This window comes from Aythya ferina, assembly GCF_964211825.1.
Source record: "Aythya ferina genome assembly, chromosome: 3".
NCBI lineage: Eukaryota > Metazoa > Chordata > Aves > Anseriformes > Anatidae > Aythya > Aythya ferina.
Window position 1 is genome coordinate 10668639 of NC_140298.1, and position 72089 is coordinate 10740727.

Here is a 72089-nt window from a genome sequence, read left to right on the forward strand (position 1 = left end):
GTCTAACACCTCCATTGTATGAAGAGCCAGCTGCAGACTCCCTCTAGAAAGCATGTTGGCACTAGAGAATATTTATAAGGTTTCAAGATAAAAACTAGACAAGTACCTGGGAAGGACATCTGTTGGGGGCTAATAAATAGAAATACCACACCAGGTACAGAAAATCCTTTGGTTTGAAGGCACTAGAGGGCTGGGAGAGATTTGGAAAGGAAGCATCATTGGAAATAGGATGCTGGATTTGCAGCAGACCCTTGGTCTGAAGCAGTCCAGCTGCTTTTATTCTGTTGGCATTTCTGTCGAGATTCTGTCTGTCACTTGGCTTATCTTTAAACATGAAAATAGAATCAAAAAGCTGAAAACAGAAGAAAGATAATAGATGGTAAACAGCATCCAATAAAAAGGAACAGAGGACATTAACTTTTAATATGCAGCCATTACAGGTAAGTAATTTAATTGAAAAGATGGTGAGGGCCCAGAAGTAATTTTAATGTGTGCTGTGCACCACTGAGGTTAACAAGAATTGCAAATATCCACATAGGACTTTTGGCCCCTTGCCTGTTTTCATCACAGGGTTAGTACTAAGTCCACTGCCATCAGAATTTAGGTTTTTTGGTCATCAGGGCTGCTGCTGCGAAGTTCGGGAGCTACTGAACCTACAAATTTTGGAAAGATACCAACATAAAAAGGTTCATGCACTCCAGATCAGCCACTCGCCTTTAAAAGAACCACTCCACAAAAAGCAGCACGCGCTTTTGTGCTAAGCAGGCTATGGGAAAAGAGATGCAATGGGATTATTCTGAGAAAGGTGCTCTGGGATAAACATCTCTATGCCAAACAGGTCATTTATAAAGCCCACACAGCTTCAGGATCAAAATGTAGATGTTTCATTTCCATAATCTTCAGATTATGTGCATGAAAACATGCTATAATATCTAGTTGACCAGTAAATTCAGCCCTGCCATAAATCTTTGGATCAAGTATTACATTCCACCCTGCTACAGACAACTTTATGGCCAGAAACAAATATGTCAGCGGTTTACCAACTGATCTGAAAAAGTTCCTTTTCTTTGATTAAACATCTACTTCAGCACAGTTCAGTAAACACATGAATGGGACATGTGATGAGCTGTTGACAGGGTATTTATTTCTAAAACACTCCGTAAATCTTCTCATCCACACTGCCTCTACCCTTTCACTTTCCTGTCTCTATTACTGTTCTCCACAGCCAGCCTGCCCTTCTCTTGCACTCAAACATCTGGTAGCCTCTCAGTGCTTTGGCTGATGCCCTCCATGGCTATGTGGAATGTGCAATGATTGCAAAGGAATGCACTGCCTGTTGTGTCATATTGCTTACATGTTTTCAAGAGCTCAGCTAGGAAGTTGCAAGGTGTATCTCTGACATCTAGATACCTCACGAAGCATTGCCATTGCGAGAGAGGAGGACAGGAAGGGAGGGGAGGTGAAGTCAATCTCTTCTCTGAGCTAAAAAACGTCTGGGGAAGTCAGGCATGGGTGCAGATGAAGTTTTCTAGGGAGCCGCTTTCCACTGTCCACCTGAATTTCCTGAAAGAAGACAAGGCTTAATGAAAAATGCCACGCTGTCACCACCATCTGACTTAGAAAGAAACAAAACAGTGAATTAAGCAAAACAGATTAAGTGTGACAAATTACCCCCTGGCCCTGAAATTCCAGGTTTATTTCCAAGGGGCAGAAGTAAAGCCATCACCAAAGAAGGAAACATTTACATTTAAGATGACATGGACAATAGGATCCGTGGGGCAACGTACATCAGCTGCTCATGGTGTAAGAGGAGGAATTACAGTTTGACAGCCCGATTTAAAACCAAGGAAGAGCAAAAACATAACATTGGTTTGCACAAAGTTTAGCAGTCGTCACAGTAGCAGAGACCCGAAGGAAGACGGTTCAAATGATCTTGACAAATCGGAGAAACAGACCTGAAAAGAATGGGGGAAAATTAAACAGAGACAAGTGAGAAAAGCATAGAGTAAATACTCCAACTGGAGAGTTGGAGCACTGAGCTGCTCAGCCACAGGAAGCATACGGCTAAACAGCAGTTCCCCAGAAACAGGTTTAGGGGCTACTGGATCAGAGTCAACATGGCTCTGCTGTTGAGACAAAAAGAAAACATAATACTGGGATATATAAACAGGGCACACAGCCTGCAAATCACACAGAGGAACTACCCCGCTCTCCTCAGTGCCCAGCAGGCTTCAAACAAGCCCTGTACCCACTGCAAGGAAGAGGTGGGGCTAGAGAGAACCTCAGAGGGTCCCTCCCGTGGAGGGACGTGCCACAGGAATCACCTGTCCTACCTGCATTGCCACAACACAGCTTCCAGCCCAGCTTTTCGTGGATTCTGTATTCAATGACAGAATCAAGTGAACTAAAGGAGACTCCCTTGGGTCATCTTCCCCTTCACATTCAGTGAACCTTTTGGGTTGGAAAGGTTTGCCAACAGCCACTGAACGTTGTTTCTGTAAGTACAGAGGCTGGTCTGCGTAAAGAAAAAGCGCACAAGCTTCCTACACCTTCACACACCCTGCAGCTGCATCACATTTGCTATTATCTATATCATCAATGTCATTCTGAGGCCCTTCCTTAACCATCTGAGAAGTGGCAGAGTAATGAAGGGGAGGCCTGGCTTCATGCTGACACGGCTTTACAGACACACACAAGCACCTCTGCTCTGTGCTGCACCAATCCTTGTACCTCCTCTCCTGGCGTTAGCATGGGGAGCTCCACGCTGTGCTGCTTGGGGCTGCTCACTGGTTAGGAGCTTTCCTCTTTGTAGCTGAGGCAGATGCACTAATAAAAAGGATCTCTGCTGCCCTCTTTCACCAATTAGTCCACTGAATGCGACAGAGCAGAGGGAGAGAGAAGCTGGCACTTAGGGGATGGAAGAGAGGCAGAAATAACATCGGAGAGACATCAGGCACTCCAGTGGGGATGGCTGGAGGGGGCTGATCAGAGACCGAGGGCTTATGTGGCTCATCTCTGACAAGGAACCAAACCTGAACTGAAACCAAGCTCTCCTGCTGGTCTGAATCACTGCAAAAGTCCTACTGAATTCAGGTGGGTGCAGAGCACAAAACGAAACAACAACAAAAGGAATAAGAGCAGTGACTGTTTCAGTTCCCCATTCCCCAAGTGTTCGACCAGTGACATGCAAGGTGAACTCCAGAGCAGATCCTAGAAGTAGGATCTCTGCTGGAAAAATGAGAAGTCAGGAAAACCAGCTGGTGGCAAACACCACCCAAGTTAAAGGGAAAGAAAAAAAAAAGTAGCTGCCATCACAGCCTAGTATGCAACTGTTGTGAGTAAATAATTCAACTGACAGGACTCTGCCTGGGGCAGAAGTTAAGACCCTCACTGCAGCAACCCCTGTGACCCTCAGCACCAGCTAATGGGAGTAACCAACGTGTAAGAAGGAACTTCAGCCTATTACCATCGCTGACAATTTAGCAGGAGTGACAGAAGAACCGTTGTCTGCAGGGGAGGCCAAATATTGGGGTCCTCCTACCCATCAACAATGACAAGGACTTGTTCAACACTGGGTGACTGGGCACTAAATTGGCAATAAATGCAAGATCAAGTGATTTATGACTTAAAACCCACAATACATCCATGTCTGGAGAGCTGTGCGTGGTTCTGGCTGTCCGACAACAGAAATGAGAAGGGACAAAGAAGGAAGATCAGCTTCTGATCACACAGACACACAGCAAAAAGGATGCCATGCAGACAACAGAGTAGGATGAGAGATAAAAAGATGAGATTCTTCAAGAATAATCTGTTAGTGGTTATTCAATATGACAGTCAGAGTATAAACTATAAGCTCAAATTCTCCATTGCAGCGAGCTTCTGAGCGCTGCAGAGAATGCATAGGTGGTAAAGGAAGAAAAAAAAATCACAAATTTTGAGTTTGTTTTTTTTTTTTTTGCCCTTCTACATGACTACTCTAACTTCGCCTCGACTTTCCCAGCTACAACATCTAGCATTTGGGGACAATCAAAGTCCTGACTGCTCCATACACGTCATCTTCTGTTGGTTGGGCTATGGTCTAAGACAATAGGCAACGCTGTGGCTCTACAGGGAATTGTTTGATGGGAATCTCCAGCAGCTTCAGTAAGCAGCACGAAGTGGACTGTGCAAAGAATTCAGATCAGCTAATTTAACTAACCCACCTTTGTTCTTTCCGTCACTAGCTGTAAGCACAAAACACCAGTCGGACTCAGTCCCTGGTTTTAATTTAAAGCATATACAAATTTTGCTGAATGTTATCAAGCAGGGCTTTGAAAGAGACAAAAAAAAAAAAAAAAAAAACTTTCTATTAGTCACACTTTAGAAGTTACTTTTTTTTTTCTTGGAATAGGGCTGGAACGCTGTCAGCTCCATCGCCTGAACGTCTGTGGGCTAGGGCAGGTTACTTGCCAACCCTCAAAGTGCAGGAACTCCTGGAGTCACCAAGTCCTTCTCATTTCGTGTTGCTAAATACGCTCTGCCACTACAGACAGTGCACCACAATGCACGAGGAAGCTCAGCAGATGCAGTCCGCCAGTTCTTCAGCCATCAGTTAAAGAACATCTGGAAAAATACCAAAGGGTATTTCTATAAAAATACCAAAGATGGGTATTTATAAAAATTCCCACGACAGCCTCAAACAACCCTCAGGTCTAGCTGAACCACAGCCGTTGCGGTGTCTGAAAGTAAGGCAAAGTCTGATGAAAAACTGATTTTATGTTCCTTTTGGTGTGGAACAGACAAAGATGCTCTGATGCAATACCTTGAGTGAATCCAGGGTAGCCCTGCATCTGCTGGTCAGTGATGGAAGGTCGATACCTCCCTCCCCTTTCTCTCCTGCACAGCTGAAGGCAAGCACAGTTTTCATGGAGCCAGCTCTGTGCTGCCCGAGGACTGCCCTGAGAAGGAGGTACACTCGAAGTCGTGTCGGCAGCTGTCTTTATCCCTGACCCTCCGCAGCCTGAAGTTTGAGCAAGAGCTTGTTTGGCTTGTGGCTGGAAAGCAGAAGGACATGATTGTCACAAGTAGGAAAAGATCACAAACCCAGCAAGAAAGAATAACACTGCAGTCCAGCCTTCAAAACAGATTTTTCAAGGGAGGGGAAGCGAAACAGCCATGAATCAGTAGGAGAAATATGACTTTAAAACCCTAACAAAGGGCAACAGATGGGAGCAGAGCAAAGTGCTCGCAAATTTCAACTGGAATAACTGTCTCTTCATAAAACCTCTCCAAATATGAAAGATCTTCAGACATCTGCAATTAAATCCCCTATTAATCCCACCTATATTTTCAAGGCAGTTGAGCCAGGCTACTAATCGTGCTATTGACAGACCGAAAACTCAACGGGGAGGACAGAGATGGTGAAACAGAAACGAGAAGAGCCAAAACGCCAACTTAAAACCCAACGCGATGCGGCTGCTCCTCCACCTCCGCCTACCCATAATTAAGATCCTCCGGTAGTTTTATCTCTAAGTGCTGGAGGGGGTTAGGACTTGTGTGTTTCTGACTCACCCAGCTTTCCTACGTGCTCACAGGAATGAAGATAGGGAAAATATCACCACTTCTGTATTATGGAAACCTCGCAATTAATAATTGAGAATCTTTTTATCTCTCTCTCCCTTTTTCTTTCAGAACTAGAGTGCTCTCTTCAGCTTGTTAAGCTTAGTTCACTCCCACTGATAATTCACTAGAGATCATAATTTATGGACAATTGAAGCTGCAGAAACATCTCTTAGAAGGAATAGAGCAGATCCATAGCAACAATTCTTCAGGGGAATATTAATCCCCAGCTTTATGTAGTGCTAAGTGTACAATAGTAATCAGAACTTGAGTAGAAGCTGCTAATCATTGAGGGAAAAGGCTGTATAAAGAATTCATAATGGAATTAGCCTGCGGCAAACAAAGAAAGACAAAATTAAATCAGCCATCAAATTGCACCAAGGAATTTTAATTTACAGGTTAATGTAGGATTATGTAACTAATCACAGCTAACATTTTCAATGAACAACCAATAAAATTCTGCTCTTTTTTCATTCCTGCTAATGGTATTCCAATAACACACTTTTATCACCGTATAATGTGTTAAGAATGATTTTCAAAAATTCTAAAAATCTTCCAAAAAGCATTATGACTGAACAATCAATGCAAAATGCTGGCTTTAAGTTAATTAGCATAAATATACATCTAGATGATCTACTGTTCGGTTCAAGCCAATACAATAAAGTTCCTTTGAGTCTGCATAGGACAGATTTACATAACCAAATGTGCATAACCATAGCTTTAAAATATATGCATGACTTCCAAAGAGGGAGATGCAGCAATACGAGAAGCCTCCAAATTAAATAAGTCAAACAACTTCTGAGTACTAAAGTGCATCAGCTAATTCTAAATAAAACCCTTATTATAGATTTTTGTATCAATACAGCATATATATCCGATGACATACGCACAAAGGATTGCTCTAACGGAGTTTGTGCTGTTTATAATATGAACATCATAAAAAAGAATATGGTTTCTGGGATAAAAAAGTTGATTTGCCTCCCCTCGAGACAAAAGAGAGACCCTGTATTTGACCCAGTTATATTTTGATATTGGCCAATACGTGGAGATTAAAAAAAAAAAAAAGAAAGGCTGAAAGAAAGGAAAGCCTCTACGTTCTAAAATGTATTTAAAGACCAATAGCTAATATATGCAAATACATAGAAAAGACTCACATAACTCTTTGCACATTTTTAAAGGGAAACTCCAAAATTATACTGTGTGCCTCAAAACACATCAGCTTAATCAAAAAGATCTTTTTTGCAACATATGGCAGCAGGAAAATTTTTATAAATGGAGTAAAAAGCATTTTCATAAGCTTTACTTCACTTAAGAGGAATGCTGGGAAGAAAGGCAACAGCATTCTTCCTGCATATGTTTTTCTTGTTCTGAACAATGTGGGAAAACCTCATTTTACTTTAATCTAACAGTTCATTTTATGGAAGCAGCAACATTCTGCCCATTTATTAGCATAGAAGGTTTTTTGGGGTTGTGGGTTGCTTTTTTTTTTTTCCTTCCCTTCCCTTTATAAAGTCTAATTTTAAGATGCACACTTCCAAAAAACATTATGGTGTCAATTGCACTACCCTTCAGCAATCCTGTAATAACTTTATTCAACCATTTCTAATTATAATTATATTTTCAATTCCTTTTAGCTATAGAAACTCTTTATCAATCAGAGCACAAGACAGAAAATTACTTTATTACAGCTACAGCTCGTTAGTCTGAGTGCTCTTAATGAAGCAGCCTCATAATCAGATGAAAATCATGCTGAAGAAAACTTGCATCATTAGTCTGGGCCTTAATTACCAAGAAATATAGTCACTAACAATGATACTCCATTTCATGATACGGTGCATGCACCTTCTACAGTACTTGCAATTAATAATTCCGCAGACTGCTACAGAATCTTTCTATTTATTCATAACAATGGAGGGGAAAAAATTCTAAATTTAATTGAGCGGCTCCGAATGCACTCTCTCGCTCTCTCCTGCTCAGATTAAAATGTCAAAAGGCTAATATTCTATCTTACAATAATTCATCATTTTAATTACATATTTTATGTATGTGAAATGTCCTTTTTTTTTCCTCCCTCGATCATTTAGGGCGACATTTTGGGGAGACGTGCGTAGGGGAAAAAATCTGTCCATATATGTAGGTGGCCCATGCCACACAGAGCAGCAGTGAACAGAAGAAGAAAGCATTTATTTTCATTGTCAGTGAACGAGGTCCGTGTTGGATAAGCTTCAGACATAAGCGTGAGACATTCATTTAAATTAATGATGGCCTTCATCCAATACACTTACTGGTAAGGATGGAAAGGTTCTCGTGTGAGGAATATGTTGATTCCTGAAATCCTTTATGAATATGATCCATCACAGGGTAACTTCTATACACAAGGCTCTTCTAATCCACTGCATTTTCTGTATGCTTTTACATGGAGTATGCTCCTCTTAACTCTCCAGTAAGCTTTCTGCACGCGAAAGCATCAGGAAACGCAGTTAGTGAGAGCCCCCTTCGGCCAGCTAACGAACCCACTAAAAGATCAGATCGCAATCCTCAACACCAAACATCTGGAGTGTTTTTCACTCCAATTTGCTGCACAGAAAACAATTCCACAGACATCAGCGGGAACGTTCACAACTCACAGTGGTGCCCCCGAGATCTATACCTGCTCCAGCTTTCTCCCTGTCGTACCTCGTTGTCGCTGAACCAAGACAGGCTCCCGAGGGCGATAACGAACACAGCTTTCCAGCCTATTAGCCAATGCAGCGAGGGGGTACTGCTGCTTCCTCGGCTGCAAAGCTGCACGTTGCAAACTGTGGATTCCACTCGACATCGAAATGGTTCGACACCGAAATATTTGACATCGTGATTTTTGCAAACCGCCTAGTCCTTGGCTGCTCAGCTGCTATCTGAGCAAGTCACATTACAGCAGAAAGATACTGCTCTGGAGGTAAGTTACTGAGCCTGTGATTAATCTCAAGGGCATAAGCTAAATAACTCCCTTGTACCGTTGAATTTTCTAGCGCTCACACACCGTGCTGTGCTTTCATGCAAGCATTTCAAACAATAACTAGCCATTAGACAGGCTAGATGAACTCGCCGTGAGGATATTCCGCATATACTGCTTCCCAACACGGCACTCCACGAGGCATCCTCACGGCTGCCTCTGTTAAATGCTCTGCTGCATCTTCCTATGATCTTGGGCAAATTGTTGTCACCTTTTAAAGCCCTTCACTTCCTCGCCTGAAACAGAAAGCAAGAAGCTCCCTCCTCCGTTTTCACTGCTGCTGCCTGTGTGTGGCACAGTTGAGGGCTACTCAGCAAGGGAAGGAAAAAAAGAAAATCAGCTTTGAGTACTATGAAATAAATCTGTAAATAGCTGGAAAAAATAATAGTAATGTTTAAAAGGAGAGGGGAAAAAAAAAAAAAAAAAAAAAAAAGCCTTTCTGCCAGTCTCTCCTTTCCAGGCACTCTTATTTTCCTTCCCTCCTGCCACGCCTCAGTATTTCTTTTAGGAGAACTTCTTTTACGTAGTTACTTCAAGAATTTGCATCTGGCACCAGCAGCCGACAGAGACAGGAGACTGACAAGATGGACTGTTGTGGCAATTCCTATGTTCCTACTACATTCCTAAGCTGTGCTTTTTGGCACTGGATATGGCGAAAAGAGAGCGTATTTAGAAACGTGACAACTGGAAAAAAAATATCCTTAAACCTTACAGTGCCTTCTAAAGTTGCAGAATAAAATGAATTTATAGTATGACTGTCGCTGGCCAGGAACCATGGGCTTGCAGTAAACCAAATGGGGTAAAAACCTGGCTTCGAACGGGATTCTGAGGTTTTGGCTCCATCCAGCTAGTGCGCTTATAAACTTATTGTATAACTTACTGGCAAGAGAGCAGCGTCGGACTGACCTCCACTTGCATCACAGAAATTACACACTCATTGTCTTCGAGGGGAAAATGTTCTTATGGTACCGTATGAATATCCTTTGTGGGTTGGGTCATGAATCAGCATTGGCAGCCGCCTTGAAGCCGTCTGCCTGCCAGCCTTCCCAGCTGGAGAGCTGGTAGGGCAGGAGGGCTGTATACACAGGGGAAGCGATGGCTTCCCAGTTCCGAACGGATTTGTACACGAACCCGCTCGGCTTTAAACCACCTCAGCATGCCAAGAAGGGGCTCTGAGGAATATACACAGCCTGCGGGCTATCGCCCCGGGGGCTGACAGGGCTGGCTGCGGGCTCCCCTTGCCCAAGCCCCCCCCGGCCGCCTCAGGCCGCCTCAGGCCCGTTGGCGCCATCGCGGCCGTGCCTGGGGGCCCGGCGCCCTCTGGTGGCCGCCCTGCAGCGGGAGCCGCGGGTTCGAGCCCCGGCCCCGGCGGGTGGCATGGAGCCCGCCGAGCCCCTGAGGGACCGCGGGGTTACACATGTTAAACACGCTGGTTACACGCCTAACCCTCACACAAAAAGGGCAGAGGGATGGGGCAAGCAATCCTTCATGGTTCCTGAGAAATGAGCAGGCAGCAAGACAGCCACTGATGGGTGCTGGATGTTGTTGCTGCCCTGCCTCACGGGCATCCAGCCCTGGCAAGAAGCAGTCCCGGTGGTCACAGCCACCAGGGATTAGGTTCACGGCACCCCTGGGCACCAGCCCTTGCCCACCAGACCTTTAGGCCTTCACCCTGGTGGGCAAGCTTTTGCTGGCATGGTGAAAAAGCGTGTAAGGTTTTACCTGTAAAGGTGTTTCCGCAGACCAGTCCTAGCTTCCAGCTCCACGATCCATGTCCCTGAGCTACGGTTTAGTGGTTAGGTGGGTCTAGATCAGCAGGTCTTGGCATTTCATCTTCTTCTCTCTCACTCCGGGTGACTTGTGTTTGCTTACGCCTCCTCTTCTTCCCCCCAGCAGGATTTGGCCCAGCCTTACAGACTAAGCCTTCAAGCAGCTAAATGGGATTAGCCTGGCAAAGCCCTGGCTTTGGTGGAAGTGGAATAGCTGTGGTTTCCCAAACGCGTATAAATCCAAGCCGTAGGTATGAGCCGCTCTCCCGAGCTGCCACCCGCCTGTTACAAACGAGCTGCCCGCAGCCCTTGGCTCTCCCCATGCTCCGGCAGCAAGGAAGGAAGCTCCAGCCATGGAGCCAGCAGGCTGCTGCCGCAGCACAAAAGACAGTTTTTCCCTCAAGTAAAGACACGCCAAGTCTCCTGGTTCCCTCTGCCTCCCGCTGAAATTGCCTGCTATAAAATCCAGGTGGAATGTAAAACGCAGTAGGAAGGGAAAAAAAAAAAAAAAAAAAAAAAAGACAAAACCAAGACAAACGGGCTTTGCTGACTTCTTGAGTAACCAGGTCTGTGTTGGGCTAGGCTGTTCAGGGGGTCCTTGTAAAGCAGAGATCACAGCTGAGGGACACAGCCCAGCCAGAGATAGAGGAAGGGACAGCTGAGCTAGAAGCCCACACGGCAGTGCCATTATGCTAGGCAGAGCAGCCAGACACGAGATAAGACACATGAGCACGGCTAGCAGGCTGTGACACTTTGCAATAGAGCTTGGCCACTATAGAGCTGTCCTTCTGCCGTGATCCATCGCATCCATCACACAAGTGTAAGAACTGCATTGATAGGAGGTTACCACGCTCCTTGCCTGAAGCAGGTTCCCATCCCCATGCTGGTTTGTCACCTTAGCCCCAAGGCATCCACAGGAACTCCTACAAGACCAGGGCAGGGGGAGAACAGGTAGGTTTTCAGAGCCTGGAGGGATCACCTCATGGCAGAGATGACTTACCAACAAAGGGCACGGCTGGAAAACAGCTCTCTCACAGCTGCTGCTGTGGTCACTCTAGGCACTAACATCAGCAATAACAGGGTCACCTCAACTGCTCTTAACATGGCTGTCACAAGACACTCGAGTTCTCCTGCTCTGCAGCCTACAAGAGGCATTGCAGCAAGGTATTCCCACCATCAGTCACCTGCACGAGATCCATGGTTTTTTTTCCTCCTATACCACCATTCCCCCATCTCCTGTCCTCCCACACCCAGGCAAGACAAAATATTTCCTCCATGCCATGGTAGAAGGGAAGCATGGGGGTGATTTTATTTTTATTTTTTCAAACTGCCACTGGGCGCAGGATGAGGCAAGTCCATGCAAGCATGCAGCAATACTGCTCCGAGCTCCATCAGCCACAGTGGCTCAGTGCCTGGGGACTGCTGAAATACTTGGGCTTCCGCTTGACTACTTAAAATGCCCTTGAAATTACTGAGTCAGGAGCAAAGGTGGAGGGCAGGAGGTGGCAAAACAGACAAACAACAAGCCCTAAAAAATAAATAATAAGAAGAAAGACAGAAAATTCACAGCCCCTTCTTTTCCCACTCCAGTGTTCCTGATCAGTGAGATCTGGGATGAAGTTAGCAGATATTGCAAGTTTATCAGCTCTTTCTCACGAGCATCTGCTGAACCACCCCTCAACCCATATCTTCAAAAAGACTTTCTATAGAAAGCTCTTGCCATATAAAAACGGTTGGGAGCAGGGTTTTTTGTTGTTGCTGCTGAGTGTTTCCCCCACCACCACCTTTTTGTACAATGACGTGGTTTATATTATTTGCTCAATGGGATCGCTGCCTTTCCACTGAAGAGTCTATTTTAAATATCAACAGAGGTTGGCATTTTAAGAGTTATTTAAAATGTCACCAGTCACAGAATGTTTAATTATTGCAAACATCTTTCAAAAAATTCCACCGTGGGTTTCCTTCGCCAAGTGATTTATTTCGGATATAATTTCTGTTTAATTAATAGGGGATTTAGCTCTGACCTGGAGGGTGTGAGAACCAGCAGAGGAGCTGTAGTTGAGTTAGGTTAACATTAAACCTGCCCGTGCCTGTTGGAGGCTGAGAAAAAAAGAACTGGGCTGGCACTTCGTCAGCTGCTGCTACCCAGCATATTCTCATGTTGATTGCAATGGAAAATTTGTAAAGGCAAACACAACTAAGGGAAAAAAATTAATCACGGGAACACGAACACTGTGCTTTGTTATTTATTTTAACTATGTATATAATGTGCTATAGAGTATAATTATGCCTAATTTCAGCCGAGATAAGATCTGGGCCACGCTTTGTTAGTTGTATATTCTCAGAGAGCAGTTTCTCAATCATCTGGCCTAAATTTCCTTACACCTTGAGAACAATTGGAATCGAAGTCTAAAAGGTTATTTAGAAAAAAAAATAAACAAGCCTACTTTTAACAAAAAAAAATTACAAATGTGGAAAATGCCTAATCTATGCTTTTTCAACACCAGGTTACATCAGAACCAAGTTTTAATATCCTGTAAAAATCTCCTAGTATGACGCACATACAGCTGTCTAATATTGCTGCTTAAAATGCCTCCGCATTAAATAAGATTCTATGCTGTAAAATTTTGCAAGGTGATAAAACAAAAAAAGATATAATAAATACAAACCATCTGCATTTTTTTTTTTAACAAGCCATTTGGAAACTGATTTCATTTATATTTAGAATTGTTTTGAAGTGTATGCTTTTTTTTGAAAATGTCCCAGTTACAGTATATTAGGTTTTCAGTAGAAAGATTAAAAGAGCTGACGCACAAATAAACACGCGTGCACACCCAGAGCAATTTCCAGAACTATGAGAGCATTTGATTCTTCAAGGATACTACAGCTGGCTTTTAGTTACATAAAAAGGGTTAGTGTGTGCAATCGGCAGCTCTGGAAAATGGATTCACGCACACAAAAATGCATTAAAACAACATTAAGATTTTGGCAACAACCAACACAAGCCAGGAAACTGAGCTTTAGGCTGAACTCGCATCCTTAACTCCTTCCACGGTGCTTGCTGAAAGCATCGGTCGCACTCTGCAGGAGCACAAAGCCCACCCTGTTGCTTCCAAGTCCTACAGCAGAGATGCCAAGGGAACCCCAAGGGGACCCAGAGCACAACCAGGGAGGCAGAAGAGGGACTTGTGCTTTTTGCTATGGCCCAGCTAGCATAGCTCTGTCTCCTTTAACAGAATCTTATCACCTTGTGGCAGCCTAGCATCTCCACCTAAAATGCTTTTCACTTAATTCAACTGCCCTGCATTACTTCTGCTGCTCTGCACTTCTACCACTGCAGGCATAGGACTCCAAGTGTTTTTCTTCTTCCTCTCTACAACCCCCTTCCCAAGGTTAGGGATGTTTCCTCCCCAGTACAGGTATGGTATGAGAAATGGGCATTTTGTGCAAACCAAAAATAAAGGAGATGGGAGCTAAGACCCCTTCCCTTCATTTGTTGTTCCCTTTCCCAGTACCCAGTAAAGCACTAGCTGCCACAAACTATTACTGTAACACTACAAAGGAGAAAGTTGCTGTTAAAAAAGAAATGAAGCACCATGTGAGAACAACAGGCATTTTCATGGCCACTAATAAACATCTTGAGGGGTCATTTGTTTAATTTTAAATCATTCATTCCATTAATAAGCAAATGCACTATTGACCAAACACCAAATGTAATTCTTCTCCCTGAAAACAGCCACTGAGAAAGTTAAGTTCATCCTCATTAACCAAAAAGGAGCTTTTATTGGACTTTGACTTTCTATTTCATCATTTAATTACCTGATGTTAACATCTGATCAATGAGATCAAAGTTTGAACAAGCCAGGGATTTTTCAAAGGCATACCTTCGGACAGAAAACTGTCTGTTTACAAGCTCAACGCTGCATTTTTTTTGGTGCCTAATCACATTTCTGTACCAATCAATGTAAAGCTAACACAGATCTCTATCCTCCCTGCGGTAGGATATGCAATCCAAATTCTCCGTGCCCTGGTGTGCTTCTTCCCAGCCTGTTAGCCTCCTCACAGCTCTCTGTCTGCCATTTGGGATCTCAGATCTTCCAACAGGAAAACTTTCCAGTTCTCTGTGACAGACAACACAGGCATACAAATATAGTGAGTGTTAATACAGTGCTTAACTGGGCTGGCTTGCTGAATCAGGCCCAAGACACCAACTGCTTAAACACACCTTATCAGGAAAATATATATTCATACCAACACCAGATGTACACCTTCGTGTGAATTGAGGGAGTCCCTCTACAAAGGGTATTTCAGCCCCTTGGTTATTACCGGTTCCAGCAAAATTTGCAAAGGACTTGAGAGCTGTGAAAAATCAGGAGGGAACAGCACAGAAGAGCTCATCCAGCCAAGTCTTGCCATTAGTGGCAAGTCACCAGTCTCCTTTGGGACCCATCCTACCAGCCCTAAGCACTCACACCACCTCTTGGCACAGGATACATGGCAGAAGAGAGACAGGAGAAACAGATATAACTGGAGAAACACAGGCCAACACCCAGGCAGACAAAACTCTTCACAGACCTGCAAAGTATTGCGCCTTTCCCTTTGGAGTGCTGGCACACTCCCTACAGTGAATGTAGAAATAAGACAGAATGCCCTACAGTGACATAAAATATAACTGATTGAGACCTTAACACGATGGGATGATGAGTTTTAGGACGATAGATCAGTTTCTTCATGCCACAAGCCCCTGCACATGGGAAGTACTTGAGCTTCTCACTCGTTTTTCCTCTTCGCATCAAGGAAACCCACCACTGCTCAACTGCTGCCTGAAAACAAAGCCTGAGGAGTTTCAGGAGTTAGAGGGAATTTATTTAATTTTTTTAATTAGGCATATCTTTAGACTTGTAGTTAAGCTAACTGAGAGAGGAAGAATTCCTTGCTATCTTTTAGATGGTGAGATCCAGCAAAAATAAACTCATCCCCAATGTCCTGAGTAGAGCAGTCATCTCTAAGCAACTCCTTGTCTTCCCCTTCCTGTGTAACTTTTCCTACTTTTTTTTTTTTCCTGAGGACACTGGGACTGGGTTTTCCCTAAAGAAAAGGGTTTTCCCGAAAAGAAGAGGAAAAAAGAAGAGGAAAAAAGAAGAGGAAAAAAGAAGAGGAAAAAAGAAGAGGAAAAAAGAAGAGGAAAAAAGAAGAGGAAAAAAGAAGAGGAAAAAAGAAGAGGAAAAAAGAAGAGGAAAAAAGAAGAGGAAAAAAGAAGAGGAAAAAAGAAGAGGAAAAAAGAAGAGGAAAAAAGAAGAGGAAAAAAGAAGAGGAAAAAAGAAGAGGAAAAAAGAAGAGGAAAAAAGAAGAGGAAAAAAGAAGAGGAAAAAAGAAGAGGAAAAAAGAAGAGGAAAAAAGAAGAGGAAAAAAGAAGAGGAAAAAAGAAGAGGAAAAAAGAAGAGGAAAAAAGAAGAGGAAAAAAGAAGAGGAAAAAAGAAGAGGAAAAAAGAAGAGGAAAAAAGAAGAGGAAAAAAGAAGAGGAAAAAAGAAGAGGAAAAAAGAAGAGGAAAAAAGAAGAGGAAAAAAGAAGAGGAAAAAAGAAGAGGAAAAAAGAAGAGGAAAAAAGAAGAGGAAAAAAGAAGAGAAACAGGGCGACTTCGTGTCTCATTTGTACCACCTTCCACTTGCAGTCTTCACTCACTCAGTCAAGGAAGCTGGGACAATATAGAGAGATCATATGTCAGACCTAGAGGAAGGATTTAGAGGGGGAAAAAATACCACCTTTTGCTTTCTTCTGGATTTCCTGGTTCCCCGTAAGAATATATGCCAGAATCTAGCTGCCCAGAGCTCTCCAAACGGAATAGATGATGAGGCAGCAAGATAGCAAGTTCTCTCAGCAAAGAAGAAGTTGGATTTCCAAAGAACAATTTTTCATGTGTTCCCTTGCCTCCCATTTCCAGCAGCAAATTTCCCCAGAAGCAGCCGTGTGACAGTACCCACGGCGTCTGAGCAAACATTTTTGATGAGCAACTCCACAGAAAAACAAGAGAAGTTAAAGGGATTAAAGTCCAAGAGAAATTTAAAAACCCTTTTGGGTAGAACATTTTCCCCCTGCAGGTTTGCCATTTCCTCCCAGCAAGGTCAGAAGTAGAAGTTGCCTATGTCAGGAAACCCCTGTGTCTGTTGTTAGATCTACAAGCACATGCAGAGAGCACATTCCAAAAAACAACTTTAAAAAAAAATGTCATTGGGTTAAAGAGCAGGCTTGGAGGTGTGCAATACCCCATAGGAACCAGTGGATGGGACAACGCATCACAAATTGTAGGGGTTAGAAGGGACCTCCAGAGCTCATCGGGTCCAACCCCCTTGCCAAAGCAGGTTCCCTAGAGCAGGTTGTCCAGGTAGGCGTCCAGATGGGCCTTAAATATCTCCAGAGGAGACCCCACAACCTCCTGGGCAGCCTGTCCCAGTGCTCTGTCCCCCTCACTATGAAGTTCTTCCGCATGTTGGTGCGGAGCTGCCTGGGCTCCATTTTGTGGCCACTGCCCCTTGTCCTGTCCCCACAAACCACTGAAAAGAGGTTGGCCAAATCCCTCTGTCTCCCACACCGCAGGTATTTATAAACACTGATGAGATCCCCTCTCAGTCTTCTCTTCTCCAGGCTGAACAGACCCAGGTTTCTCAGCTTTTCTTCACAGGGGAGATGCTCCAGGCCCCGTATCATCTTTGTGGCCCTCCGCTGGACTCTCTCCAGGAGATCCCTGTCTTTCTTGTACCGGGGAGCCCAGAACTGGACCCAGTACTCCAGGTGAGGCCTGACCAGGGCAGAGTAGAGGGGGAGGATCACCTCCCTTGACCCGCTGGCCACGCTGCTTTTAATGCACACCAGGACCCCACTGGCCCTCTTGGCCACCAGGGCACAGTGCTGGCTCATGGCCAACCTGTCGTCCACCAGGACCCCCAGGGCCTTCTCCGCAGAGCTCCTCTCCTGCAGGTCAACCCCCAGCCAGGACTGATACATTAAAGAACGTAGAACATTATCTGAAGACAGGACCACAGAACGGGACATTTCTTCTTCCAAAGTGGCATTGGCATTTAAGCAGGATTGTTTTCTTTCTTTCTCCCCCCCCCCCCTTTTTTTAAAGCATTAGTCACAGGATTGGACCGACCTCAGGGTTCATCACAGAGCCATTTAGCACAAGACAACAAATCCACAGGGCAGAAAAACAAAGACAAAAGTCATTTTCATGTTGCCTGGAGTTTCTCCATAATCCCAAATCCCCTCTTTGTTCACCAGCACATGCATTCACACATGCATGTTCTCCCTCTGGCTACTCCAGCGATGCCCTTTCATAATCCCTGTCCTAAGGATGCTTCGGATGCCATCCTGGTAAGCCTTGGCTCACACACTGAGTCTGGACTGAGGGAAGATCTGGGCCTCTTCCAGAGCACATGGAGGGGCTCCAGTTGGGCTTGCATCAGATGGCACATCAGTGAATTCACATCATCCATCAGTGATCTTCCTGAGCAAACTTGGCTGCTTTGCTCCTACAGGCTGACATGCTTACACGAGCAGCTCTAAACATATTTGTGTTGAAGCACAGGAAAGAGACCAAACCTACTTCCATCAGTAGTAACAACTCAAGAATATGGGAAGTGGTTTTTAGTTCCTTATCCTTTGCCTTCCAAAAATCTCAATTTTATGAAAGCGTACTGTGTCAGTTAAACATGGGTTGTCATGCCCATGCAAGACTGAATTGCAGTCTTTTATGGCCCTTCTCCTGTGCAGTATCACTGCAGTAGGGATGTTTATATTCCACTGGTTATTACTTAGTGGCCCAAATCCTTGCTGATTCACGCAGCACACTACCCAGGGGCAAGCTGGGGTACACTGCAAGACAGATTGTGGAAAGGCCACTTATTAACTGCCTACATCCTTACTTCATAGGGGATTGCTTTTCAGAATAGCCTAAAATCTGTTGATGGGCCAACACATAGGCTGGAGTAAAAAACACTTCAGGACTTTCTACCAGGAGCAGCAGATGAAGGCAGGCGGCTCTTCCACCTTTTCCTTCCCCTAGGCCAGCTTCGGTAATGTTATTCTTTTGACTTCTGATCTCCTCTACATCTTCTGTTGGTGTTTTTCTCCTTCATGCTAGAGTAGAGGCAGTGAATGTTGATGTTGGTGTGACTCTAGTGAAACAGCTTTTCAGATAATTTCTCATGACCTCAATATCTAAACTGTTCCTTTCAGCACAGGATAGATCAGGATGGCCATAGATCAGCAGGAGTTTTGGTAGTCCTTGGAAAAGTCTGAGGGGCAAAATCATTTTAGAGATGCCCCAGTTTCTCTCGCCCACCCTTTCTATAAAAGTTACTTGTAATCATTATCTTTGCTCTAAGAGCGCCCATATCTAATGGGTAGCCAAAAGCACAGCAGAAGAAAAAAAAAAAAAAACAAAAGGTAAATTTCAGTAAAAGCATTATTACAAAATCTACTCAAGCATTGTAAATAGAAGTGCCATATTATTATTGAGAAAAGGTGTAGTGCCCATGCAAACTACATATTTGATTAGGATCTGAACTCTTTGCTGAACCATGAATCTGAAATAATTTAGGTGATACATATAAATTTAATTTCTTTGTTCAACATTCCACATCTGAAATGATGCACTGCAAATGTGCAGCTCTCACTGAAGTCTGCAAAATGAGTCTTCTTATAACTCGCCTATACTGTGTGGAAATAATCTGAAATAATCTTAAAGGAAAAGGAATAAACCTATTTTAAAAACAGCTGAGTCCTTTAGATCGTATACCATAACCAATTTATGGAGATAAATGGAATTCAATATTAAAGAAATACTGTTTCTTCCCCTCCTGTGGAAAATTTAAATGCAGAAGGAAAAGGAGAGAAAAAGAAAGGAAAGAAAGAGAAAGAAAGAAGTAGCACGGAAACATAGGAGCGGCACTTGGTTATGGTTTCAGTTGCAGTGCCCACTAGAAGCGATGCACCCTGTTTTCCCCAGCCCAAGCTGGAGAAGGCAAGCTGATTGTGGAAATGACTCATTCAGGCCCTATAATGGAGATATACCAGCTATTGGACATCTTTATTCCTCATTCATTAAATGAATCCAGTGTCTACTGCTATGATAGCCATCAACAAAGACAGACGAGGAAATAAAAAAGGGGGGAAAAGAGCAAGAGGGGGAATACAGATGAATATTATAGACTACTGTATGGGCCCTATTACTAAAAATGAATACAAAACACTTTTAAAAAAATACATTAAGCAGGTATTGGCTTACATTGAGGTCAATATTGTGATTCATTTAACTCAAGGGACAATAAATCTTGATATTGACTGAAAACATAAGTCAATATGCATACTGTTGTGTGCATTCCATTATAAAAACAAGGGGGGGAGTAAGTTTAATGGACACTTTTTGAAGAAAAATGGTTTTGCCAAAATATTTCTCTCCCTGTTAAATTCACCAGCTAAAGAAGCACTGCAGCCACACATCACCCTAGCTACAGGCTTGGTCCTCACCTGCAAGGTGGCCTGGGGCTGGTGAACATCTCATCCCAGATACCTTACAAAGCTCCAACGCAGGGGACCAGAAAAGGTGACAGGCTGCAGAAGACCTTTAAGTGATGCTCTCTGCTCTGTCGGGCTCCCAGGGCAGCTCAGCTCCTGCCTGGACTCTATGAACACAGCCTGGTGCTGGCAGGAGACCAAACGAGGAACCAGACAGGAAAACCAAGGAGGTGTCTCAGCCCTCCTAGCTTGGGAAGGTCACCCAAACAAAGCAGCCTTTATGCCAAAACATTTTGGTGTCCACAGGCTGGCTGACCCTACATGCTCTTCTGTTGGAAAACTCCCAGCCTCTCCTAACCTGGAGAGGCTGCACTCGCTTGCCTGCGCTCTTTAAGCACAATTACCATCCTTACTTGGAGCAAGGTCTTCCAAAATCTCTCTGAAACACAGGGAAGTCTGCCCGTTTCTCCAGCTGGCCCTATTAGCACCCCACCTCCTGAAACACTGCGTTCACACACAAACCAGCCTACTCCACAGACACTGAGCCTGCGCAGCAGGGGCTTCCTAGGAAGGAAAAAAAAAGAAAAAAGAGCTACATTGCTTTAAAAAGCCCTTCTCTTGTAAAAGCACCCTGTTTAACTGCAAGAAGTTGTACTATTCTCACTGAAGTGTTTCACCTGTCAAATTAGGTTTTCCGGGAGCTGGAGGAACAGTGTGTGGCATCACAGGCAATTACTGACCTCTGAAGTCAATCAAGGTGAACAGCAAAACTTATTTACTCTGCATGTGACTGGCTCGAGCCGGCCAATAGCCAGGGGAGATCTATTTTTGACCTTCTCCCTGGAGGTGCTGCACCTTCAGCATCACTGCTGAATTCTGCTGGAAGCAGGATGCACAGCACACATCTGTAAGAGGAAAAGGCTCCCGTCCACCTGTGGAATTGCAAAAGAAACATCACAGGACCCGTAAACAAGCACACAGGAGTTCACTTCTTATGCAGGCCAAGAAACACACTTTGCTCTGTATGTGTACGCATATGCATACCTGACTTTGGTGCACACACAGCAGGGAGAAGAAAATATGGGAAGAGATACCTGTAGATGCTCTTCTCCTTGTCAAAGCAGTGTGGCTGACACTCTGTGTAATGTATCACTTTTATTCTAATCTTTTCTAGTGGCAAGAAGTGGGAAATCTTGTTTCTTACAAGCTCCCTGGTGGCAAGTAGTATCCTGGCAAAGCAGTTTCCAGAGGTCCTGGCTGCGCTGTGCCAACACTCAAAGTCACACTAGAGAAAAGATGACCTCTCTCAAGAGAAGCTTGGCCTCCCAGACACCAGTCAAATGCCTGTTCTTGGATGAGAAATGATTTATCCAGTCAGGTTTACAGCGAGGACAGGTATCACAAGCCATCTAGCCTCATTCCATGCTGAGAGGCAAGAGCTTTGTGTCTTGCACACAAGATGACTTTCAGGTGAGAAAAAGCTTAGCGTACCTTCAGCTTCTTCAGGCAGCAGCCAGCTGGGACCCTGGGATCATAGCTCCACCATGGCAGCGTGCCCACGTGTGGCACAGCTGACATGGGGCCAGGAGCTGTTGTAGTCACATCAGCACCCCCATGGTACCTGCTCGCAGCTGGGAAGGAGGCTGTGGTCCTGGCTTCGCTGCAGCCCAGCCAAAGGACAAAGTTGAGACACACGGGATGGAGATGGCAACTGCCACCTGCAAATAGACGTGGTGCAAGCTCTAATGGGCTTAGCCAGCGGTGGTCAGGAAGAGCTCACTGCTCACCACCACCAAGGGAAAAGCAAACAAAAAATTAAAAAAGCCAAAATTGAACAACGGCACAACATGTCACTGCTCTCCAAATTCACCACACTGGCATTTGTTCCCAGGGGAAAACCTCAGGAGCCCTTTGCTCTTACCTGGAAGAAGCATAACCTCTTATTTTTTAAAAGGTACTGATTCCTTGGGCCCCTCCTCAGTATTCTCACCCCTCCCGTTCCCCCCTTCAGTCTCAGACACCTCCATCTCACACACACAGCATGGCTCCATCCTCCCTGCAAGCCCAGGCACAGAGCAGAGCACCCACCCCACAAACTGGGGGAGATTTGGGTCTGTACATGTACTTCACGGCTTAGGCCTAGCTGAGCACACAACACATTAGAATGTTTTTCGTTTTTCCCCCCCCCCCCCCTTCCCTTTTCTGAAAGATTTCTCCAGAGATAAACAAGGAGGAAGCATTTTTTTTTGCCTCCAAGAAAGAATGAAAATTACAACCCTATCTACATAGCAAAGGGTACTTTACCCCTGGGTGCAGAGCAAGAAGGCTGAAAGAAATGTAAGCTAACAAAAATTATGAGCAACTTTGGATGCGGTTATGTCTCTGGTGCGAGACCAGGATGCAATCCTTTATTTCTTCTTCCTTTCTATTGTGAAGGTGTAGATAGATATTCAAATTGTGTAGTGGGCAAGACAGATAAATAAAGTTTTCAGGACTGGAGAACACATACAGCTCTGTTAGGGAGTCTTATCGCGTGGCAAGGATGAAGGATCAGCCCTGTAGAACCAGTAAGAACAGGAATACTAAATTAATTCAGCGCTATGATAACAAATTAAACTACTCAGCTCAGGTAGGCAGCTTGGTGCCATTTCTTGTGCACCATATTTACAGGCGTATCAGTTCAACGGTGATGGAAAGTGGGACCTGTTCTGAAATACTGCTCCTCACCAGCCAGATAAGCGTGCCAGCAAAGCTCTCATACACGTAAGCCAGCTCTTCCCCAGCCCTCAGTTACTCTCTGCCAGTTGTTTAGTCTTCCATAAAGAATGCATACATTTTTCCTGCATTCAAACATTTTATCAAACTGCCGTATAAAAGTCAATGGATATTAAAACAGAGTAGTACTGTATATTCTTGCTACAGCCCCAAATTCAATTATAATCCTTCAAGACCCCAGGGAAAAGTTACAAGTGGAAACACTGTGCGCTCAAAAAATGAGAAATGATTGCATTTCAGCATCTGTAAGTTTATTCCTAATGCCTTTCCTCAGGAAAGCAGGTACAAATAATTTGCAGTCACGACGTTGCTTTTGTTTGCAATGCCTCCTTCCCTTTGCTGCTAACTGCTGTTAATCTTTAGTTTAAGTTGTCTTGCTTGCCAGGGCACCAAAAAATTCCCCCTCTACCTCGATGGCTCCAAAGCATCAGGCTCATTGCTAGGCTAGGGAATAGACAGAAAAACATTTCTTCCCCGTACCAGTTACAAGCAACAGCATTAACAAAAAATATTTTTTTTCTCCCCTCCTTTTTTGCATAGATACCTTTAAAGGCTTTTACTTAGAGCAAATATGGGACTCGTCACTTGATGATTAATTTGCATGTTGATAGGCAGGCAGTGTAGCAGCTTTCAGATTAGGGACATTCCGCTGCACACTAAAAGGCACAAAGAACAAAAAGCGAATTTCAATCTTGCCCTTCTTTTCCAGTCAGTGCATTCCCAGCCCATGTCTATTGATGAGCAGTTGGAACAATACCAAAATGCAGTGTAAGATCAATCCTGCTGTTTACTTCGCTGAGCTGAAGGAACAAAGGACAGAAGAAAGGACTTAAACCCAGCTATAGTAAAGGAGTGGGGATGAAGGATGAAAAATGTGCCTGATGGGCAGTAGCACAGAGTAAACTCATTTAGAAAATAGGCAGCTCCAGCTGAGATAAAACCAATGATGATTTGTATTTTGTACTGTATCTTCAGGGGATAAAAGCACTTCTATCAGATACCATTGGAGGCAAACTTGAAACACTGCAGTAAAATGCTATGTTCCCTACTAGGGAGAGAATAAAAATTCCCATAATTGCAAAGGAGTGTTAAATATCTGATTGTGCATGCCTTTTTCCTCCCATGGTGAGATAACTCAACCCGGTCCTCTTTTTAACTTCACAGGACCTGTCTAATAGAATATTCAGCTGGGTGCTTTTGTATCAAATGCAGCATGACACTGTGTTTTACTTTGATAAATACTGATAATTGTAATTTGGGGGATTATTAGCTATTAAGCTTTTTTTTTTTTTTTTGTAAAAAGCTATTTCAAAATGAGAAGGATGCAACTTCATTGCCTGAGCGGGCAGGAGGAGGTGAAGAGTGAGAGAGGAAAAAACTTCTCGTTCAAATGCAAATATCTTAACAAACTGTAACTAATGGGGAGGAAAAAATAAAACAGTCCCTTCTATCGTTAAACAAAAATGATCCTAAATCAAAAATCTATTTACTTTTCACTGAAAAGCAGCAATATGGCACAATGAACTACCACCATCTCAGGCGAGGACAGCACAACACAGAATAACAGAGGTGGGAAAAATGAACGTCAGGAGAACTGATGGCATCCTTGTTGAGATCCGAGTACAGCGGAATTTGGTTGTTTACTGATCACCCTTTATAGGGTTTGCTCACTTATCTGGTTCAAAAAATTACTTCCCAGAGGCTATTACTTGCTGATAGGGACGTGCTTGCTCCTCGCTCCCACTGATAAATGTACATTCTTCCAGTAAGGATGAAATTTGAGGTAATTTATTTGATTTTCTACGATGCTTCAAAAGAATCTCTGACTGTCACTGACCAGCAGATAAACAACATTCCCATCTGCAGGAGTAAGCACGTAGAGACACTTATAAATTGACCCACCAGACACCAACACACCCGAGCATGAACGTTGTCTTCACAAACAGGGCCCTGGCTCCTATATTTTTGTATACACACATATATATGTGGTTGGTTTGGGAAGGACGTTGTTTAAAAGGAATCAGAGGCAGAGAATAGGTAGAAAAATCTGAGACTTGCACAAGCCAAGCATTTGAGAAAAGCTTCCAGCACTACATCCAAAAGCAGCTGTGCTTGATAAAAAGGCTGAAGCGAGGTACAAACATCTCTGCTGCTGACTCAACAGCCGAGGTATTTCTGGGGGTTGATGAAGATCCAAAAATATTTTCTCCATCTCACCCCGCTTTCCAACCCCCTGTTTACTCTGAAGTGACCCGACGTGTCTCTTTTGTCCCAGGATACAATGGCTGAGAAGCTCGGGCCCTGATTCTGCAACTTGCTTCTTTCAGTGCCATTCAGCAGGAGACGTCAAAGCACTGCTGATTAAGAGCGAGCGTATTAGAATCAGAAAGGAGGCACGCTCTGGCTTCTGCTAATAACATAGCTTCTTGCAGCCAGCTCCTGTGCTAGAAACTTAAACTTTCCTTCTCACCACAGCAGTGCGCCTGCAGGTGCTTTCCTTTAGTCCCATAGCACGCAAGGAATTCAGCCAGCAGAGCAAGAGCACGTTCACCTTACCCTGGTGGAAGAGAGCAGAGCTGTGTATGGACCTGTTCCCAAAAGGAAGAGGTTGTCGTAGTTCATTGTTATTTTTTTGTCTATTTACAGTAACTTTCTCTGACTGTAGGAGGATTTCTGAGTTCTGCGTGCACCCTCTCCCTCATTACATAATGAAGAGCATAATCAGATAAACTGTTGTTAATTTTAGCTCTCCCTTCAGAACATTCATACATGCACATACCCGCCCGCATTTGGGAAGTCCTCTATTTTTATCCATCAACATAAATATTTGGTACACTGATGTATCTTAAATTTTTTAATGCATTCCTCCAAGCCTGAGAGTTCACGTTGCTGCAGAGGCAACACGAGCCAGTTTACAGCCCTCTGGAAACAGGCAGGCTCTGACAAAGGTTCACAGCTGAAATAACCCTTACTATATAGTGGTAAAAATACAATCCCATCAGTATAAAATAAGGCAGCATTATTCTAAGCAATTCTATGTCCATAAATACTGCAAGATTAAAGTGCCTATAAATTGCAGAGTCTTATTTACTTCTCGATATAATTACATTTACAACAGATAAACGTCCAGAGTCTTTGAAATCTTAAGTCCCTGATGTTATTTTTTTGGATGCAAAACTATAACGCATGTATCTGTAATATGCATTCCCCCTCAAGAACATAATTCACAGGGAGGTCTAGTGAGAAAAAAGACTCCCTTCGTCGAGCTTATTTTTCCAGTCACTGGCCCTCTGATGAAATCCCTGACAGTTACCCTCAATTTCCACAGCCCTGCAATTAAAGAAGACCAGCCGTATGTCTTTCCCTTTTTAATTAAATACAATCAGCATGTGATGCTCAGGTCTGGAAGGTTATATATGACCAGTCCCCGAGCTGTTTCGAGGTGAGCTGATCTGCTCACCTTTTGGGGGCAGCCTGCCTACACCCATCAGGGACCAGCAGGACTCCTACAGTTGAGGAAGCTGTGTCTTTGATCCTGAGAGAGGCTGTCCTTTTGCAATGCTGGGTGAAGGGTGGGAAAGGGACATGTGCATGCACTACCCTTGCCATTAGAGAACAGTCTTAAAAGGACCGGGTGGCACAAGGGAAGCTGCATCAATTCTGCCCCCCATCCCACGTTCATGACCAGACAAGAGCACAAGTCATATTTGACCTGCGCGATGTAAACCAGCAGAGTAGCAAGCAAAAACGCAGGGAAACATTCAACCTCCTAAAGGAACTTTTCAAATGTCACAATATTAATTAATTCCTAATTGCTAGTTCCTTACATCCTAATTACTTGAATCCCACAAGCAAGGTCTTCTCACATAGCTGACAAACATTTTCAGAGACTACCCCAAATTTCACAGACCTTGCTAATTCACAGTCCTATCATTTGTTCCCCAAACAATTTCCTCCAGAAAAAAAAAAAAAAAAAAAGAGCAAGCAGCCAACCGGACCAAAATAGCAGCGATGACTTTGTAGTTTCCTCCTCTTCCTCAGCTCACCTTTTTTCATTAATTGTAAGAGTGAGAATGTAAAAAAGGAACATAGACAAAAGCCTCTTTGAGACTGGGTATGCTGGTATTCTTATTTTAAAAGGAACAAAAGCTTCCAAGGCTTTACAGAGATCTTAAGGTCCCAGAGATTGACTGTGATAAGAAATCAGGCACAAAATCCAAGTTAGCTGACTTATCTCAGCACTGGAGCCAGCAGCTCGGTTTCTCCCTAAAATGAGTACAATAAAGGTCAATTACTGTGGGAAGTTCTCCAACAGGCTCTGCAGGGGCCTTGCTGATGCAACAAGCGTGTGGGGGAGCCCCCAGGCACCCAGTCCTTGGCCTCTCTCCTCGAGTGGCCAGCAAGCCCAAAGCTAGTGCCCATATAGCTAAGGAGATGCACCACAAAATCTCTTATACTGCTTCAGTCAAGGCTTTCTGGGCATTTCTTTATGCTTCTGCCATCTTGGAGCAAAGCCTAATTATTACTAAGACTTCCAAAGTTTTCCTACCACCATCATTCAGATAAAGCCTGGGAGTCTTGACATGGAAAGCCCCAATTAAGAGCTGTCCTATCTGGAGCATCCTACCTGGAAGCATCTTGCCATAGAGCCCAAGCAGAGCACGACATCTAGCTGCTTCTCATCAGCTCTGGCTCTTCAAGCTGGAGCAGCACACATACCCTGAGCCGACAGCTGAACATTTAACCACTCTTTTTAAAAGGAGAAGAAGGGTTTGAGGTGCAGGAGGATGAACAAAGAAAGGGGGAGAACTAAGAGCAGTTTCAAACAGAAGTTTCTCTACTTTACATCTAAAAAAAAGTTTCACCACTTGAGCTTTGACAAGAAACCAACTCCACAGGCTCTGCAAGGTAATTAACAGCAGTTTCAGTGCACGCCAAGCGATGGGCAGAACATGAGCTAAGAGGCTAGGAATGGGAACAGCGAGTAGCAACGGGTCAGAGTGCAAGGCTTGGACCTCTGCTTTTAAGGGGTTAGCCTGTAAATAAAATAAAATAAAAAAATAAATACAAGAAACCTGAAAGCCAGCCCTGACTTATCAGGGACCAGGGTCAGGCTGTGAATGACGGCTCTAAAAGACTGGACTCCATCAGCACTTGAACCGCTGACATCTGCGGGACTTACAGACGATGGCAGTAGACCCCAAGCTGATGAATTACAGCAACATGGCTCTGACCTGCAGGGACTAGCATTTCCAGAGCTTTTCTTCAGACCAGCTGCAAGACAAAGTGAAAGCAATTCTAGGCTCCAAGCACAGCCCGCTCCTAGCTCCATAACTCAGGCAAATCACTTGCATGAGCAACTGTGGGTTTCAGAGTTAAATACAGTAGATCACAGCCTGAGCAGCCGCTGTCTCAGGTCGTCTGCAGACTCAGGCATCCATTACATTTAGGTGATATTCAGTGTCCTGTGTCTATAAAGGCTGGAAGCTTTTCCCCTACATGCATTTCCATAACATCACCACCAGAAAATGCTACTCAAATTCCCATTTCTTGATAGTCCTTTCCTTGCTTTCTCAACTTCCACCCCACGTTTCACGAGTTTCCTATGCTCCATCCTAACTCAGTTTCTCCTAGAAATACAGGGAAGAAACCGGAGAGGTGTTATCAGAACTATTAAAAGCAGCAATTTTCCAAAAGACTAAATTGTACTGAAGATTATAACACAACGTGCAGCCTGTAACCTCCGGGCAACCAGTTCTCATGGTATGCCTGCTGTCCAGGAATCAAACGTTATCACCGTCTGGCCAACATGCAGCAATTACATGAAGTATGTCAGTGTTGTGCCTGGATCCTGGTGTTTGAGCATCAAGATCCCTTCCCATCCTCCCAAAAAACTAAACCAAGAAGCTTATCTCTAATTAGCACGTTTTCCTCTCTTCCCAGCAATTGGGTCAAAGGCTCAACAGATAACAGGAAGGAATCACTCCTCATGCTAAAAGAGGTCTAGCGGGCCTGATTCTGTACTTTTTAATCCAATCAAAAATGTATATATAACACAAAAACAGTCTTCACTCAGGAAGAACGGGAGTATCAGCCCAGGGCTCAGAGAAGCAGTTAGCATGGACAATCCTGTGAAGATGTGGTCAGACATTGATGCAGCACCAATAGGAAGTCTAAAATGGTCCCTAGGACGTGCTGCACAGTTCTCCAAAGGTCTACTCAATTTCCTGTTGAGAAATAGTGCAAATGGCTCTAGCAAAGGGAAGAATTTCATTTCCTCAAAGGGCCAAGCATCTCTCCTCAGACCTTGCTCTGCAAGCAGAAATGGGGTTTGGCCTCAACAAGCCCTGTCAACACATACATGTACCCCATTTGGGAAGTTTCACATCAAGTTTTGCCCTCCTCCTCCTCTAAAATAAAAACCCTTAAAGAGATGTGTGTGTGGCAATACCAAAGTATTCTTCAACCTCATAGTGAGAGAAGACAGGGCCAAGGCAAGATGATTAGAGAGAGAGGATTAAAAAGAAAAAAAAAGAATAAAGCAAGGAGCAGGGAAGAATGGATGTCTGAGCTCTTCCCCTTTTGTACTTGGGGTCACTAGCTTAATTTTCTCTTACATTTGAGTTGTTTTTAATTTCCAGGAAGCCTTCTCAGATATCTTGAAACCTTGCCAAATTGTCATTAAGCCAATATTTTATCTCCTCATAAAAATGCTACACTATCTCCCCCACACCATACATACTGCAGGAATAGATCTTAAATCAGGGAGGATGGGAATTTGTTTTTAAAATGACTTAACTATTTCATCCATCTCAGACCGAAGGAAAAGCTTTAAGGGAACAAAATCCCTTTAGTGCTGTTTCTCCCAAATATAATAATTGTTTTCCTGTGTCTCTTTTTGAAACATCAGCACTGCACATCAACGTTATGAGCGCTCTTTACCTTGCACAGCTGACCACAAATGAAGATTCACAAGAAAAACAGCTATTAAACTTCTACATGCGAGGCACTTACAGACACGGGATCTACATAGAAGCTTCTCAAATTCATCACTAGTCACGGTCTCCAGAAGTCCTATGCAGTGGGAAGCAAGAAAAGCAACGGCACAGAGAAGTCCAAATGCTCCTCTGCGGAGCATTACAACGTGAGACAAATAAGGGATGCTCGGGCAGTTAACAAGTATGAGTCCTGCCCAAAATGGATGGTCAAGAAGTCTTCCCTTTATTAAAACAGTGCATTTTCAGAGAGGACATTTTTCGCCCCTGTTGTTGCTGCTTCAAAAACCAGTAAATAAGCTCAAATTCGGCCCAGTGGAATAGCTGCACCATTTAGTACATATGGCCATTTGGTCAGATCCGTTGTCATCACACAAGAGCCTAGCGAAGAAGCACAATTCCAGGTAAATGATGTATAGGAAACATGGGGAACTCATCTAGCCCATCATTAACCTCATTCGGAGACAGCCCCAGAGGCAGTTCTTTAGCCACCAGCACAGCCAGCTGTCAATTGTGTCAAACCAGTAACGTATTAGTTAGCAGGGGAGCAATCTAAAAAGCCAGCCATAGATCCAAATGCCTAAAAGATATTCTCAAATGTGGTAATTATGTCCTGCAGCTGCCAAGAATGTCCTCAGAGAGTTCACAGATATTGGTTGTACCAGCGAATCAGAGCAGATAGGCACTGTAGCCTTATCAGGAGCATTAACAACAGACGAGGCTCCCTCAAACTTGGAGGGAGAGATTTTGAACTGACAGCAACAACCAGCATGGTAATTGCCACGCTACTTAAAAATTACTCTGCTTTTATTCTTTTAATGCTACGTTAACCTAGGATCTTCGTTGCTTAATAATAATTATTTAAAACATGCGTAGGACTTGGCATGATAACAGAGCTCGTCTTCAGAGTGAGGTCCAAAGAGATCTCTGAAAATCAGGTTCCCTTTGGAGCCTCAAAAGTTGGCTAACTAAGGACAGAAGCAGGTCACAGAGAAATCAGCATCAAGTTTTGAAAACACTCAGACATTTTTACCAGGGACTGAAGGAACAGCCTGTGGGTAGCCTCCTGTAAAGGGTCCAAAGGGATTTACTAAGCAATCTGACATTAGCAGGTGTTTCATGTCCATCTTGCAGGAGAAAAAGTGCTTGTGAATGATACTTGGCAGGCAGTAGTTGACAGAGCAAACTTCTGCTTATTTCACTGATAAGCAGCTAGCTAACAGGACTGATAAGGTCTGGCAATAATGACAGGACAAGTAACTTCTACCTCGGAGCAGCTTCCAAGGGCAGACATCGAAATAAACAGGGAAAAAGGAGCTATGCCACAGAGCAAGGCAAGGAAAGCCAAACCTCAAAGGCCAGTGCCACTGACAAAACTCCATTTTGTCAACTTTTAAAAGCACTATGCAAAGCTGTTGACTTTATGCTTTCAGCAGGGGGGCACACCTGTAATTCTTTGTGTTTTGTGTTTTTTTCCTGTGATGTCAAAATACCGGATTTTACTCTTCTAAATTGACTTAAAATGAAAAGCTGAATTGAAGAAAATAGTCAAAAGAGTAATTCATGTTTTTCCCAGTAAATCACCTTTCTTTCTGCAATTATGTTTTCATTCAGATGAAGAATGAAAACAATCTTTACTAAGAAAGTAACTTCCTCTTTTTTGATGAGCTCTTAGCCCAGCTTCACTTACCCCAAAGCAAACAGAAACCAGCAGACAAGCTATCCAGAGCGCTCTCAGTCTTGAGGTCAGAGAAGTGGTTATAACCACGTGCACAATCACATCACTAACTAGTCACAGCTTTCCTTTAAAAAGTTACACGGATACTAGCAGATCTCAGATATATCACAAGGAATAGCCTGAAATGTTTGGAAAGAAAAGGAAGTTGTGAAAAGCAGAACTTCTGGCAAATGCTTACGTGAAGATAAGGCTTATTCCGAGCATTTCAGAGACAATGCTGGCAGGGACTGTGTCCAAATTAGTTAGTCTTTGCAATGGGACGTAACGCTGAAAGACAGTTGCAATAACACTCAAAATTAAGTCATAAAAGACAGTTAGGATACCTAGAAGATCAACTACAGGCAACTAAGATAATCAGAAAAACAAGAAGAGCCTGTCACGTAACATCAGCTAGATCAGCTTTGCCTTCCAACTTTTTTTTTAATATATATTTTGGCATTTAGCACCAGTTTAATTTAGAATACCAAGAATAAGTACTTCATAAAAAAGGTATAAAACATTTCTGAATGACCAAATTGACCTTACAGCATTCCTCAGGCCCCAGTGACCAAGACATACCCAACTCTAATTCTGAGAGGTGAAACAAGAACCAAAAAAGAAAACTCAGGTGTGTTGGGCAGGGAGTTTCTGATGTTTCACAGGATATTCAGGACATGTGGAATATTTTAAGTCTATGCTAGAGAACAAAAAAAAAAAAAAGAAAAAAAACAACCGTTTCAACCAGATTTACTATGGTTTGTCAGCGTGACCAGCCCAAATGAGCACGCAGCAGCATCCGTGTGCAGACGAGGCAGAACTCCTGCCATCAGCCCTGACCTTTGGAGAAGGCAGATGGCCACCCACGCATCCTTTGATGCATTTCCTCCCGCAGTTATTTATTTGGTGCATCTAAATTTAGGAGAAATTAGGCAGGAAGGATGTAAACTGGGAAAGGGAGGAAGGATTGGGAATGATGACCTCAGGTAGAAGAGACCACTGCTTTTTGGTCCCTTTGCCCTCACTTTTCTGGATCCCTTCCTCCAATTTAATCTCAGTTCCACCACCATTGCAATAGCCAAAATGCCTCCAAATCCACATGAAAAAACAGCAATGTTGAAGTGAAATTAAACAATTAAGTGACAGTAGAACCAAGGAACACAAAAGCATTTTTCAATAAGCTGTGCTTTTTGCACAGCTGATCACATTTATCCATTTAAAAACTCTGAACACTTGTTAGGTTAATAGACCAGCTATCACTACCATTTCATTTTTAATGAAACACATAACCAAAAGGTTCTTTGGTTGTGTTTTTTTTTTTTGTCATTATTATTCAAAGACAAGGTGAGCAACATTTTCAAGCGTACCTAAGCAACATTAGGATTTCAACATCCCTGTTCAGAACTGACTTAGAACTTTCCCCTATCCCAACACTGAAAATCTTTTGCAATTTCTTCTAGTCTGTCCAGATTTCATCTGGTTGGGTAAATAAGCAGAACTATTGAATCCACTGTAAAGGGAAAGCTTATTTTACTTAAATAAAAAAAAAAATGTCAGCCATTCTCATTGCGAAGAGCTCCCTGGAGAATAACACATGGCCCTGACTTTCCTTTCCAGGAACTACAAACCTTGAAGATGACAATATATGTAATAAAATACCCCTTCAAATTATTTTTTTATATTTATGTTATTATATTATATATAGAATATATGTTTATATTCTAATTGCTATTTCTTTTAGCAGAAATACCCTGCTACCCTAACTCTCACACATGCTTCCTGTTCATGTAGATGGGATATTACTGTGCAATCTAACAACTGCATACCTCACGTTCTTCCTTATTAATTGCTGGAAAATTATAGTTGTATGCTGTACAGAAAAAAATCAGTACATATCTTCAGTGAATGAGGTGGCACAAAACTGAATGCTAAAGTAAAATAAATTCACTCTTCAGTTCCCTAACTAAAAAGCAAAACACTCTTCTCTAAAGCAGCAGGCTACTGGTCTCTCTTAACCTTCTGTGAATATACTCATCCCGTAAATCTGCCAGAAAGCCATCGGCCAAAACCCATCTCCTTCCTACCCACGACTTACCAGTGACATCTCTGTCACGTTCAACTTGGTGATGATCTGCTTGGGCTCTGCAAGCAAGCATCCTGCTTGCAGGAGGTGCCAAAACCCCATTTCAGCATCTGGGGAGTTTTCTTTCTTTTCAGCACGCTCTGCACTCCTCCTGGCTGGACCGACCAGGCTGACTTACCCTGTTTGGGAACTGAGAAAAAATTAATAAAATTGCTGACAAACACAAACATCTTTTTGAGACTGAATTGCTTTGTGGCTCATTTTCACTCCCCAGAAAATTACTTCACAGCTACCACTGGCATCACCAGTACCAGCAGCTGCTCCCCCAGCCCAGCACATGTCATGGACTGGGCTAACCCAGACTCTCTGGCTCTCTGCTTCCACCCGTGTCACCCAGCTGCAAGCCATGGGGATGAGCAGTGACAGCTCTGAGCACCCCATTTGGCTGCAAAAAGGGAAGAGCAAGTGGAAGCAATGTATTTTGATACATGAAACCACTGAAATCTTTCACCTGGTGCAAGTGCCAAACCTCTGTACCTAAATACAAACCCCAGCCCTAAATACAGGAACAGAGCTGTGCTCTGAGCTGCCACCGCATGTTGTTTCCCACCCTCTCTTCCCCAAAAGGCAGTAATTTCCTTAAACACGCCACTCATTCAGGTGCTGCAAATCAGCACTCACCTTGAGACTGAGGCAGATGACACCGTGTAGGTGAAAGGAAACATGACAGAGGCCACTGCTACAGCACTTCACAAAGACAGAAAAGGCCTCAGGGTACACAATAGAACGAGAAACTTTTTTTTCCCCCCCCTTACCACTGATGTTTATTGATTTGTCCAGTTCATAGGGAGCATCCCTTAATGTTCTGCTTTCATGTTTCTGCTTTGTTGCATGGGTACAGAAAAGAATATTGCAAATTGATCTTTCTTCCCTGCCTTTGTTGGGAACGAACTCCTATTACGTTAGCTCCTCTGGCCTGTCATCTCATGCTCACTTTGCCAGTATATAATCAGCATGGCTAAACACCGAGGGCTGAGCTGATTAATTTCCAGCCTTCTCCACTGAGCCCATTGATGCACTCCCTGTTTGATGATCTATGCAAGAGAGGGCCACTTTTGATTGCTTGACCCCTGCCCTTAAACCTCGAGCTGTCGGCTCTAGCACCTGTCTAAGTTAACAGCACACACATTGTGTTTATTTTCAGTTTAAAAGGAAACCATAACAATGGATTAGCATTCTCAAAACACAAAGGGCCTGATTTTCTGCTCAGTGCTGAACTCTTACAGCTCCCACAGATGTCAGATGATTTCAGGGCGCTTAGTACCTCCAAGAACATGCCCAGAATGCAAGTTTAATCAAAATATATCTTACATGGTATCTGGATACACATTTTTAAAACACATCCATTAAGGAAAAAACAAGATGGAAAAAAAAAAAATCCACCTCCCATTAACCCACATCTTCCTGTCTCACATATTGACCTGATTTGAGTTTAGGTAAGCACCAGCAGTAACATTTCCACTGCCTACATTTAAATGAAGTCTGCAGCATTCATTTTTTCAGTGGTGCCAGAGATGTTACTGCTGTTTGTCTCAGATTTATGAACAGATACAGTTCATCGTATGTTCCTGTAAGGACCAAAGACTGATTCCTATCAAGACTGTAAGGGTTACAACACTCTTCCTTGCAGGGAACAGCACAAGTTTTATTTAGTTTTATTTAAATGCCCAAATGTTATTTTAAAGATGTTATCCTGAACTCTTAAGGAGGTTCGGGATTATAGGAAAGGACAGAAATGGCAAAATACATAGTGGGCAGCTGGTTAGTTTGTTTTATGCACGTACCCATATTCTACATATAATTTTTATAAGTGAGTATTTGCAGGTATGAATATTATGTGCCTTGCATAATATAGATATACAATTTAACTGTGGCAACTTATCCTGGCAGCCACATCTTCACAGCAGCCTGAAATAATATGCCTGGTGCAGCAGGGATGCACCTGTGCATCAAGAAGAAAAGGGAAAAAAAAAATCTGTATTCATGAGTGCAAATTGGGTAAAATTGACTGACTAGCAGTAGGCAGCTACAAACCTGTAATTTGAAGCACTCCTTTTGCTTCCCTTAAATTCAGTCTTCACTGCTCATCCTGCAGAGATAGCAGCACCCTCAGAAGAGGATTTCTGGGTGCTGTGGTCTCCAGAGTGACCGGGTTAGACTATGCCTGTCCATAGGCTGGGTGGTAAATCAGGTGTGCATGGGAGAGCTTCCTTGTTGTAATGCCAGATTCAATTCCAGGTGTTGCTTTCAGTCGTGTGCGTGTGAATTAATCCCTCCACAGATGTTTCTACAGAAGAAAATGGACTCTAAGTGGACACACACACCCTCAAGTCTAGTCTGTAAAGGGGATGCTGTGCTAACCACTCACAGCAGCCAGGAGGTGGCAGGGAATTTCAGAAGATGTTTCGTATATGAGAGTCTCATGGAAAGCAAATGCATAGTGAAGGCTTAATGGAAGATTATAGAGAAGAGGTTATTCCTGGCTGATTTATAGCTACCCTTTATCATAAAAAGAAAGGACATATCCTTTATCTTAAGTAATTCTCCTATTATGGACCTTTTTCTTATTTGTTACATAAAGGTCCCGTTTCCTTTATTTTACCTGGACTAAATACATATGCTGTTGTAGCATTCCTCTGTAGAAGGAGACCTCTATTTCTTCTCCTTAACTTCTATGCACTTGCTCCTGTCTGAACTCTTCCTTCCTGAGCATGGGTGACCAGAACAGTGAACAGTACTTACATTTTCTTCCCAATGCTTTCAACAGCATTTCCACCACAAAAATTTCTTAATGACATCCCAGGCTTGTGTTTACCTGGTCATTAATAAGCCATATTAAGTTATTTATGCGTCAGGAGAACACTTAACACATGTTTGAACAGAATGGTGGAGACAGACCTACATGACATTTCCTGCTTGTAGGAAAAGTTATAGTTCTTACACTCATGATTTTAAGTTTAATGCAACAATATTGTCCTCTTTCATTCCCTCCTCAATGGCAGCGTTGTCCAGTTTATGAGATGCACATCAGTCTTTGTATCAGCTGCAGATTTCATTAGTGAATTAACAGATCGCAGCCTGTAATTTGTGAAGAAAACATTAATTAAGACCAAGTCCAAAATTCTGTCCCTGAGGACTACCTCTCACAGCCTCCCTCTAGCCAACAACTCACTTTCAACTTTTCTTGCCAGGTTACAGTTGTCCTGCTAACACCCTTTCTCTTCACTTGGAGAAATTCCCTTGCAGCTACAACACCATCAACTCTGATGGAACTTGAAACATGCCCACTGCATTTCCTTCTTTAAAAGAAAAATTACTAGTAAAATATAGGAGACTATTCTCCTACAAAGGTAAACATTGCTCCATCTCACCTCCTCCTCCACTCACTTGTCCACTATCAACCACTCTCACAATTTGTTCTTCTGCCTCATGTACTACCCCAGTAGAGTGGATGAGCCCTGCAAGATGTTCCTCAGCTCTTCCTTCTCCACAGCAGTGCATTTGCTATCTCCAGGCATGCAGTAGAGGACTTATCTCAGCACCTCACAAACTCTTGCTCTTAGGGCTGCTTTTCTCCTGGCATGCAAGTCTCCAAAGGGAGGATAATCTGAGCTCTCACAAGCAATGCATGCAACTGAAGAGCTTGTTCACCCCTCAGACGAGGAGGCAAGCAGGGAAGGCATCATCTACACTCCAAAACTGCTGGGGACAGGACAGAGGAACAGTGGTCTTAAGCTAGACATTAAAAACCTTCTAATGGTATTGAGAACTAGAGTGGAACAGACTGACTGGGAATCTCATTTTCATTTCATCCTATGTTTCTTGCACACGTGCACGCTTCCTTGATTCTCTTATTCTCATTAACCTTTTGGGCGTGGCAAGGTAGCTGCTTTCTACAAGCTCTCCCAGTTTGAGAGGTGGATATGAGTTCCAGATGCTTTCTGGACCTTTTGAAGCTTTCTTGCAAGCTCTGCCACCTTCTAGTCCTTGAGCGTTTCAGTTCAGACTTCTTACACTTAAAAAATTAGAGAGTTTTAGGAGAGACTGGCCAAAATCACAATGCTGACATGAAAATTACAGACATCCTTCCCAGCACCTACAAAACCTCTAGGATGCTTGAAGTTACAACCAAACAGATGGCTTTGATGGATATAAGATGCAGACCTAAACACGAGCAGAAGCGTCTGGCTCAGGATTGTGATTTACTGGGTCTGTAGATTTGAATAATCAGCACGAGTTTTCTTCCCCCTTCCCCGCGTTAACAACTTACTGCAGACTACCTTTCTTCAGAACTGCAAGTTATTTTCAAATTATCATACAATTGACTTTAAGACTATTTACTGGTGCTTTTAATTAAAATATAATACATAGGAAATTATATCACTGTCAAAACCTAAAAGTACATTGTTGTTTTTTTTAAAGAACAGCAGATACTTACAGAGTACAGTAATTGTCTTAATGAAGCTTAATTACATCCTTACAAGAAGACAATTTAAAGAGTGACCTATTTTCTTCTGTAGATTTACATATTACAGCAAGCAAGTAGAGGTGTCATTGGTACCTGAAGAAAATACTTCAAACATTCAAACGACTGATGAAATAGGTACATTTAACAGAGGTTGCTTTAATATCTTGATGAGTTTTAACCTGCAAACTGTTCTGCCAGAGCAGTGCTCTATGATGATAGCAAGTCCTAACGCAGCCCCAGAAATCACCTGAACCATGCCAAAATCTCACTACCTGAGAAATCAACAGGCTGCTCAGGAAGACAAATCAACACGACCGTAACCATCAGTACACCACGAGGTATTACTCATTTTTCTGAGGAGCCTTGGGGTCAGGCAAAGTTATATTTAAGAAGCCCACCAGAAGAGTGTGCTGCTCACAGAGCATTTGCATCCCACATCAAATGAAATTGCTCAGGGAGGTTTACCATAGCCTGACACAGAAGGGGAATAACCTCATTTGGCCAAAATCTGGATTCGACCTGGCTCCTGGAAGAAGCAGAGTAAGACTTGCAGGAAATACTGAGCATCCTTTATGCACTGGAAAGGAGGAGCTACATTTCTTCCTGTCCCTTTCTAGGGAGAAAATGCATACAAACAAAAGAACTGAGGCTGCTGCTCGAGTCTTTGAGCTGGTGGCTGGACCAAGGTCTATATTCTGTCTGGATGCAGAAAATGGCTTTCTAGACTGACAACTGATTAGTATACAAGCATGATTATATGCAAATCCCCAATTTCTATTGACTTAATTGTGATCTGATGTAACATGTATAATTAACACATGCATTTAAAATAAATGTATATTTAATTAACATGCATATTTATAAAATGAATATTTATATTTAGCATATAATTTTGGGTGAATTTAGGTGGCACAAAATTGAGGGGTTATCATTACTGATGAGAGCTAGTCACAGCAAAACAGCTTTCACACCTCAGGCTCTCCCAGCGGATTTCAGTCCCAATTTATCTCACCTCTGGCAGGCCAGCCTTGGGCCTTCCTCCACGAAGCCAAGACTGCAAGTCACACCACACAGATGCAAGTCAGGTAAACATCTTCATTAAGGGCTGGGGCTGGAAAGTCGCTCAAATTGTAGCCTGAACTGAAAACCACGACTGCATGACAAGCTGAGTACAAATGAATGCAGAGGCAAAGGTCAGGAAGAAGTTCAGCATCAGGCTGCCCAAATTTGTTTTGTATTTTTGTAATGGATACAAACCGCAGAAGCGAGTCAGAGAGATTTATTCCTGTAAAATTCTCAGCTGCAAAGCAGGAAGCGTAAAGCTTCTTCACGTCCTTTATGATCTTTAGGTGGAACGGAGGTAGGAGGGATTAGACCAAATTTATCAATAGATGAGGCACTGATTTCATAGCAACGCAAAGCAAGATGCCTTGGATGATACAGAAGGACTAATCAGTGCAACAAACTGCAACACCAAGCAAGAAATGCTAATTCCAAGAGTCCACCCAAGCAGCTCTTTGTAGAGCTTAGGGATATAGTTTAGTGGAGGGCTGTTAGCGTTAGGTTGGAGGTTGGACTCGATGACCTTGAGGTCTCTTCCAACCTAGAAAATTCTGTGATTCTGTGATTCAGCCTTGCATATTGCTGTTCTCAGACCGCTGGGTTTCACAGGTCATTGTGTTCATCACAAAGGCCATGAGTGCAAGGCAGTAAAGGCACAGGATAAAAACATTGAGGATGACTACTTTGGTAATGGACGTCTCTGGTGCAAGCAAATAAATACAAGGTTATCATTCCCCAGTGTAGCCCAGGGAATAAGCACCTTCAAGAAGTGACAGCAAACGTCACTGTATTAAATAAAAATAAGAAAGCAAACCACGCTCCAGTGACTACTTTTCATATCATCTGTTCTCTCCTCGAGGGAGAAATGCTGAACACGTTGCTTAATGCTCATCTTGGAGGTGCTAGTTGTGCTGCTGATGAGCATCAGATGAAAAATCATGTGAAAACGTGAAACCTGAGCCAGGAATTCAGTCATGGACTTAAGCAGCATCATACTGAGGCAGGGCTCACACGAAGCCACCATTTATCTCCTTCCTTGCAAAGTCAATGCTTGTAAAAAGACAAATACTAAATACCCAGCTTCCTTGGAGGGGAAAATAAAAAAGAAAGAAGGTAATAGAACTTCTCCAACTGAACAGCTACCCTTTCCTCCCCAGGGAGAAAGGAATACAATCCCCTTGTCACTTCCCAGGGCTTACTAAAGGAGACAGCCCAGGGAAGGCAGAAATCTTGGCCGCTGTTACAAGGTTAACCATACCTGAGGCTGCTCCACTTCTACACCCTGACGGAGCATACGTTCACTGCAAAGGCCTAGAACGCAACCAGGCAGTTCGTTCCTGTTACTCCAGCAGTATTTTGATCAAACATCAGAGTCTAAAGATAAATTCCTTCTCGATATATTTAAAAATCAAGTTCAACGCAGTTCTTGCACAGCTGATGCAATCACATCAGCCAGTCCAAAGCATGCCATCAAAAGGGGACATTGTTCCTGGAAATGCCCCCTGCCTTCCAGCGCCACGCGACAGCAAGGATTTCACACCTAAACTTCGCCCTGTGAACACGGGGTTTGGCAGTGATGCATTTAGACAAAAATCAGAACTTACAAGGGGAAAAAAAGGATTAATCAAAGCACGCGTTGCTTCATTAGTGTGACGTGATCCTTCTTCTATCGCACCAGATCTATCAAGTCGCAGATTTTGCGGTTAATCATTTGGATTGCACATCTCCAGGAAGCCAAGGAATCAATTTACAGTTGCCTTCGTCCATTTCTTCTTCTGCACCGCTCCCTGCACTTTTCTGACGTGGTTTTATTGCCTGTCCCCTCAGACAAATCTCTTCCCCGCTGCTGTGAGTCTTCCATTCTGCAGCCTCTGCTCCCCGGAATGGCTTTCATTTCTCTCCCTGAATGCTCAAGTTTGCCTTCTATTCTTTTCCTCTTTGCCTGTGTCTCTTAACTCAAAGCAATACAGAAGAACAGATCCGAGATTTCACAACTGTCAGGATGCCTCTGATAGGAGACCACACACACAAAACAAGTCTGCATTGTACTAAGGAAGGAAGACCCACAAAATGCTGTTAGTTTTTCTGTTGGTATCAACAGGTGAATTTAAAGCCTGGTAACATACAGGGCAATATCACTCCATCATCGCCACGGTTAGTAAGAGAAATTGAACTTGAGTGCTTCAGAAATGAGCATTTTTGCTGGCCTAGACACAATTTCAAATCATGGTCAAGTCTATTTTCATGATCAAAGATTTCCTAAATGTTCCAATTTATGTGCTCATTTATTGCATACATTTCCAATTCACGTGTTTATTTATAATATACATTCTTCTCAAACAGCCAGTTGTTTAAAAAACTTTGATCCATCTCCCATCACAGCAGCAAAGAGCATGCCAAATATCATACAGACAACCAGAGTTGCTTCAGAGCAAATTCGGGATGAATAAGAAAAAACAATAGTGTGCAATTGTCCGCATGGTGAAGACAGAAACAGGTGACCCAGAGAAGTGGAGGAATCTCCCTTGCTAGATGGTCAAGGCTCAATTTGAAAGGGCCCTGGAAAACCTAAGCTAAGGCTCTCCTTTCAACAGGAGTTCAGAGCAGGCTGATGTTATCCAGCTTTGCACCATCACTCGTGCCTCTGTACAGCCCAGCTGCCCCCTACTTCAGGGCACACTGCAATGGTCTTTGACCACCTGTTTTCACAAAATTATTTTTGAAGAACCATCTGGGAGAGGAAGAAACACAACAAATACACTAAAGCTGGACGTCTCCCCAACAAGGACATTTTCTGTCTCATATAACACTTATAAAATTGCTGCATTTACAGGAAACCACTATATACAGGCACCCCAGAAGGGCCAGAGAACACCTATAAATGCTTCAAAGGATCATAGCGAGACACATCAGGGTGGTGGGATCTGCCAAAAAGACACTCCCAAGATGGCTGGAGATGTGTTTTTTGTGTTTCAGGCCCCAGAGAACATCTGCTGATCCAGCAGAACGCTTCCTTTGGTATTTCAGATGGGTTACATGGGTGCTAGAAGAGTCGTTCCTCAAAAGCAGCACTCATGCAAAATCACAGATGGTGAATTTCCACACTTTATTTTCTAATAATGAGTTCTTCCAGTTCTTTTCCTTCCCCAAAAGTCTTACCACCAGTGACCTCAGGGTATTGAATTTCACTGGATGTATCTAACATTGTAGTCACAAAACTCCATTACCTTAAATTAGCTGGAACCTTTCCCAATATCTGGTATTGCCTGGAAAAACACTTGAGTTTACTGATGTCCCAGTACAACTGCCTCTGCTCAGGCTAGAGTTCTCATGGCATACGCTACCACTAACACTATTTATCTGTGCTTGGATGACTTTTGGGAGGTTTGTACAGAGATTACCAGATTTTTCTGCAGTTCGGCAATTTCTGAGTGTAGAAAATATTTATACACAAGGGGTGAATAAGTGAAACTATATAACATAATAATTAGTTATCTTGATTGGAGAACAGGGTTATAAACAAAGGGAAGGAGGGCTGGTAGAGAAAGATCCATTTGATTTCAGATACACCACAGCACTCAGTGCTAGCATCTGTGTCAATACCCTGTGAACCGTTTTCCCCTCTCCCTTCTTTGCTGGTATCGCTGCTGCTGATGAATATAGCAAGAACCTTTCCTCATTTATTGCTTGCAAGAAGAAACAGACAAGACAAGTGACCCGACAATGATTGAGAAGGCCCATCTAATTAGACAAGACAGGAGACAGATGTTCGTGGGTATTCCTTTAGTGAGGAAGTCACAGCTACGGAGGAGGAGAGTGAAAATGCAGACCAACACTTGCTAATGCAATTGCCTAACAGCCTGAAGAAGGGCTTAGGAAGCTAAGTTACTTGTGCAGTGCTCAGGAGAGCACAGGCACAGCAATCTCCCACTGAAATTCTTTGGTCTGCATGCTTCAGGATACTTACCCACTACAGAAAGCACCAGAATTTGATAGGAACAAACACAGGCATGCCTCTAGTGCAAGAAGATTAAAAACACCATTACAGCTGCAAAGAAAAAAAAAAAGCCTTTTGTCAAGCTTGTGTTTACAGAATGTTTCTTACCATATGATTTCTGCTGTAAACACATTTGCTAACAGCACAAGCAGAATGCCACTGCAGCACCCTAAACCCAGCCAGCCCACCCACGGGAACAAGCAGTCTGCAGCATAAGAGGTGACAAAGAGCACCTGAGCTTGTCAGATCTGCCCAGGACATCCCAGGGGGTAACGTGAGACTTCTTAGCTCCAGACACATGTTTACACGTATGTTAAGTGTCAGAAAAAAGTCTAGACTCAGACCAAATGGTATGAAGTATAAAAAACTCTTCTGTAATAAAGTGGCAGCAGAAAAAGGCATTAATAATTGAAAAGGAGATGCAGAACTATGACCTGATCTTGCAACACTTAGCACAGGCCATAACACTGATTCAGACACTAAAACCAGTGTGCACTACACTGCAGGGTTTGTTTTTTCTTTAATACATCTATGAATTTTTATTTGTTCTCACTCCTTACTGTTGGCCCTATTTTCTGTTGCTGTTACTTACTGTGCGGAGAAACCAAGTCTGTATGAGAAGAGAAGGGCAATCATTGCACTTGCTGTGTATGTTCTGGGCCCTTTAAACTGTAGTGGAAACGTTTACTCCAAATACAAAGTGTTAATATACAGAAACATCCTCTAATTTCAAAAAAACCATATTGTTAATAATTAAACTTCAGCCTAGTTTAGATTTTGTTGTTGTTTAAGGAGACTAAACAAAAAGCAGCATCAATTATTGCTTCCTGGAGTGAAACAACAGGGCAAACCTACCACGTATCTGTTAGCTGGATCTGTTCCAGGATGCACTTCTGGCAAGGCTCCTTCTGGCCAACTTAAAGCTGCCTGACTTTACCTATCTGGATGGGTTTTCCACACACTGCTGAGAAATAGCATGGGCTGCAGAGAGAGCAGCACCTTTGGCTTTTAGCTGCATTCCAGCCCTGTAGCCAGGTCTGATTAATCAGCAAGAGCTCTACAGGGAACATGGACAAGCAATAATGAGCACGTGCTCTCCAGGGACAGCATTAACAGCAGCAAGACTGTACCAACCATAAGAAGCACCATAGCAAACTTGGCAGAGCACCACCTCCCTGCCTGCAGGTTTTGTCTCAAACTGAAGCACCCTCAGAAGGCCACACACTGCTGGGCTGGGGGCCCTCACCTCAACGCGTCCGTACGAGTTATGAATAATGCTCTTCTGAGCAGTGCCTGAGCTGACCGTGCTTGCTTAACAAAATCCACACTTAAAAAGTTCTGCAACTCACATTTAAGAAGTCTTCAGTAGAACGGCAGCCTGGTTCCTCCAAGAAAGGCGGGAAGTAGCCTGCAGTCTAGTTTGAAGAAGCAGAGCAATTTTCATTATGATTACGAAAATTTGGCAATCAGCCCTTTGGTATTTTGGAATTTCAATCCGGAATTAGCAGGGTACCAGTTTGGACAGGGCTGGCAGGAGTCAGCCCATGGAAAGGTTGGAAGAGACATTGTACTGTGCATACAGACACAGTGTAATCTCAGCCTTGCAGAAATCAGCAGGCAAAAATCCCATCAACCTCATCAAAACTAGAACATCAGCCAGCTGCCATTCTGCAACCAAAGGTTTAGCACATCAGTTATTTTCTACTGATTTTTTTTTCCTGCCAAAGCTTATAGATGACCTTTCTACACCAAACTGTAAAACTTCCAGATCAGAATTACGCCTGTTTATCTGGTAAGAGCCACCATATTTTAGCAAGAGGGAACTTGCTAAGAGAAACACCTGTCTCAGGCTTCACTCTGCTTCATGAAACCCAGCCAAAAATTGTACCTCAATTTTTTTCCCCCCTTTTTGCCTTAAACGCATTAAAGTACTAAGAACTCATGGTGATTCTCTATTGCTCACACGGCAAACATGGTGCTCTTCTACTAGGTGCATCTAATTTATAAGAACTGCTATTAAAAGAACTTGGCACATGCTCATCTTTAAAATCCTTAATGTTCACTGCAACTTTTTTTTTTTTTAAACAAAGAAGATCCACCAAAGCTCAGTCAAACACTAGGAAGTATTTCCCCAGACCGTGATTCTTTTTATCCATCCAACTCTTGTATCTTTCTGCTTCCTTGACCCCATGGCTCCATTTTCTGGCACAGAGCTCCACAGCTAAGGTGGTTTCAGCCAGGTTAAAGCCAGGGGGCTGGGGTGTCCCTGTGCACAACCCGAGCAATTTAGGAGCTGTGCTCAGCAGAAGCTGCGCCGCACAAGGCTGGAATTCATTCAGACACTAAGCACGCATGGACCATTTTCTCCAACGATATGACTTGTCTGTCCTTATTGCTCTGCATCCAAAATTTCTGCTTGATTTTTTTTTTTTCCCAGAGAAAATGATGCCACAACACAGTTCCAATCGATACTTGACATAGTATCGGATTCCTTGCAGTAAAAAGTACCGGCTTAACATCTCGGCCATGCTTTCTCCAAGAAGCCTATGGTAGCACGCCTTGCCTCAGCAAACCATCAATTTAAATGATTGGGAAAAAAACAACACATAATAAGTGACAGATTTTTCAAATCAGATAAAGATGGGAACCAGATTATCTGTCTGTGGGTGATAGATTGCAGCAATAATAAATTCACTTTAAGACACTGGATCAATTTTTAATCAAGCCAAGAATTATTATTGCAGAAAGATAAAATGACCCATGAGGAGATGCCTTAATTTTCCACCAATCAAATTATAGCCTTTCTAAATAAGATGTAATGAGATCCATGGAATATCCAGGTTACACAGCCTACCTAATTACCCATGTTCCCTGTCATGTTGTGATATAGTAGTAGTAAACTGACCTCTGAATTTACCAAGATGAAAAGGTAATTAGTTTTTCCACAAGGCTGTAGTGAAAACAACAGCAATGACACGTCACCTCCTTCCACCAAGTCACAATCTCGGAGGTGTTTGTTCTTAAAATATACAGGATGTGACCTACTGGGTAATAAACTACAGTCATTACGTGAAGCATGCATGTGACAGAAAAACAACCACCATCTCCACGTTGAGAATACAAGGATTGAAGGTAGAGCAAATCAACCCATATTCCACACAAAACTATCAGCACATTACCACAGAGGGGCTCATGAGATGGTGGAGTGTCTTCTAATTAAAGAATTCACAAGGCCATATATAAAGGGAGCTTTCCTGAGCCACAGGCCCCAGAAGAATAATTTTCTTTCCTATTGTCCTTCACCACACAGGCATTTTTATTTATTTTTTGCAACTTGCAGAATGATGCCCTCAGAAAAAGCATTCCTGAAAGCACACCAAGGTCAAACTTGGAAATTATCATCAAGGGCTGGTAATTATTTTAGATAGATCACAGTTCTGTGCATACTGAATGAGACTATCATCCCTTCACCCCGGTTTTTAGAGCTATATGAACTGCATTGGCAACAAGCTTCAGTGATACCTTTGCCAAAACTATCAGTGAGAACCATGAGTGCATTTTCTCTAGCCACCTTAGAAAGCAGGAAATCCCCAAGATGATTTGTCCCTGCCTGCGCACCCTTTTCTTTGGGCTCTCCTGCAGCTTAGAGATACAATGACAGACGTAATTGGCTCATGCAAAGAAAGCCATCATCAAATTAATGAACTACAACAATTCATTCCATCTGCTGCCTCTTTCTTGCTAATTTATTAATAACAATTACACAAAAAATGGCATGGATTATAAATTTCAATTTCTCCTCTTTACCTGAAAATTTAGTCTATGAGAGTCTTAAAAATGATCTCATATTATACCAAATAGATTTATGGCTTATTACTAGTAATGTGGCAGTACCCAATTGACCATAAAAGCTAACTATTTAAAAGTAACTTAAATTACCCCTTCTGAGCAAATTGGATATTTGGTTTACATAGCTTGCACTGCTTTTATGACAAGAGCCCCCCTTTGGTCACCAGCCCATCACATTGCTCTGCTTGGGTCTCCTTCAGCCCGTGACAGGCAACACGTAGTGCAACACAGCCAAGCAAGTCCAAAGCCCAACTGCCAGTACACAACTTTCCCTGCAATGGCAAAAACAAAGTGATGAAATAGGGTGTCAGGTGCTGACTTTAACAGGAGTAAGTTACACAAAGACCAAGCGTTGCTGAATGACTCTTTCCTCCCATAAGGAAGCATGCAGGTAGACGTCAATGAGCAGATGCTGTCACCAGTCAATGCTAAGGGACACGTGAACTGAAAGGAAGCCCATCAAGTGCTGGGCATTCCGCACCTCTGAGCATCCCCATATTTTCCAGGGAATCTCCATTTGGCAATGAACTGCGTGGTGAAAAACAGTCAAGTCCCTGGTCAAGGCTTAAGATACATGACAAGAAAGCCTGGCTCCATCACATCAGGGGCTGAAAGTCCCATTTCATTCAGCTGATCACAGCTTTCGCTAAAGTCTGATGTGCACACCACCACTGCAGGAATATAACTGCTTAGCAATTAAGTTTTGACTTATTTTTCCAGTACATCTACTACTGTTAGTGCAATTTTATTAATACAGAAAGGTGACAGAGGTATCTTCCTTTTTTTCTGCAAAGAAATAGCTCCATCAACACAATGCATCTGCACAGCAACATAAACATCTTAGGCAGCAGGCAAATTACGTGGCCCTGGCAGTACCAAGAGTTACAGCAGTCAAACTTGAAGGGAGTTGCCCATCCCAAGACAATTTGCAAACACTATGAAGTTTGTTTTAAGTGGAATCGCTAAGTATTACCTAATTTATGATGAGCTAATGTTCAAATGCCAAAAAACCCTCGACACTTTTTCCAGTAGAGTTTACAGATGCTATAAGGAGAAGGGAAAAAAAAAAGCTATTACCCAGAAGGAACTCAAAATATCAGAGGGCTATCTCATGAAGATAGTTTGCATCAATGTTCCTATTTAAATGTTTTGATCAAAACACATCAGTAAATTAAACACAAAGGCTATATGTTGATTAGAACAAAAGATACATTACATTAAGATTAAAGTCTTGGTATTAAGTAAAGTATCTAAGCACTAATTTCAGTTCTGTAATATTTCCACCAATACTATTATCCCCATTTAATTAGGACATAAAAGTAAGTAAAGTTAATTTAGAAGGAAATTTCAAACAACATTCCCATTTGATTTTCTAGTAAATTAACACTTTAAAACCTCTAATGGGCATCTTCAAAAGAAAATGTTATTAACAAAATATGTGATAATTAACATAATTAAACCTCTCTAAAGTATACATTTTTAACAGCAATTGTTCTGTTAAAAAACATGCAAGAGGAGTGAATCAAAAAATCCCACTCCTCTCATAATGTAGATATGTATTCAATAGCATAAACACCAGGCAATTCCTCATGGATATCCACTAACCTACAAATTGCTAGCATTAACTCATAACAAGATTACTTTTTCTGGATCTAGATTAACTTTTGCACATTCCCTTACCCTCAAAATGAGCTCAGTAAATGGCTACGAGCGCTCCAATACCTCAAATTATGCAGTTATTAACTTAAAGAGGGAGCATATTCTCTGATCTTATCCCAAACTTATTCTAGTCCCCTCTTATTCCCCCAGTTTTCTATCACGCCTTCCAGCACACCAAAAATCACCGGGTATCACACATTAGACCTCACTGGTAGAAGAGATCAACCCTATTCCAGTCTCTGACTGAAAACATTTTGTGATTTTTCAAGTTAGAACAACATCAAACTTGACAACACACAAGTACGTTGGTCAGGCTTTATGGACGCACCTCCCACCTGGGGAAACCATCACGCCTTTCAGGGGACAAGCCTGATGACCTTCATGCCTCTTGTGCCCCCAAGAGATTTATGTTCCTGTTAGTTAGGATGAAGTAGCTAAACGTTTTCGTGCTTTATCTGAGTTGCTTAAACATCTCGAGCCTGCACAGGGACCTGGCTATCTCACGACAGGCCTGTGCTTCCTGCTCCCAATCAGCCCGGGATTACCTCATGAGCAAGGCCTCACGTCCTTTCAGACGGGACGTGGCAGTGTCCTTTCATATGTTAAGCTCAACACCAGGTGCAACAGCACCGCTGATAACAGGGAATAAAGGCAACTTTATTCACATTTGGCTTTCTCCCACATTTCTTGGGAGGGAAAGGAAAAAAGAAAAAAAAAAAAAAAGAGGGAGGAAAATACACACGGATCTCATTTGTATTCGCCTGTTTTACACAGACTTTGGTCCAGGGGTGACAGAGTCAAAGCTGAATGATATTTCTTTCCCAATATCTCTACTGAAGGGCAGGGAAGGAAGGAGCTGTAATCTGCCAGAGACAGAGCTCTGGGGAGCACATCCCAGGTCACTACAACATCTGCAGCAGGACAGGCCTCATCCCCAAGAAGAGCAGAGCTTCCACCATCACCCCCGTTTCCACTTGCTCACAGACTTGGCAAATGTCTGTGAGCCTGTGTAAGTGGGCAGTGAGGAAGCAAGTCTGTGATCCAGCACGTGCAAGTGAAGACATGCAACTGCCCACAGGCATCCCGCCTCTCTGCCCTTCAACTCATCACAACCATGCACATTTTTCTCTTCACAAAAGGGATTGAATCCACAGACATGGAAGGGCTCAATTACACAACATATTTTTACCAAGTAGGACTACTTAGGCCAACAGAGTGCCACACAATTCTGCTCCTCCCTGAGGGACAGGGAGCCATAATCTCAGGTGGATCCAGTGTCCACAACAGCAAGGACCTCACTAGTAAAGGTCCAGCCCCACCATACCTGAGCAAGATGAGCAGGGCAGTCCCAGCGTGACAGCCAGAGTCATCCAAGAGCTCACCTCATGGTGATAAGGCAGGGAGCACAAGTCAGAGTCACAATGAAACCAGGGCAATCAGGTCAGACACAGCCCAGGGATCACTAGGGAGGTCCATGGTGACAGGACAGGCCCAAATCCAAGCCAGGAAATGCAGTCTGTGGGTCAGTATCAGTAACATCCACAGCCTGAAATGGGCATGCCTGCAGCTGAGCAACTCTTATACAAGGACTGTGTCCCCAGGACTGAGCTTAAATGATCGACCTGGCTGAGGGGTGTGGGGTGGAAGCCTCAGCTATGACTGATTAAGGCCGTTAAGGGTACTCAGGGGCCTGGCAACCAAAATGCAGTTCCTGCTGAGACTTTGTTGACAAATCTCACATGTAACGATAATTTATTCAGTCCTAGGGCACGAAGCCACTTCCCTGCCCCTCTATCTCAAAATATAAAGCTCTCAGGTGCAGGATTCTGCATCCTCTTCCTCACTTCACTGTTCAGGAAGAAAGTTCAGTTCAGCTGAGCTCCAGAGAAGAAAGATCTCTCATTGACCAGCCTCACAAGGACTCCTGCACAGGACAAACTCATGTAGGCAGCCAAGTGAGCTGCAGAAGGCAGCACTTGATTCAGCAAGGTGCTCGTTAAATGGCACACACCTCACACCTCCTTGGTGAGAGATCCCAGTTGAGTGTACTGCAGTGCTCCTGCTGAGCATTGCTTCTGGGAAAGTGGAGGCTAAAGTAGTTCTCACAGTCAAGTTGGGAAGGAGAACATGAGAGAATTAATAAACTTCTTTCTCCCAAAGAAAAAAAAAATCATTTGTTGCAAGAACTGGCTGAGTATTTGGGTTGTTATTTTCACTAGAGCTTTGCCAGCCACAGCTAATAGATATTACCACCTGAATCATGCACTGATTTACCAAATAAGTCATGACACTCCAGTACTGTAACCTTATAGTATGGCAAATATTTGCCACCATCTGCAGTAAATTCAAAGCATCTGCTGTAACTTTTTTTTTCTTTTATGAAAGTAAAATAGCATACCCCACTGTAAATTCTTTTAATATTGTTATTACAATATTCTGCAATAAATAAAACAAATGCACAAATACAGCTCAGGTTAACAAAATAAATCAGCAAAGCTTAGCGACTACTTTAATTATTATTAGAAGCACTTTGGCCTTTTTCTTACCTGTTGCCTTACAGAAATGTTTTATTCACCCTAGACAGCAAAGCTATTCCTGCTCTGTGAATATCTAAATGTAAAAGGTGTTTTGGGGGGTTTTGTTTGTTTGGTTTTTGATAAAAAGCTCAGTTGTTCTTTCAACCTGAGCTGATTTTTTTTTTCAAAGTAACTCAGAAATTACTCAACCTCTGTTTTCCCTGAAACCTATGCAGCTTCTACCATTGCCTGGATAGGTAGAGGCCAGAATGACGTGCTTTATAAAAACTCCAGCTGTAGGTATCAATGCTGTGTTTATCACCAGAGTATCCAAGAAACTATCACTCTTGCACTAAGCCTAAGAGTTTCTCTCTATCCACCCACTAATGGCAGTTTGGCTGATTGTGGGAAAGCCAGCAAATCTTGCTTTTTTGCTCTGTGGACAGACAAATTCCCGGGCATTTTTATCTCTTGTGGAAGGGGTTCAGTTACAGCCAACTGGCCTTCATCCAGGTACTGATCTTTCCCAGGCAAGGCAAAAAGCTGGAAACAGAGTCAATTGCCTCTGGTATAAAGAGGATGTGCAATGGCGCGTTGCTAGAGTCCCAGTTGTCACACAAACTCCCCCAGCTGTTTAAGAAAGATGCTGAGCAAGACGAGATGAGACAAAAAAAAAAAAAAAAAAAAAAAAAAGAGAGAGAGAGAGAAACAGGAACAGTGTTGGGAAGATGAACAAAATTGCCCCTCACAACAGCTCAGGAGTTGTTTTTGTTTTTGTTTCGTGAAAAGCACTGTCTCAAAACCTTTTTACAATTCTACAGTAAAATTGCAGCTTCAAAACCACTGGTGGTGGTAATAACAACAGCTGCCCTAGCCACAGGACCATAAACTTTAGCCAGTATCCACAAAAAGACTAGAGCACTCATCACCATAAAAGTCGTCATTTTGATGCCATCATTCCAGAGGTAGGATTCAAGACACCTGCAATAACTAGATGAAGTCAGAGTTAGTTATTTGTTAGCTTTTCAGCTAAAAAAGATAAAAGCACTACACTATTTTCAAAGAGTGTGCTACATGGACGTGGGAATTTCACCCTTACAGATGGTATTGGAGGACTTGAAGCAGGCATAGGGCCCAGAAAGCACATCCTGTTCTTATTAGAGCTGTTTCAGGGACTAACCTTTTTCATGACTAGTAACCACCTTCCAGTTCCCAGATTAAATGTGTTACATATCTGTTCACCTTCCTTTGGGCTTTTAATTCCATATTTTGAAGTTCTTCCAGGTTTGTTTCATGGTGTTTTGTTTTGTTTTTTGTTTGGTTGTTGGTTGGTTTTGGTTTCTTTACCTCTCACCTCAAACATAGCATTTTCCTACCTTTTACTCACAATTTTAGAAGAATTTGATTCCCTTTCAGCCTGGCTTGCACTAGGCTAAATAAACTATACTCCCACAGGAGATAAACTCTGTGTATCTTAGGAACCCTTCTCCAAATTCATCTTCTTGAGTACAGTTAGCTAGAATTAGCACGTGGGGTAATCTAAAGAGGGAAGATCTCCTTTCACATCTGAGAACACCATTTACAGAGATACTTCACGTTTCTCAATCATCCCATAGCAAATACTGCATTCCAGCCTCCCTCCTACTTATCTAACTTCTAAATTATGAGTTTACAGTGGAAATAGGATATTTATGAGTGTAACTTCACATTTTTCACTAGTACATTTAATTCTTTATCTTTCACTTTATTTCTCATGGTTATCTTAATTTCCCCATGGGAGATTTAAGGCCTTCTCTAGATTGCCAACGCATCTCACTTTTCCCCATCAATAACAGCATGTTCCAATTTTCATGCCTGCATCATTAAAGAAAAATCTTAAAACAAATCCAGAGCCAAAGCTCATTCATGACTCTTTTCTATAGTAACTTGCTTTCAGCATGGTAGAATCTCTTTCAGTGTAACTGCTTTCTCTTTTACCAGTTCCTAGCAGCCCCCTTCTTAACAATTTAAATTAACAATTGCCTACATAATACCAGAGACCTCTTAAGATGCAACACAGAATATCTAACTCACTTCTTTTGTTTGAAAAATTAGACAGCTTACAAAGAGGAAGTGATCAAAAGAGACTTATATAAAATACTTCTGGTAACATTTTATCTCCCTTTATTCCATCTTCCTTCCAATCTAAGCATTGTTTCCCTGCTTACTACAGAGTTTGGAATTTGGGATGCTCAGAACCACCTCTTTGTCAGACCAAAAAAAAAAAAATTATGTAGATATTTGTATGTCCCCACCTCCTGCTCCTCTCAACATTTAATTACAAGTTGCTCATTTTCAGCCACTACTCTTGTGCCAGCAGAATGAGTTTGTCCAGGCATCACAACATTATGAAGTCTCTTAAGCATAGAACATGCTCCAAAATACTGGGTCCTCACACAGAAATAATTTGCCTTTACTGAGCGGTCAGGATTTGAAGAAAGGCACTCTGGATTGACAGCAAGATTTACATCATTGTGGGATGTGATTTAGTGGCTGATACCTGGTCAATGATGAGAAATGTCTAAGCCCACGCCAAAACTGGACTTAAATGACTTTTGCACCAAAACCTGAGCAACTGTTAAATTACCAAGAATTAATGCTAATAAAAGTGATAGGTCCTCAGCTTCTGGAAGCGCTAGACTTTACAGCTATGTAAAAGAAAAGCCAGAGTTTTGGAAAAGCTTCCTAAACAAAGACAAACACTGAACTGTACTATTTTCTCTTCCAAATTTCATCTGTCTCTAAAGCCCAAACTTCTACAAACTGTTTTCATTACTTTGTTATCTTTAGATATTTAATTAATTTGCACCAAAGTCCCCAGTATTTTCATTCCTCAGCATCCTGCTCAGTGTGGCCCCAGAGTAAAGAATACATCTTCACTCTCTTAGAAGCTAGAGAACTTACCATATTTAACAAGAAGCATCTCTGACAGTAATTGGAGTTTTGTATCAAGGTAAATAAATGGTAAGATCATAAGAACATACTCCAGTGGCCACATGCATCCTGCAAACGCTAACATCAGAGAGCGAATTTAACATACAGTCTCAGTGGATACGGATTTTCTATAAACAAACAATCTGAAGAAAGCTTCACATTTGTCATCTGTTATTCCCATCAAAAAGAAATGAATATTCTGTTTCATATGTTTCCTACCAGGTGGCTTCATTACTTACCAGCAGTCTTTTTTTCCTCATCATGTGTGTAATACCATAATATCCTCAATGACAACAGATTAACTTTCTTTCCTCAATACTAGCATTCGATGCAAATTATCCAAATTATTCAATGTGCTGGAATGATGGTACTTCACAAGGGTATGGTGGAAGATGTGTTCCTCATATCACTTGAAACAACAGCTCACTTTAACCTGAAAAAAGTGCTCACCTGCATGATATTTATTCCCACAGGCCCAGGGCACAGAGTGGAGCAGCATATAGGGACTGGTGCATTTGCAGTGGGATACCAGATGCTCCACTCTTCCCAGTCACTGACCACATAAGGAACCTTGGCGAGTCATTTACTCTCTCTGAACGTGGGCTATCCCTCTGTAATACAGAGATAACAGCACTTCCTTGCTTCAAATGAAGTGCTGGAGGCATAAAAATTCCGAGACTGAGAGGTGTCTCTTGATGGTGAGGTAAGTGCCTTGAGCAAATAGTGCCTGGATAACTCAGCTCACTGAAGTCTGAGCACTGTGTTTAAAGAGTTAAGTTCAGAGCAGAGAGGAAGGCAAAGCAGGGTATGAAGGGCTCCTTTCTACACTCCTTGAAATCAGTAGGTTCAGCAGATCCAGAACTGGCCTCTAAATTCTGAAGCTGTGCTGACGCATATGTTAAAGAGAAAGAAAGAGTCATTTGCACTTGGGGGGTAAAAAAACGCAAATGCTGTGGCTTTGAAAGAAAAGCACAAAAAGAATAGGCTCAGGAAGGTATATAAATCCTCTTAGGCAGCCTCTCAATATTCCCTTTCCTGTAACTTCGTAGTGGGGCTTTAGCAAATGATCATTTCAAGGAGAATGGCCAGACACTATCATCAGATAGCCATTTCTGGCTTCATCCTGATTAGAATGACAGTCAAGTTCAAGGCAGTTAACGCGGCAGGTCCAAGCAATCCCCAGTACAAATATAGTCTTATTGTGGTACCCCTATTTAGGAACAGCTTTTTTTCTTTTCTTTTCTTTTCTTTTCTTTTCTTTTCTTTTCTTTTCTTTTCTTTTCTTTTCTTTTCTTTTCTTTTCTTTTCTTTTCTTTTCTTTTCTTTTCTTTTCTTTTCTTTTCTTTTCTTTTCTTTTCTTTTCTTTTCTTCTCTTTTCTTCTCTTTTCTTCTCTTTTCTTCTCTTTTCTTTTCTTTTCTTTTCTTTTCTTCTCTTTTCTTTTCTTTTCTTCTCTTTTCTTCTCTTTTCTTCTCTTTTCTTCTCTTTTCTTTTCTTTTCTTTTCTTTTCTTTTCTTTTCTTTTCTTTTCTTTTCTTTTCTTTTCTTTTCTTTTCTTTTCTTTTCTTTTCTTTTCTTTTCTTTTCTTTTCTTTTCTTTTCTTTAAGCTTATTCAGTTAGAGTTTTGCTGGATACCAAAAAATAAAAAAATTGATTTGCAGTACACCAAGAAGGTACTGAAGGAGGTAGGTTTAGGTTAGAGTGGAAGATGTAGATAACTCCTAAACAAGAGAGAACCTCTGAAAGTTTTTAAAAATACATCATTGCTATCAAATATCCTAGTGCAAAGCAGGGAAAATAACCATTTTCAAAAGATTGAATCAGCAGGGCAAAACCTAATACTGGGGACAGCCACTTTGTACAGGTCTGAGAAGTGCTTCATGAAAGAGGACAATTGTGAAGGCAAAGAACAAGCTGGGATTGTTCATGCTGCTCCACCTTGTTGTAGGGGGCTGACACAATCCCCAGGCAGCTGTCAGGGTTGCAACAGGGCAAAGACAGATCACAGCTATATTTGCCACCTCCTTGCTCAGACCTTTAACACCTCTTGCCTATCTCCAAGCCCCCTCTGCAGCACCACTGCCAACTTGCAGCCATCCATCCTATGTTTATAAGATTCAACCCATCCCACGTGGGGAATACTCCCTCCAACTACATACCATGGCTTGCAGGAGCCGCATTATTATTTGCTTACCATGGTGGCAAAGTCCACTTAACCTTTTCACAGCCATACCATGAAGACAGGAGATACCACATTAGTTATACATACAAGTTGCAGTCGGTATTTGCATCAGCGTGCAAAATGGGCCCTACTCCTGAGCATCACTAAGGACCGAGCAGGACCCCTTGCCCACTTCCACCCTGATTTACCTCCTTGCAGCCTCCTAGGGTGGTACAGTCTCTTTTGATATTCTTCCCTGGAGCTCAAGAAAACACGGACACTCTCAACAAGCAGAAGGAAGTCAAGTCTGTCCCCATCTGCTCCCCTCCATTTTAAGATTTTAATTCCTTACATTGCCAATAGAAAGTATGTCTCTACACTCTGGTTTATCCAGAGTGAAAAATAAGCACCAGGAATTCCTGGTTGCTTTTGCAAATGTTGCAGTATTTCTAAGAAGCTGACAAACACCTCTGTTCAGCTAACTTGTCACTTATCTTTGAGGTTATGTTGTCATTGTCACTGGTGATGTCCAAGGGCTTTCCATAGAATACCACTAGAAAAGCCAGTGGTGAACATCTCTGCGTCTTGGGCCGTGACAGGAGTGTGCCAGATGTACATTTTAGAAAGCAGAGCATGTATCAGCCTCCTCGTAGAGCCCTGTCAGAACATTTGATTAACGGTGACGTGCTGGAAATCTTAAGCAAAAACCACGGCCCCTCGCAACTGCTCTACCCAGATCAAAGCCATGTGGCCACAGATACTCAGCACCAAATGTAGTTTCTGAAGCTCTTCTGCCACTCCGAGTGTTTGAAACGAAAAGGATTTCGGGCTAACAGGAGGTTTAGGAGTCATGGGTTTTTAGCCCCTGAATTTTAAGAGCATAAAAATTCACATTATACTGCAATAATCTGAAAAATCCTAAATGTGCAATGAACACCTTACCTCAATCACTTGGTATAGAAGGAAGAATAGGCTTTCCAGTCCTGCTCCATGGCCCACAGGTTAATGGACTAATGCAATAAAACAATAGGTTATAATAGGAGTCTCAATACAATTAATATCATAAAACTAATGATGATCTGTTTCAGATGGAGCCACTGATGAAACTAAAGCATTAAATATTTTCCCCATTTATTTAAGCATATCGAAGATTTCAGTCATGTAAAAGTGTAATGTTACATGTATGCACTTGCATGCACACAGACAAATCTATGTGGAGAGATCCATTTATAGTCATTAAAATGTTGCATGGCCAGATTTCCCTTGCTCATTACATGGAATGATACTAATTTCTATACCAGAAGGATGACTTCTGAAGGAGCTTCATACGGGTATCTTTCTAACAGAATACTTGCTGAAAGAGACTGCAGTATGCTACAGACTTCCTGAAGAAAATACAAGTTAGACCTATAGCCTTGGCTTCAGTTAACTTTCTGGGAAACAAGCAAACAAAAAACATGAAAGAGTGTCACAATACAAGACTTCCAAGTCACTGTCACCCTTCCAACAAGCCACAGCCTAGCACAAACCTAAGACTTGATAATTCCAATGCACTCTTTCTAAGGACACGCAAGAGCACTTCGGTAGTGAGCCCACTGTCCAAGGACCTGGGTGGGTGGTGCTCAATAAGCATTAGTGCTCCATGGGGTAATTTCAAGAGTAGTCAAACAAGGATTTGTGAGCTAATCGTCTTCCAGTGGGGAAGATGGACTGGTCTGAGATACAGGAACAAAATTAACTCCAGCCACTGTGAAGTAAATGGAGGAGGAAGACTTAATAGAATAAATGACACACTACTAAAAATGTTATTTGCCTCCTATCCCAGCAGATTTCTGTAAGGTCGTCAACACAGCCAGGTGCAGTTGGTCATTTCTAACTGGGCTTACTACCTTATTTTGGAAATGAGCTTTAATTAAAGCATATGAAATTGGTGGTGTTACCTCCCACAGATCCTCATGATCTCACGAATCCTATTTTGTCCCTAAACTAAAATTTAGTGAAGAATTTTCCCTATGACAAGACATACTCCTGTCTGTCTTGCCATTGTCTTCTATTGCTTTGAATACATTTCTGAAAGATCTAACGCAGCAAAAACTCATCTGCTGCTGCATGAAACAGTATGATCTGAAAGGACAGATCTCCAAAGAGGGAAGGAGACTCAGTCTGAATTTACATTTAGGAAGACACTTACTGTTGAGGTGAAACAGTAACATTAAACGTAAAGCATCTCAATGACCTTCATAGCTCTGTCCATTCACTGTCATATCCTTTCCTGTCAAGAGTTTACCTGTATGCAAGAAAAAAATGGTGACCTGCAAACAGGATGGCCCCGTCATCTTTACCACTGCATTGCACCAGCACTGAGGGCCACCGACCAGTTCAGAATTAGAAGAGTGGTAAGGCACGTCCAACACAGAAGTACCTGTTCCAAAGTTTTAATTCCTGCAGTTCACATTAAAACTGGCCCTTAATTATTAGCATTAATGATTTATATGACAATAGTACTGAAGGATCACGTGGAGAGCCATGGGGCCTGACAGAGGGATCTGGATAGGTTGGACCTCTGGGCTTAAGCGAATGGGATGACGTTCAACAAGGCCAAGTGCCGGGTCCTGCACTTCGGCCACAACAACCCCATGCAACGCTTGGGGCTGAGTGGCTTGGGGCAGAGTGGCTAGAAGACTGTGAAGAGGAAAGGGACCTGGGAGTGCTGATGGCTTGCAATCCAAGTAACAGAGCAGGAGAAAAAGAGTTATCTTCATGCTGCAGATGGAGAACTGCACCACAGAGAGAATAAAGTGACTTGTTAAAGAGGAACTAAACCAAGAACTAAACCCAGATTTCTCACACCTTAGTCCATTCCCCAAACCATTGCTGATCGTTTCCCACACAGCCTTGGAAGACTTTCACTACTAAACTCCTCTGAGCTTGCCGCATTTTGGCCCCTTCCCACATGGCTCCGTATGCTTTTCACTTCCCTTCATCTAGCTGGCTGTTACAAATGCTCTTTCCTCAGCCTCTCTGAAGCATTCTGTGGACAGGCATCTGTTATCCGTTCAAAGAAATGGGACCCTCAAGTCCAGCTTCTGCTCCTGGTGTCCCATTAGCAGAGAAACACTCTCTCCCAACCTCCTGGGTGTGCTGGCTGAGCAGCTGTCCTCCTCAGGAATGTGCAGTCGAAGCAAATTAGACGTGTTCGTTTGTAAGAGCTGCAAAAGCCATGTGCCTTTTCACTTTATCTACAGATTTGGGCAAAACACTTCACACCCATCTATGTTCTTATGCCTCCACCACTTCTCAGGCATGCATCAGTCATCTTTGTAGTTCAAGAGCCTTCCTGCCTTGTATACATCACCTACTCTGACTCAAACAGTCCCCATCTCCTGCTCTTCATCCAGTTCTCTGCTTGCTTAGCCAGCCTTATAGCCCTCTATCAAGCCTCTGTTACCAAAGCATGCCCCTCAGTTGCTCCTTTCCTGCCCATGATGTCTGTATCTCTGCAAGTGCCTCTGAGACCCCCTTTGCTGCTCCCTCAACCTTTGAAGCTTAAAATGCATCATTAGCGCTCGACGTCTTTGCTCTGCTTCTGGGGAAGTATCACAGCTCCAAACACCTTCTGTGCCAGCAGACTCAGCTGGATTGATTTCCCTTGCCTTCAACTCTCCCACTGTCCACAAGGGATCCCGCTTGAACAAAAGCCAGGAGCCCTGCTCGGGGCGCAGCGTTAGCCATATGCTGTTAGGCCTCTGCATTTTTCTCCAAGTGCGATATTCAGCCATACAGTGACACTTCAGAGTCACCGCCAGAATTAATAAGGTACACGGGGACACCTTCTCTCTTCTCACCTTTGATTATCACATGTACGTTACATGTGTTTATGCAGCTATTTTCTTGATGCTGACTGAGATATACACAGTCTAATAACGCTGCAGTGTATTATTTTTCACTATTTGTTTTCAGGCTGGAAGAATGCCATAAAAACTGTGAAGAAAATTGAGAACAGATCCTTTCAGCTGGTGTAAATCTAGATACCTCCATTGATTTTGGTGGATTTATGCCAATTTCAACAAAATGAAGATTCAGCCTTTAAAAATATCAAGTCATATGTTTTGCACATCTTCCATATTCTTTATAAATTATTTAACGTGATTTTCATTTCATTAAAACTTTGCAAGTTATTTTTGTATGGAAGGAAATTAATGGAAATCTTATTAATCCTGGACAACTTTCTTTGCATCTGACACTGATGCAATAGTTGGAGATTAGAGTGAAAAAATATTGTGGTTGAATTCAAGTGTCTGTCCCACCAATCTGAGTTTTACCCCCAAAACGGGTAGATGAGGTCACACGCTAAGGATTTCACACTAGCTTTATTAAATTACTGTGTGTTGATTCCCTGTCTTGCTTTTTAAATGTAAGGTGACAAAGATCACTGTAATCTACATTTAATGAAACATCGTGTCTCCTGTGTATTCTCATTGATCGCATCTTTTCTTATCGTTTTTAAGAGAATATTGTGCTTTTGAAATGACAGAAGCTCCTTTCCTTGAAGAAACTCTTGCTGTCTGCCGGTGATCTTGTTATATGCTTTGAGAGCCTGCTCCATTTGTAATTACAGTCAAACTATCAGGGACTTCTTGAATCACAGAATAGCTGTCCAGCAGCAAAATTTTGTCAATACAATGCGCCATTCACTGCCTTCTTTGTAAAAGTCACACTGCTGGGATTGGTGTTTTACTGCTTATTTTCCTCAACATGGAGATTCACTTTGAGATCAGTAAGGAGGAAAAAAAAAAAAAAAAAAGTGAATCATTTCTTCAAAAAGGTGAAGAAGAAATTACTGAAAGAAAAAGTTTTGTGAGAACCTGACAAAAACTGGCCTGAATTGCCATCTAGCTGAACCACCCCAGGTAGCACTCCCGAGTAATGGCGTTATATTTCTGGGAAGCGGGTGTTCAAATATTAAGCACGGGATCCCAATTCAAGCCAGACTTTTGCCCAAGTGTTTTTCTGAGCACTAGAACGTCCCTTGTTCTTTAGTAGAAGGATTCTCCTGAATTGCTGCCATAACTCTCTTCTATGCTACCATTACTCCTCTCGCAAATAGAATAATTGTATTTGGTTGCATTGTATTTGGTTGCTGATTTCAGAAATTTATCAATATTTCTTCAAAGTTCTGGAACAGGAACAGATGCTGCAAATTCCCTAATGCACTTAGCATGTCAGAATTTAAACAGCCCCAGTAAAATATCTGAATTGAGATCTGAGATCCAGCGTTTCGACAAGCGTTATTTAATGCTGTGGTCAGGGGAGATGATGTTTGCAATGCTATCCTGAGAGGGGGTCAGTTTCTAAGAGGACTGACAGACTGCACTTCATTTGTTAGAGCAACCCCACCGAAACCAGTGGACATGACCGTATCGCATCTGTTGAGTGAAACAGGTCTGGCGGTATCACTCATCTCATCTCCTAAGGCATCAGTCTGTCTCGCTCAGAAAAATACCAGATGTCATCTAGAGCCTTTTCTGAACTTTATCAACTCTTCTCTCCTGTAATTTTTACTCATCTCCCCTGCAAAGGTCTGACTCACTGTTTCCTTCTTTCTTTATTGTTCAGCCTCCAGGAGGGAGCTCTGACTTAGTCATGACTGTGGACAGAAAGGCTCCAGATTTGTAGTTCCACCCTACTTATGCTTGACAGCAACCTGAAACAAAGGTTTAGGTTAAAGCCAACAGTTGAAGATCTTAGAGACCTGCATCGTTTATTACCCAACTCAGCATTATCATCTGGCCAACAAATAAAGGTCCTGATTTATTTTGCAGGGCAGAAAAGAGGGAGCGACTTCAGTCAGTGCCATTCAGTTCAGCCTTCAATTTGCCCTGAGAAAATTGAGATTACTTTGAAATCATCATCGCATTTGTTCAGAGAATACAATCTCTCTTCTCAGAAAAGAATCATAGACCTTGCTTACTGCTTTTGGAAGGAGGGAAATACAGCAAGAAGAAAGTGTCCAGTTATGTCAATCCTGCTATTTGCCAAGCACTCAGGATCAGGTGGTCCACACGAGGCACAGATCAGAGTAGTTAAACATGAACTTCATCGTTTCAGGCTTTGAAGACCAGCAAGATACAAGACAATGGTTTTGAGTCTGAAAAAAAAAACCATACTCTACAACTATGAAATTTCAGTTCTGACAGCCAAGGCAATTCAGATTTATGGTGCCTAGACTCTTCTCTTCATAATGCTCCATTAGGGTCTAGAACAGCCGATCCTGCGCCTCCTCAGACCTGCCACTAAGTCCCGAGATCTTCCAGGGAAAGCCTCCATGACCAAAGCTCTAGCCTACCTTCCCCCTGCCAGGGAGGGAACAGCAGCAGCCACCCCCAAGTCCATTTTCCACACTTTTTTGGCTCATAGACCAGTTTCTGGCAGGCCTGTGCAGGTGTTGCCAGGAGTTTGAGCATTGGGTCCTTCTAGGCCAATGCCTAGAGATAGAAAAGGGTGAGTCCTGGTGGCTGGCTGGACAGGAGAGGTCTTTCATCCTCTGTAACAAACCCCACACAAGCAATCTGCACTTCTGGGTCAAACAATGGAGTCTTCCCCTGGAGCACAGCATGGTGCTCCCATCTTATGGTCCCAAAAGACGGGGCCAAACACAACAGCAACCTTTTCTTTCTCTTCTCCTAGGAGTACTACAAAGCCCTTCTCCTCTGTGCTGTACACATACATGATCTTTCAGAAAGGATGCAATTCATACCTTTGACTAGCAAAGTTGTTAATTACAATGCAGAGCCTGCACAGATTCTCAATCTGAAATGATTCCTAAATTGTAAGCATACGTAAAGCCTGTAGCATTCAAACATTTGCACCCATGTCTTCACCCAGAAGACTCTTGAGTCATTTTCCCAAGGTAGAGTTTTTTTCTTGGTAACTACATCTTGTCAGAGCTATGAAGTGAAATATTGGCGTCTTCCATTTGTGAGTTGATTATAGCTAATGGACTCATCACGATCATAGGATTTTTTTTTTTTAATATATTTTTTTTTACTTCATATTATCCAATCACGGAATGTAGCAGCACAAAATGCAGTCTTTATTCTTTATTTCATTCAATATAGGAAGTATTCTGAGTAGCCCTTACTGACAATCTGATTTCTCACAAAGGAGTATTTGCAAGGTGAAAGATGAATATTCTGCGAAATAGTTTACTTGTCATCAGTTTTGTGTTCTTGTATCTCAGCCTGAGACATCCTCTGACAGAGAAGTTCAGTCATCAGAGGAAAGAGCGGCAGTGCCTTTCTCAAAGGCTAGCCCACACTGCTCCCGTGTGGTTTCTGTGCAAAACAGAGGATGGGCTGAAACGCCGCTGTTCTACAGAGAAACTCCTGCTCCTCTGCTTGTACAAACCTGCGGCTTCCTGTGTTTCCTACATGGCACTGTGCATTTTCTTGACACGTGACAAAATACAAACTGACAGTGGCAAATTTCAAGCAGATATGTTTTTTTTTTCACTCTAATGCTGGTGGCCAGTACAAAGTTGCCTTGACTAGTGAGGCATTCAGCCACCAGCGCCGGGTGATTAGCATTTGGGTAACCATTTCACACCAGAACTGAAGGAAGAATCCCACACCTTCCAAGATCTCTTCTCAGACACTAAAATCAGAGGGGTTGTCTGCTTCACACCGGACAGAGATCCGCATTACACCTGCAGCACCAGTTTCCATGAGAAATGCTACACGTCAGCACCCCAGCCAGGCCGTGTCTGGTGGCATTTGCCATTTGGCTGCTGTTCTCACACACCACAGGCAGTGGGCACGATTCCTGCAAGGATTCAAACCAAAAAGCTGTGAGCATCTTCAGAAAGAGTGCAAATATTTTCCTCCTGAGAGAGACGTCTGAAAAGTCAAAAGCTATTGATGAGCAAACGCCAGCCCAGCAGAAAGTACTTCCAGGATCGAGGTCCTTAATTTGCAAAATATTTACTCTGTAATACACATTTATATCAACCGAGGTGACAGATACAATATAAGGCATTATGGAATCATAACCATTAATGCCAACTGCAATAGAAAAATGACTGAAAAAATAATTGTATGCTAGATATACTTGTTCTCTGAGTTTGTGTTAAGACCAATAGTGTTTCCTGTAAATATGACATTCAACTCCTCTGAGCTTCACACAGCCAATTTTACATTAATTCAGTGGATCCTTTTCAGAATGATCTAAATTGTTTTCTTTCTTATTCTCAAACCATATCTGCCAGAAGATGGTAAAAACAGCTGCTATTTTTCAGAGTAAGAGTGTTTTTAACCCATTCCATCAGAAAGGCCTGTCTTCCTGAAATTCAAACTCAAAAGCTATTCCCCTTTATGTGGAGAACATGCCGACAGGAGGGATGGAACAGGGAAATGAAAGAGAACCAAGAGAGAAATAATGCCATATAGAAACAAGCTTTACAGGAGAAGTCTCAAAGAAAACCCAAAAAGCTAACTCTTCCCAAATCCCCCTCCCTTTCTATGGAAAACCCAGCAGGCTGACAGCTCATAGGAACAGATCAGGCGAGTTCAGCACAGAGAAGACAAGAGGGAACAAATCCCTGCTGGCTGTGGAAGCAACAGCTAGCCCAAAGTCTGCTCCTGTAGCATCACCTCGGACTGCCAGCAGAACTCATTCCAATTAAAGAATACATTTGTCAGTTAGACAGAAGTGTTTTATCTTAGAACTAAAGAAGAGGATCTGTCAGTGTACTGCGGAGTTTACTTCTAGCATGTACCAGGTCTTAACCACACGCACACAGAGGACGGAGCATAATGAACACAGACTTAAAAGTTCAAATGGTTCATAGGCCCTCAAAAGGGATGAATGGCTCTGAAGGAGACGTTATGGTGCATCAAGCAAATCCTCCTTAGTTCACACAATTATTGACCCGAGACATCACAATTATTCCTTCAGAGCCATTAAGGGTCAACTGTGTTAATCCCATTGCCACCACAGATTATTTGTTATACAGTTTAGTGAGTAGAATAAGGAGGATGTTCTATGGGAACTGCACGCTCATCGTGTGGTGACTGCATCTCTCCCCTGTGCCACATTGTGGTCGTGGTACCCAAGGGCTTACACTAGGGATGAGATACAATGAGAGAGGGAGCGGGGAGCTGGAGCAGGAGGGAGAGGTACGCAGCCACCTGAAGGCAACACATTAGGACAACACAGCTGCTCTCCTCCCCTGGTCCAGCTGTGGAGAAATGGGAATGGAGCTGGAGAAGAGTCATTTTCCTTCGAAGTGCAACATGCCCACAGAGCACCTAGGAACAGCTTCTGGTACAGGGAATTGCTGTCACCAACCTTTCTACCTGAAAGCAGGGAGCGGTTTTTGTATCTCCATGTGCAAAACTCAGTGGCAAGCAGAGGTTTAAGGAGAATTGAGCTGACTACCTGCCAGCTATACCAGCTGCAAGAAGAAAACTGCCCTGGGGTGCTCTGCAACCCTTCTTGCAGCACTGCCAAGCAGCCAAATGCACAGGAGCGAGACCTCTCCGTGTGCCAGTTGGATGGCCACGCAAACCTCTCAGCTGTGTACTCCAAACACCTTTGTGTACATTTCCCCTAAAGAGCCACTTGCACCCTCTTTTGGGGTAGCCCCTTAAAGCCATGGTTTGTCTCAACTCAAAAAGCAAAACCCCCAGCAAAGAAATGAAGCCTTCAGCAGCCTTCCTCCGAGGAAAAACTGCTGACATGTAACAGCTGTGACATAGATCAACAGAAATCAGCATTTCTGAAGTTAGTTTTAGCATAGGGCGGAAAGGAATAACTACTCAATTCAAGTTTACTCTCAGTGGAATTCTTTACTTTCTCTAAAGAAAGGAGAGCAAGGATGGTCAAGACAGAAATTGCTTGGAATTCCTGAAAATAATTTAAAACTTTCTTTAGGTATCTCAAGTTCATCCGTGATAAATAATTTGCTGAAAAGCTAAGCTGAAACTAAATCGCTTTGGCTACACTGGGCTGTTGATTTTTGACTGAATTTACCATTAGCTATAAATTGATGTTCCTTCTGAAAACGATGGCACAGTGAACTATGAAGTCAGTCATCTCCTCAGTGGACATAAAGGGAATTGTGCCTAACCCCACAATCCACCAGCTGGAATAAATGACTCTACTGTTGGATTACAACATGCAAAACATTGAGGCAGTAAAAGAAATGATCCTTTAACACCATAACAGTTTTTCTGAAAGCACTCCAAAAACCCATATAACTCTATCGTGACTGCAGTCTTCTGCATCATTCTGGTGGCACACAGGTACACTTTTAATCATGGGATAAGCAGAGAGGATATAAATAAAAATAGGACACAACACAAGGATGAATATAAACCATTTACTGCATCATCTCTCATTACAGAAACTACCCTGCGGTTCCTGCTTTGCTCTGCTACTTGTAAGCCATATAATTGCCTGTCCCCTGACAATGCTATTTATGTTGTCTCCACTCACACTATACATTACTCTCTGTCCTGTAGGATATACACATATATGCTAATATATTATTAATATGATAACACTGGGCCTCATTTTCTTGCAATTTTTTAATACTGAACTGGCAACAGCTGCACTGCAGCTTCTGTTCAACTGTTTTTCAGTAGCAAAAAACTTCCAGGGTGAAGAAGAAGGGAATGGGAAGAAAAAGTCTTCACTTGGGGCTTGAATTGGCCTCCAAAATACCATCAAAATACTGCCTGAAAGATGCGTTTTTGCAAAGTGTGGGAAAACCCTTCAGTGATGTACGGGTTACTCAGTGGGAAGAAAGTAGATTTTGGCTATATGTACACATCAAACAGCACACAAGCCTAACGTTTATAAACTTCCCAACAGAGAGGTGAATATTACCCGAGACCTGGAAGGGAGATGGGAGGCAACTGAAGACAGAAATACAGGAAAATGGTAATTCTAGCATGCGCCAGTTAAAAAAAAAAAAAAAAATCTTGTTTGTTCTTTCCTTAGAGATGTACAAAATTCCAGGAAGCGAGCACAGCAAGCTCATAAGTAGGATAACTTACCTACAAACTCAAGTTTTATAGTAGCAACAAAACTTTTCAAAGCTCCTAAATAGCGTAAGGAGAGAAACTGGATTCTCTGCTTTCAGTTCTTTTTGTAAAGGTAAGGAAGCCCAGATTCAGCAAAGTACTTGAACAGGTTCTTAAATGTTAAGCAAGAACGTTATCTCAACTAACGTGTATGGAAAGAGTCAGAAGATTCAAGCTAAGCATGACTAGAAGATAATTTTTTGAATCGATACCATTCATCTGACTGAGCAGATGCAAAACATGAGTAAATACTAATATGGGGCTATTATTCATTTCCCTTCTTTCCTCAAACCCACAAATTGACAACCGTACTCAACCATGTTGGGATGACAAAGATTTTCCACTCACTTGTTTTTATGCACAAGAAACTCAAAGTAGTATTTTTTTCTTATAACTGCTCTCCTGCGATGGGAGAAAAACTCTTGTTATGCTTTTATCTTGAATTCAGTAAGTCCTGCGAGAGGTGATTGTTTACACTTGGCCAAATGTTTCCACATTTGTGCCAATTTTAAAACCACGGATTTGTTCTTCTCAGTGATTATTGATGCTGAGATGACGACCACATTCTGTGCTGTTCTCGTCTACTTACAAGTATAGATAAGCTTTCTACCAAAACAATTCCTTTTAAACCTGCAAGACAATAACATCTTTCACATGCAATGCGAAGGGAACATAAACACAGATAGCTGCTAAAGATCTTACTTTGTAATTACCATTATTTGTAATAAATGTTTTTAGTTTAGCCTAGATATAAATAATTCACAGCTGTATATTCAAAAAACTAGTCAGAATCTCATGTCACTATTCATAATTTATTATGGATATCAGTCCCAGGTGTCTGCTCTTGGAAGTGATCAGTGAAGACAGACTGTGGACAGGATTTGCTTCCACTTGCACCAGTACAGAAGAGTCAAGGTTTTATTTTATGAAAACAGCAGGGAAAGATTTGGCCCAGAACTTCAGAACATTTTTAGTTGGAGGAATTACAACAGGGACAGGACAAACAGAAAGGCCTGCTGTATGCCTCCTGTTCTGTATCTCCTCTCGGATGACCTTGAACCATTTTCAACATTTTCCCTCTACTTTCAAACTGTTTCAGGTTGCAAATTCTGTGACTGATTCACACTGATGCTCAGATCCCATCTTAACATCACTGTTGGTGCCAGCTACAACAGCTGAAGTACCCCAGCAGTTATAAAGGCACCAGGGCAGCAGGAACTGCAGCAAACCCAGAACTTGGAGCATGTGAGTAGCTCCCTTTACTTCAAAGAGAAGCGTTCTGCTGGAACAGGGACATGAAGGCCACAACTGTCTTCAGGGTACAGGTAAAACTATGACACATATATAAGCATTAATTACTTTAGCAGTGTGAAGGATTCCTCAGATACCTTTTAGTCACTTTTCATCATCAGAAAGTTTCTTGCTGCTCTCACCTGTGTAACTGTTTCCTTCTCGTGAACCTGCATTACAATATAGCTAGCTCAATGCTGTGGGTCTCTGAAATTAGCTACTGGACATTTCTAGATTAGAAAATTAAATGCTCTGCAGTAGATTCCAGTTTCAGATACTAAGATCTAACCTCATCACTTGCAGGCTAGTCAAGTAATCTCTGCATCAAGAGATTTTCTACACAAATATCATTGAGCCAAGCTGCTGCTTCTCAGCCTTTTTGCAGACCAGCCCGTGCTTTTAAGCCCCCTTCTCTACCTATCACAGGACATAAAGGTTTCCACTGTATGTTCTGAGAGCGATGCAAAGCTGAACTGACAAGCTCACTGAAATTTCTGCAAAATTTCTGTGAAAGGCATCCGTAAATAACAAAGTCTGTCAACACTTGCTGTTCTACACTGATTGCCAACATCTCACTATTCTCAAAATAAATACCTCCTACAACTACTTTTAGTTGGCTGGAATACTAGATTTTTAAATATAAGTTTTAAAAAATCAAGATTCCAATGTGAATTAATGATATTTGTTCACCATTAGAGAGAGACCTGAAGTCCATAAAACAGATCCAAAATACCAAACCAAAGTATGTTGCTCTCTGTACATAGAACTGCTGGGCTTGAATGGACTTCAAATGGCACCTCATCCTGCCTCAAGTGATTTATGACAGCTGCTTCATCCTGCTGTTCTGCACACAGTAGTCCGCAGTGCTTTTCCAGGTTTCGTTAAATCCTGGGTGGAAGATAACCCATTCATTATTCCCTGTTTCTAAAGGCCTGAAAAGCAGAAGTATTCAAAAACCAGGACAGGCAATCATACAAAAGAGGAGGAACACATTCAGCTGTAATAATTACTGAGCAAAAATCAAGCAGTTAGAGCAGAACATCAGAACATATATATATATATATATATATATATATATATCCCATTTCAGAGCATTCTTTCTTTACAAAGAGAAAAAATAAGCAAGAGTTTTAAGGAACAGCCATTTAGTATATCCCTCTTAGGTAGAAATCAGCCATGAGATTGCAAAATACTAGGCGAAAGCAAACATACATACAACGACACAGAAACCAAATTTCAAGTGTTCTGGCACTATATTACATACAGTATACCAACACAGAGTTATCACTATGAAGAGTAACATTTCACTAGAGATGAGTAATTATGCAATGCAAGACTACTTTTACCCAATATCACCCATTTAATGGTATAATCACCTAAGGAACTTACCCAAAGTCTCTTAACGAAGTGCATGGAGTACCCAAGAAAAGATCAAAACAACGTGATTAGCAAAGCAAAAATGAAAATGATAGAGATCTTTGAAGAGGATTAATACACATGGGTCCAGCTGGCAAGCTCCATCCCAAAGACCCAGCCAAATATTATGCCTCAAATTTGCAAGAAAAATGCTGCTGTTTGATCATATCCTTCTTCCATCTACAAACAAACACCAGAATAATCCAGCATTTACATTTTCTCTGGCTGCAGACTCATCACAAGAAGTAAAGTCCATCTTCTTCCTGTTACCAAAGGTACGAAGAGCTAGACACTTGCAAAATCACTTAAGACAGCAGGCCTGTAGGGAAATAGAGATGCTTTCTGCCAACCAACTCTTTTAAAGCATTAAGAACTTTAAAACAAGCTCTGGCTGTGCTTCTGTTGGCTGGACTTTTACTATCAAACAGCCTGAAGGGCCACATTACCATTTCAGACAGACTCATCAGCAGGGGGAGAAGTACATTTTACAGTATAATCCCACTTTATAAACTCACACCCAAGAAGGATGGAGTTAAAAACCAGTTCCAGTTCAGCTGCTGATAGAGAAATAGGTCCTTCCAGGTGAAATAAGTCTCACTCAGTTGCCCCAACATTGCTTACAAAGCCAAACTGAGCATTAGCACAAGGAAACGAAACTGTGCTATGGATCACAGCTCTCCCAGCCCATAGCCAGGAGCCAAAGGGGAGGCTGACATGGACGACTCTACAGGAGGAGGATGGTCCTGTGTGAAGCAGGAAGGAGCTCGGCACGTCTGCCCTGCAGACAGAGCAATGGCTCTACCCACCTCACGTCATACATTGTCTCCCAAAACCTCACGGAGTGTAGAAACAAGGACGGGAGCTGCACAACTTCCCACAGCGTCGCTGGTCCTGGCAAGGACTGCGTCACGTCAGCACCGTCCAGCTCAGAGGCCCAAACCCCTCTCCAGCGAGAGGGAGGCATGCAACCATGCTTGATTTAAATTCTTATCCTCTCGTTTGATAAAGCACAGCACATCATTACAGCCATCTTTTCAATAAAAGGGAACATTTATTTTAGGCACAAAAACAGGCAACTTAATTATGACCCTTCTGATGAGATAGTTCCTAGGTTTTCTATCAACATGTTCCCAGACCCATTCCCAGGGGAATTCAGTGGTAACATGAAGAGCGTGACCGTTTATTTGGCTTAAGGAACACATTAATTTATCTGGCTTATAGAATTTAAACATCTGACGAATGACAGTGTGGTTGATTTTATTCATCAGCTAATTGCTTTGCCACCTGGAGCTGCAGCTTTATATATTCAGCTTATAAAAGATCTGAAAAGGATCTCAATTATTCTTTAATTTGTTCCTTGAATATAAAGTAGGAAAATCTGGCTTAATCAAACATTGTCTCAATTCTATTGGGATATGTCTAGTTACCTTATAACAAGGTAAGCTTTCATTTAATCATATGATATGATAATTTCCCACTTTCAAGCCAAGTATCCTCTTAGTTACAATCAATTTTCCACTGAAAAAATAAACATTGTCTCTTTACTGAAATCCCTGTGGAGGAAAATAGTCCTTTTAATGCAACTTGCTGTTAGTACAACCATCCTAGGAATTTTTGTGTTGGAATTCATTAAACCCCCTAATTTAGCGGTGACGGGCAAATTGTGATATCCTGAGTTTTTGGAAATGACTCTTCATGCTCAGGGCAACTTTCAGCTTAGTTGAAAGGCTGATAATGAGCATTTGGGCAGAACAGTGGGATCAGCTAAATCTACCTTTTTACCATATAATAGAATTTTATCTTATAAGACATTCTCTGTGAAAATTCAATGGCCAATATTCTTTGTAAATGTAAAATTTGAAAGCAAATAGAGGGGAGAGAATGTATGTCAAACAGAAAGTAGCTTTTCTCCAGAAATTGTGTTTAAAAAAACCTGTTTTTCCATAGGAAGATTAAGAAATTTATATATATCAACAGGGTCATAGTCTTGCACAGTCATAAAAAGATATTTGGCCACAACTCTAAACCCCAACAAAATATTTCCAAACACTAGGGCGCATTCACCCATTAACTGAGAAAAAACTAGATTGTACCATGAGCTATGGAAAGAGTGG

The 72089-nt window shown here is 42.4% G+C and overlaps 2 long non-coding RNA genes across 2 annotated transcripts; one reads left to right on the top strand and one right to left on the bottom strand.

The window, feature by feature from the left end:
- Nucleotides 1–8119: 8119 nt before the first annotated feature.
- On the top strand, nt 8120–10896 carry LOC311434008. Its single transcript, XR_014691198.1, has 2 exons — nt 8120–8533; nt 10484–10896. It is a non-coding gene; the product is annotated as an uncharacterized lncRNA (long non-coding RNA).
- Nucleotides 10897–22217: 11321 nt separating this feature from the next.
- On the bottom strand, nt 22218–50164 carry LOC311434005. Its single transcript, XR_014691196.1, has 4 exons — nt 49863–50164; nt 33456–33633; nt 23196–25208; nt 22218–22432 (listed from the first exon to the last, which is right to left on the bottom strand). It is a non-coding gene; the product is annotated as an uncharacterized lncRNA (long non-coding RNA).
- Nucleotides 50165–72089: the final 21925 nt, after the last annotated feature.